This window comes from Pongo abelii, chromosome X, assembly GCF_028885655.2.
Source record: "Pongo abelii isolate AG06213 chromosome X, NHGRI_mPonAbe1-v2.0_pri, whole genome shotgun sequence".
Classification (NCBI taxonomy): domain Eukaryota; kingdom Metazoa; phylum Chordata; class Mammalia; order Primates; family Hominidae; genus Pongo; species Pongo abelii.
The window spans coordinates 135,518,524-135,590,612 of NC_072008.2; the positions used below are offsets into that span (position 1 = coordinate 135,518,524).

The 72,089-nt window shown below is 41.5% G+C and overlaps 1 protein-coding gene across 7 annotated transcripts; it reads left to right on the forward strand.

Moving 5' to 3' along the window:
- The first annotated feature begins 4,724 nt into the window (after positions 1-4,724).
- On the forward strand, positions 4,725-56,359 carry OCRL (OCRL inositol polyphosphate-5-phosphatase). 7 transcript variants are annotated; one of them, XM_054544041.2, is made up of 24 exons: positions 4,725-4,810; positions 5,569-5,703; positions 9,812-9,891; positions 13,402-13,440; positions 22,495-22,605; positions 23,033-23,122; positions 23,805-23,925; positions 24,012-24,173; positions 25,749-25,850; positions 26,377-26,491; positions 27,616-27,732; positions 27,835-28,022; positions 29,868-29,979; positions 31,346-31,455; positions 33,055-33,190; positions 38,946-39,056; positions 39,686-39,851; positions 40,107-40,342; positions 48,147-48,170; positions 50,812-50,928; positions 51,988-52,072; positions 52,695-52,822; positions 53,651-53,762; positions 53,951-56,359. In XM_054544041.2, the coding sequence occupies exons 2-24, from the start codon at positions 5,636-5,638 to the stop codon at positions 54,073-54,075; spliced, it is 2,655 nt and encodes an 884-aa protein (XP_054400016.1). In that variant the 5' UTR covers positions 4,725-4,810; positions 5,569-5,635; the 3' UTR covers positions 54,076-56,359.
- The last annotated feature ends 15,730 nt before the right edge of the window (positions 56,360-72,089 follow it).

Sequence of the window (72,089 nt, forward strand, 5' to 3'; positions counted from 1 at the left end):
GCCTGGAGGGCATTGTGTGCCGAAGGAGGCCAGTTTTTCCTGCTTGCTGTGCCTGTCGCCATTTCACCAAGAGTGTAGGTGATAGGCTGTGGCCCCAAGTAATGAGCTTATCTCACCCCAAACTCTATAAGGAATGAAAATAGACATAAATAACATAGAAATGTGTAAGTGGAAATATAGAAATGCAAAACAGAAATATGTAAATAAAAATGAACTCTTTATGTTGTTCTGTATGGAAAGCCATACCCATGCTGGATTTGTGTATATGAAAAGGGAGGCTTTTCAACTAGTGGTGATTTAAAAATCAATGAATCATTTATGCCTCCACTGGGCCTGCCTTCCAGCCTCTGGCTGCTGACTCACCTATGCAAAATCTTCCTTCCCAGCCTCATCTATGTTAGGCAGGCCTGTTTTTGCCTTCGCAGGCTCTAAACACTGTCACTTGTGGAGACTTCAGCCAACATCATAATAAACATATTAAAATGCATCCACATCCTGCATTAAACATTTATATTTTTGCTATAAATTTTTGAAAACGCTTTGGTAATTTTGCTTTTGAAATTATTTGTCTGTGCATAACTAATTTAATTTACATGGCTGTGATTTCTCCATAAGAATTACATGTACTTGGGAATTCTTGGGATATGAGAAGATCCAACCTAAAAATCGTCTTCAAATATAATGGGTTTTTAAATGCATACTAAATTTAACTGTTAATGAACTTGATATACTGTTCTATTTTGTATGCCATTTAATTAAATTATTATTTTTGAATTTGTCATTTTAGTATTTTGTAACCTTTACTTAAAAACAAATTTTTTTAGAGACAGAGTCTCCTGTCACCCAGGCTGGAGTGCTGTGGCACAATCATAGCTCACTGCAGCCTTGAATTCCTGGGCTCAAGTGATCCTCCTGCCTCAGCCTCCCGAGTAACTAGGACTATAGGCACATACCACCATGCCCTGCTAATTTTATTTTATTTTATTTTTGTAGAGATAGGGGTCTCGTTAGATTGCCCAGGCTGATCTCAAACTTCAAATGGTCCTTCTGCTTTGGCCTCCCAAAGTGCTGGGATTATAGGTGTGAACCACTGTGCTCGGCTCTAGTCTTTTTTAAAGATCCTGTTTTTTTTAATTTTGTTTCTGAAAAGCCTGTAAGTTCTAGACACTTAGTGATAGTTGCCTAATGGATAAAAGACAGGCACTGAGCACCCACTGAATTTGTGTGTGTTTGTGTGTGTGTGTACGCGCACGCATGTGCAGGTGGTGGTGGTGATGGTGGTGGTAAAGGTGGTGAAATTCATGTTTTCTTGCAGCCAGAGTTTCATTTGTTTCAATTTTATTCAATTGTCTTTTAACTCTTTGCATTGGAAGCCACTTATATGCAACCATCATTTCCCCTGTGAGAGACCTCAGTTTTTAGTGTCCTTACCTCAATATATTTTAATTTCCACACAACCTCTTTTTTTAAATTTATTATTATTATACTTTAGGTTTTAGTGTACATGTGTGCAATGTGCAGGTTAGCTACATATGTATACATGTGCCATGTTTATTGCGGCACTATTCACAATAGCAAGGACTTGGAACCAACTCAAATGTCCAATAATGATAGACTGGATTAAGAAAATGTGGCACATATACACAACCTCTTATTCTTCACTTAACAAATATTTATTGAGTGCCCACTATGTGCAAGGCACTGTTTAGGTTCTGAGGATACTGTAAAGTTGGAGGAAGAAGCATCTTGCCTTTTCCCTAAGGCCGATTCCGCCATCTCCATTTTGGATCTTTGTCCCTCTCAATTACTGAGGGATTTTGCTTGCAACCTTACTGCCTCTCTCTTCTAGCATCTTAAAAAGCCCCCTCTTTGTTGGCTCCTTCCTCTTTGCTTTAAAGTGGCTTCAGGCTTTGTCAACAACCTCTGTTTGACCCTTCTAACTAATTTAATTAAAATTGTACTTCGCTCCTTTTTATTTCCAAACCTCTTCAATCTGTGGTCTCTTGTCTCCATTTTCTCACAATACAGTTCCTCCTCAATTCCCCATAATCTTGTTTCTATCCTCACCACTTATTGAAACCAAACAATTATTGGTCTCCAGTGAACTCCTTGACACGTCCAAAGAAAGTCTCTTTGGCCCTCATTTTCTTGTCCTATTTTCAGCATTTGATACTGCTAACCCTTCCCTGCATATTCCTTCTTTATCTTTTGTTTTCATTGACTGTAAATGATTTTCAGTGCAGGAAAGTACATGGAATAACAGAACCAATATAGGTACCCACCACCCAGTTCTATCAAATCTTGCAACATCACTTTTCAGATTCTGTTTTGAGAAATAAATATTACAGATATATTTGATATTCTCTGTATGCCTCCCCCCAGTGTCAATCCTCTCCCTCTCTTAAATTTGGTGATCATGCCCTTTCATGTTTTATATACTATTACAGTACTACTCATCTATGTAGCCATAAGCAATAGATGATATTTTCAGACTTTATATACAGTATATTGTACATGTTTTGCAACTTGCTTTTCGCTAAACATTATATTTTTGAAATTTAGCTGTTACTACCCATAGCTCAAATTCATTCATCGAGAACACCGTTATTTATTCATTCACCTGGTGACATTTACTTGGCTTCCATTTTTGAGATTACAAATAATACTGCAATGAACATTCTTTTATATGTCTCTTTGTGCATATAAAAGGTAGAGTTTTGCCAGTGTCTATATCTAGAAATAGAATTTCTAGATTGAGGGGTATTGCCTTAATTAGACATCGTCAAATTGTTCTTCATAGCAGTTCTACCAACTTAAACTCCTTCTAGCCGTAAATCAGAGTTCTACTGCTAGAACTTCAACAACACTTGGGGTTGTCTGACTTTTTAAATTTTCACAAAACTGATGGTTGTGAAATGGTATCTCATGGTTTTACTTTTCAATTTTCCTGAATAGTAATAAAGTTAGGCATCTTTTTATGTCTTTATTGGCCATCTGGGTTTTCTTGACTATGAATTACTTACTCAGATATTTTGTCAATTTTTCTATTAGGTTTCTTTATTTCTTATTTATAGGAGTTCTTATATATCCTGGATACCAAGTCATTCATTCACTTAATCAATATTTTTCTAGCACCTACTTTGCTCCAAGAATGGTTCTAGGCACTGAGAATGCAGCTATGATCAAAAGAGACAAAATCCTTGCACTCATGGAACTCAACATTCTAGCGGGTGAAGGTAAATGACCAATAATATTGATAAATAAAACAGAAGTGGTGGATAGTGATACATAAGCAGGGAAGAGGGATAGGGAACATGTATGTGTGATGATGGAGAAGGGGATTGTTGAATTACAATTTTCAATAAAGTGGTCTAGGAAGGCTTCGAGAGAAAGTGACATTTGAGCAAAGACCTGAAGGAGATGAGAGTGCATGCAGAGTGAACAGCAAGTGTAAAGGCCCTGAGGTAAGAGCGTGCCTGGCAACTCCTAGGAACAACAAGGAGTCAGTGTGACTAAGCAAAGCTAGTTAGAGAGAGTGGTGGGAAATGGTGGGAGATGTCCGAAAGGTGATGACAACTTGTCTTTTTTTTTTTTTTTTTTTTTTTTTTTTTGAGACAAGGTCTTGCTCTGTCACCCAGGCTGGAGTGCAGTGGCGCCATCACGGCTCACTGCAGATGTGACCTCGCCGGCTCAAGGGGATGCTCCCACCTCAGCCTCCTGAGTAGCTGGGACTGCAAGCACTTGCCACCACATCCAGCTAATTTTTATATTTTTTTGTAGAGACAGGGTTTTGCCACGTTGCCCAGGCTGGTCTTGAACTCCTGGGCTCAAGTGATCCTACCGCCTCGGCCTCCCAAAGTGCTGGGATTACAGGCATGAGCCACTGTGCAGGCCAGTTTGTCTTTTAACTCGTTTATATTGTCTTGAAGTACATACATTTTGAAATTTTATGTAGCTAAATGTCTTATTCCATATTCCAAGCTCATAAAGATACTCAATTTTTTTTTCTGAAAGTTATAAAATTTTGCTTTTCACATTTAGATCTTTAATCCACCTGGAATTGATTTTTCTTCCATGGTTTGAGGTAGGGGTCTAATTTTTTAATTTTCCATGTGGATAAGCAGTAGTCCTAGTACCACTTAGTGGATAATCCATTCTTTCCCCACTGATTTGAAATGTCCCACACGCTGCATATCAACCTTCTATATATGTGTGGTCTGTTTGGGGGCTTTATATTGTGTTTCATTGATTGTCTATCTCCATAGCACGCTTTTAATTACTACAGATTTACAGTCAGTCTTGATATCTAGTGTATTATAGATTCTGGAGCAAATGAATAACACGATCAAAAAATTACTTTGGGAAAAATATTTTTATGGCAGTCAACAGAGTAAACATGTCAAAGGAAAGAGTAAACCCAACAGGATTTATTTAAAGAAAAATGCAATAACCCAGCTAGGCTATCACAAGGGCTTACAATAAAGTTATGGCAGTGTGAATGGAGAGAAAATAAGGAATCTAAAAGTAATTCCACGTAAAATATTAACAGGGTGTGTTGACTGATTGGATATAGAGATTAGGAGGGGGAAGACGATATATGGCTTTCCAGTGAAACGATAATGAGTTAGTTTTGTGACGCAGTGATATGTTAACAATGGACTCTATTAGGTAAGAGGTCTGGGTCAGGGATATATATTTGGACACTGTCTAGATAGAGGTGAACTGGAGGGGACGCAGAGGAGGAGCAAAGGTCTGGGCTTTGGGGAATTCTCCGATTTAGGGCATGGAAGAAAGAAGAGGAAAGGAAATGGTAGGATAACCAACATGGGACATTATAACCTTAAGAAATATATATATATATATATGTATTTTTTTACTGAATGATGTGGGTCGTATTGAAACAACAGGTTTGAGATCTCCCACAGGTATGGCTGTGTTTTGTTTCTGTGGCCTTCAAAGTCCTCAGAACAATTTTGATGTCACAGGTGGCATTTAAAACCCATTCCTTGCTGGACCTGGTAGAGACGCCCCCAGTCCGTCAGGTCTCTCGCTGCAGTTCCGCAGTTTGACCGCAGGGGACGGAATCTGCGGCGGCCTGGAAAACTGGCGGGGGCGCGAGGCGCCGCTCTCTCTTGGGTTAGATTCTCAGCTCCCAGCTCCCCGCTCCCGGCTCCCGGCTCCCGGCGCCCGGCGCCCGGCGAGGAGCTGTTCCTCAAACGACACGCAGCCGAGGTGGGTGGGTGTGGGGACACGGGAGCCAGTGTCGTCGGATCCGCCCGCAGTCCGCTGTCCCGCTGAGCTCGGAGGCCGCCTGGATGGAGCCGCCGCTCCCGGTCGGAGCCCAGCCGCTTGCCGTATCCGCCGGAGAGAAGGGGGAGGGGAGGCCGCGCAGGGCCGGGGGTGGGGGTCGGGGGCCCTGCGGAACACGGCTGGGCGGGGCAACCGGGTGGCCCAGAGGCCGAGCAGAGAGGGGGAGGGGGCCGGCGCGGGAGACGAAGCCGGGCGGGGCGGGGCGGGGGAGAGCGGCGGGGGGGGGGGGGTGAGTGGAAGACCCCCTTCGCCCCGCAGTGCAACACTTCTCCCCACCGCGCTTCCAAAGGAGACCCTTGACTAGCGCCCGCATACTGTCGAGGGTATGGAGATGAAGGGTCCTCTCCGGGAGCCCTGCGCCCTGACCCTGGCCCAGAGGAACGGGCAATATGAGTAAGTAACCACCTGATTCCTACAGAGGAGGGGAGCCTGCCATTACCTCCCAACCCCAAATCGCGACTGGTCACCCACTGTCCTCCTACTGAGGCCACGCGGGCAACAGGTTCAGGTCCAGGTGTGAAGTGCCAGTGCTCTGTAACCTCGGGGCTTTGTCCCCAACTTCCAAGCCTCTGGATTGTGCTTGGCAGTGTGGCTCAGTGGAAGGACTGAATGGGCGGGGAAGCAGGAAGCCTGGGTTCTTAGTTCCTGCCCCTGCAACTGACATGTGTTGTGTAACGTTGGGCAAGTCAATAAAGCTTTCTGGGCCAAAGTTAACTCTTCAGTTTAATAAAACCATTAACTGCCTTACTTTACGGCCTTTGGAATTATAACTGGGGGAAAAATAAATGCTGGAGTCGTTTCCAAAAAGTAAAAGTGCTATGGAAATGCTTCATTGTTAACGTTACAGACTTGTCTTAACCCTATTCAGCTGGTTTCTCCAGTCTCCCCACCCCCTTATCCCACTTGGTTGAAGGTATATTCATTAATTCAGTAATGGTTTAGTGTAGGCCAGAAACTGCCTTACTTACTGACTTGACTGTTAGAAAGAAAAGGTAATGAAATGTGTAGAGATAGAAATGACAGTATTTTATCAGTGTGTCACCTTCCTCTCTTCCATAGGAGCTCAGTAAATACTGTTGACTGATTGATCAAAAGATTATTTTGATAAACTATCACCATAGCTGCTAACCTCACTCTATTGTCACTAATGTCTCATCTCAAAAGTATCCATGGTGACCATTACATATCATAGGCCCCTATCCCTGTGTGCCCAAGACACCTCACTTGGATATTCACTGGCTTCTTGACATCATATTCCTTCCCACTTTAAAAATTGTTCACTTAAATCTTGCCATCTCCCAACATTGGCTTCTGCCTAAAACCAATTTTCTCAGTCCCCACTTTTAGATCCTCTGTGTCTGTGCTGTCTGATTTACACGGAAGAAATTCCCACTGGCCCAACCTGCTCTTCTCTGAGACTATTGATGCCACTCTAACTGGATGTCAGCTAATTCTGTGAAGTAGCTCTTTCATAGGTCCTGCTTAGTCAGCTCTATTGGGAAGTTCATCAAACCCGGATTTAATCAAACCCTGGAAGACTAGTTTAATGAAACTAAACTAAATTCAGAATTTAATAAAACTAAATTCAGCAGAAAAGTGGAACACCACTAACATTTCCAAAGGCTAGAGTGGGTTAGAGAGAGATGACCCTTGGGCAAACCAATAAAACTTCTGTGCCTTGGTTTCCTCTAATGTAAAAACAAAATCATGAAGATTGAATAGAATAGCTACGTTGTTGAGATGACCACTGCCCAGAATCTAGTCCCTCAGATTAGTAGATTTGGAACTCTGTTGAGCTAATAAGGAAGTCTTGTGTTCCAATTCTGTGTAAGTTATGGCGGTATAGTTGGGGGTATATGTGGGGGTATGGGGTTGCTGTATAACTAACACTAATATATAGGTAACACTATATAACAACTATATAACTCACTAATATAGTTGTTGTTATATTAGCAGTTTATATATAAACTATGTAAATAGTTTTAAATATATATAAACTATAGTTTATATATAAACTAACATATAACTAACAACTAATATAGTTGTTGCTATATAACTAACATTCAATGGCTGCTTATGTGCCAGGTACTGTTCTAAGCACTTTTCATTAGTTAGTTCATTTAATCCACATGTGAGGGTTACTATAAAATAGTAATATCATCATCTCCCTTTTATAGATACAGAAATTGAAGCACAGACAGGTTAAGTCACTTGTTTGCAATTAGGGAGTAGAATACCTGAGATCTGATCCTATGTAACATGTCTCAGAATTACACTGAGAAGTTTCTCTTGAAAGCATTTACTGGAGACACCTAATACCATAATACCATCTGTAATCCTCATATTCTTGTCTCTCTGGTGCCTTTTCTGACTCGAGTGTCCAGAACTTTTTACTTTTGGCTTTTTTATCCTAGAACTTGAAGCCTGACTTAAATCTTTAGGTCTGTGGTTCCTACTGTCAACCATAGGAAATTTACTTGACCAAACTTACAATTAAAAATCAGGGTTTTTTTGGAAACAGGGAATCAAACACTAAGATTCATCTTTTTCAAGGATAATAGATGATGACAAAACCTGTTTGACCTTTAACCTTCCTTGAACAAATCAAAGTGTTTCCTAGGGATAAGGCAGAGTTAGCATTCAGGATTTGTCACTCTTTTCTGTTTGACAGCTACCAAATTCTGAATTCCATTGTTTTGCTGTATACCAATTATTTCTAATCCTTATATTCTGAAATGAATAATTACACTCAGGTAGAATTTTTATGCTTATTCTTAGCCCTACTCTTTTGTTGTAATTTAGTGGGTAACACGTAGTAAATATTCAATAAATGTTTGTGAAATTCACTTAAATTCTCAGTTTATTTGTTTTGTAATAGTTTTTAACAGTACTGTCCAGATGAAGCTTTAATGCTAATGTTCAACACCATTTCTTGTTTATGTATTTTGAGATTTTAGTGGTTTGTGTTTATCTTACTCAAAGTAAGCTCTTCCTCCTTAACCCTTGATTTCTCAGCCTTTTATCTGGTTTCTGGTTTCCATCTGGGTTTATAGGACTCTCCACTCAACTTATGAACTTTACAGATTGAAAGGGGCCTGCCCCATATTCCTGTAATCACCTTAGAGTACAAACCCCTGCAAATTAGGCAAGAAGGATCAGAGCAGAAAAATAGCATTAATACTTTTATTTCCCCTAGTTCTATCTAAGTAATTACTTATCCTATCCCAGGTTATCTTCTTCAAAGTTAACACATTTGAAAATGCAAAAAGCAAAAGCAACAAGCACCCCCAAAAGACAACAAAATAGAAATCAAACCCTTCAAAACAATGACATTTTAATGTCAGAAGTTGGATGGTTTCATTTAAAAATTCACCTCTGCTTATAGCTTAATTAAGCTAGTTAATTTATTCAACCAGTATTTGTTGAGCATCTATTAGGCTGCAGACAAAACTGAATATGATCTGGTCTTTGCTTTCAAGGAGCTCAAATCAGTGAGGGGAAATAAATATAACCATAATGGAGTGTATAAGTGTTCTATTAGAGGGGCAAACAAAGGCGATAAGGCTGCTGGTTCTGCTTGGGGGTACTGAGGACAGTTTCATGGAGGAGGTGATATTTGAGATGAAACTCGGAAAGAAACAGTGTTCCTGACAAAAAACTAAAAACAATACTTGAAGAGTGCTTGACTTTGAGAATGCTAGTTGACGTTCAGAATGGCTGTTTACCAGTAGGTTGTACCTTGATTCTGGACCACTAAGGATAAATAATAAATGAAAAATTAGTATTTCAGGAGTACGTATGGATTTAGAAGTATGGATTTCATCTGGGGAGTCAGGTTTACTCATGTTTATGTAGAAATACCAGCGTAAACTTGGAAACCAGAGAAGAAACAAGGGATTTGAAGGCAATCCAGTTGTGATATCTGCCACCTTGTTGGTCACTGATATTTTGACCAGTCCAGCTGGCTGAGCACCCCCCTTACTCCTCCATGAACCTGAATGCTTGTTTGAAGAGGCGGATCCATTCTTTGGTAAAAAGCCATGGGAATATAATTGGAAAGTTAATTTATGAATTTTCTAATTCATTGATTCCACACACACGAGCAACTGCTGTGTGCCAGGCTTTGTGCTAGGTACTAGAAATTGCATGGTGTAAAGATAGCTGTGGTCCCTGCACTCATGGACTTCACATCTAGCTGTCAGTTCTTCACTCTGGTATGCATACTCTGAAGCTGTATACTCTGTAATTCATGCTCTTAAGTTTGTACACTGTTTTTAGGATATATGGCCTAGAGAACAGTGTGGGTAATCAGATGTTCATCACCACTAGCATCCTTTTAGGCCTAGAGCAATATCTAGCTGTCATGATGCTCAGATCCAGGGAACTAGATGCAGCAAGTCTAATAAATACAGACTAGATTTGTATAACAGGACAGCGAAGTATTTTGTTGCTAAATGGGTTTTTCAGTGGCTATTCTTTGATGCGTTCTTCTGTTTCCTAGGTTAATAATCCAGTTGCATGAGAAGGAACAGCATGTTCAAGATATCATTCCTATAAATAGCCACTTCAGATGTGTTCAAGGTACTAGCTTTAATTGCTTAGCTAGTTTTATAATGTTTTTTCTCGGTCATTACCGCATTATGTAATACCATACATATTTAAATTTGTCACTGCATGTAAAATGAAATGTATTACTCTTTGCATAAAAAGATAACATTGAGGAGATGATACTTTCTCTAAGAATGCTGAAGGGTTATATTGAAATATATTTGTATATGTGTGTCTATAGTCTCACCTGTTTCCTTGGCTTGGGTTAGAGATGTATGTAGATTGTTACCTGTGTAGGTAGTTTTTTATGCTGACTGACCTATATGTGGATTTAAATAACATTCTCGGGCTTAACGGACACAGTGCTCATTATAAGGTACCAAGGTCACTTGGATTCACACACATTCAGCACTTTCTCCACATGCTATCTGAAATTAAGACATTTGGCAACATACCTTGCCAGATTGTAATATCTTACACTCAATTGTGCTGATTCTCAAACCTTGACATTGGTGAATCATAAGAAAATCGACTTTGGGGAGGAAATATTTGGCCTCCTGCCCTCAAATTTGGGGACGGAGCATAGAAAATCTGTTGTTTCATCTGCTACAATGAAACTTAAAAATTGGGAGATTTGTGTAGGAGGTGTTGCTTCTGTCATCTCACATTGCTCTAGAAGGGAAATTGATACTAGAGAACAAATACATTCTGTTTTCACTAGGACCAGTGGCTTTATCTGGCAGAAGCATTTTGTATCAATTGTAGCTTCTTGGAAAACTTGTTTTTTCAAGACAAGGTCATTTCCCAGGCTCAAGTGATCCTCCCACTTCAGCCTCCCAAGTAGCTGGGACTGCAGGTGCACCACCCCCCAGCTAATTTTTTTTGTAATTTTTGTAGAGACGGGGTTTCGCCATGTTGCCCAGGCTGGTCTCAAACTCCTGAGTTCAAGCAATCTGCCTGTCTCGGCCTCCAAAAGTGCTGGGATTACAGGTGTGAGCCAGCATGCCTGGCCTTTCTTGGAAAACTTAAATCTTACCTTGCGTGGATTATTTCTTAAACTACATTGAACTTTTTTTTTTTAATCACTAAGTGACATGTACATAATGTAATACATTTGGAAAGAACAGAAAAGTGTAAAGAAAATAGGTCACTTAAATTCCCATCCTTCAGAGATAAACACCTAGCATTTTCTTTTTTCCTACACATACATTGCAGGGTGAGTGATACTCATCTTATACAATTTTTTGTCTCTTCTACATGCTGTTGTGTTACGAGCACTTTTCCATACCATTAATGGCTATATACCATTCCAGTTTATGAATGGTCCATAATGTAATTATTCCCCTATGTTGACATTTGGGTTATTTTTCACTAGTATAAATAGTAATATGATGAACATCTCTGCACCTAAATATACCTGCACATCTCTTATTTCCTCAGGATGTATTCCTGTAAGTGAAAATACTAAGCTAGTGGATATGACTTTTTAAGAGTGCATGTGTTAAGAATTAAAAATAACTTCAATGAATAGTGTCCATGTTTGTATAGAAGAATGAAGTGATAGCTATTTAGCCTGCCCTATGTGAGAGAGACATACTAAACAAGGTAGCCGCATTCCATAGTAAGTTGCTGTGGCCACCTCACTTTTCAAGGTGTAGGCCTTCACAGAGGGGAAGAGCCAAAGAACATGACTTTAATATCCTATTAGCTTTGTACCTTTTTACTCTACCTCTAGGATCTCTTTTACCCTGTTTCTCTTAGTATTTTTAATAAGAAATCAATTGCTGATTGTTAGATCGTAGTGCTGCTTCTTAGAACCTGAGAAAATATGTGCACACATGTAACGTAGTTCCCCATGACTGAAGGAAGACTTACTTTTGATTTTCATCTCCTTTCTATTTCCTGACCCCTGCATCTATTTTGTAAACTGTGGCCAGGCGCGATGGCCTGTGCCTGTAATCCCAACGTTTTGGGAAGCTGAGGCAGGAAGATTGCTTGAGCCCAGGAGTTCAAGACCAGCCTGGGCAACATTGCGAGACCCCATCTCTACAAAAATAAAATTAAAAAAAACAACATTTGCCAGACGTGGTGGCAGATACATGTAGTCCCAGCTACTTGGGAGGCTGAAGCAGGAGGATTGCTTGAGCCCAGCAGTTCGAGGCTGCAGTGAGCTGTGATTGTGCCACTGCATGCTAACCTGGGTGAGAGAGTGCGGCCGTCTCTAAAGAAAAAGAAAACTGGCTGGGCGCGGTGGCTCACGCCTGTAATCCCAGCACTTTGGGAGGCCAAGGTGGGCAGATCACGAGGTCAGGAGATCGAGACCATCCTGGCTAACACGATGAAACCCCGTCTCTACTAAAAATACAAAAAATTAGCCGGGTGTGGTGGCGGGTGCCTGTAGTCCCAGCTACTTGGGAGGCTGAGGCAGGAGAATGGTGTGAACCTGGGAGGCGGAGCTTGCAGTGAGCCAAGATCGCGTCACTGCACTCCAGCCTGGGTGACAGAGCGACACTCCGTCTCAAAAAAAAGAAAAAACCATCTGTAAACACTCAGGTTTTAGAGAACTAAAAGTTAATGAAGAACAGTAGTAAACATACAATATCTATGTCTTGATGCCCTAATTCCCCTTGTTTAATCATCCTAATAATAATATCGAGACTACTTTTTAGTGTTAAATGAGTTAGTACCTTGCCAGTTGCTTCTGTTGTACCTGAGTAATGGAGCCAAATAAACAATTCAGTCTTGGGAGGGAGGTGAAAAAGATGAGACTACTCCGTTTGACCAAGGTAGATCCAGGCTAATCCCAAGGAGTCAGTACCCAGAGTTCAATTAGCCAGGAGGGTCTGGCAGGTGCACTTGGTCAAATCCAGAGAAATCAGAGGGGAAGAGATAGGTTGGGTCTAGACACTTGTTGTAAAGGAAGAAGTCCGGGAGAACCATTGAGAGAGAAGAGAAATCTAAACTTGCAGACTGCTTTGCACCCTGTTTGGTATGGAGGGCCTTGGGCCCACAGGTAGTAGTTGTAACCTGAAGGTATACTCTGCCCCCATGTGTAGGGCAGGGGCAGAGGTGATGAGATCACTGGGAAATTTTCAGAGAATAAATCTGAGTTAAGAAAGTAATTCACCTCTGGGCTTTCAGGGTCACTTCCTTTGCCTTCTGGTATCTAAAGAAGTATCTAAAGGACCCAGAGTTAAATCAGTATGTTACAGTTAAGGGGAATTAAACTTGCTTTCGCTGAATTAACATGTTGTTATGTTCTGTACTATTAATTTCTCGTTCATTGATTTGCTTTGAGGAGTTCCATTTGGTTACTTCTTCAGTTCATTTTTATTTTATTTGATTTGCTCATAGTCTTTAGAACCCAGTGCTATAAAAAATCCCTTTAAAAAATATTAAACGAAAAAGGATTTAAAAAAATATGTTCTAAGACCTAGGAGTAGTGACTGAGAGAAGGAGTTATTTAGTTAGGCATGTATTCTTTTGGTTTTAATGAGTGGTTTTCTCTTCCCTAATCCTACTCTCTTTTTTTCCCCCTCTCAGAAGCAGAAGAAACTCTTTTGATTGACATAGCTTCTAACAGTGAGTATCTTTCTGAATGTGCTTGATTTTTATTCAACAAATATTTACTTGAACACTCACTGCATTTAAGACACCTTTTGGGGCACATTTTTTATTTTACCATCTTTTCCTGTAGTCTCCTGTAGCAGCCATACAAATTAGCATTGTTTCCCAAAAACATGTAGGCTAAGCCTAAGAAAAAGCAGGTGGCTGGTAAGAATCTTTATAAAAATAAAAAATAATGATCTACCTTTCTAATGCTGAACTTCCTTGAGCTACCAGTATTGTTGCTGTCAGTTAAATCATTGCTGTAGAATTGATAATTGTAGGAAGGGCTAATGTTTAAAGCACATAAGGTTTATTGGTGGAGTTTTTTTGGTCATTTTTTAACTGCTATTACATTTTAAGTTTTTTCCCTACCCTCTTTTTAAATTTTGTGTGTTAAGTCATAATATTTTCCTTTATTTGTTGTATTTTTTTGGAAGGCTGAAGAGTCCCTTAAATTGCTTGTCCAGGCATTCCTTTAAAAAAAAAAGTTTAGTCTTTTATTTAAGCCCCATCCCCTCAAGGCATCTCTTTATTAGAGGGAACATGATCTTCTTTTCAGTGTTTCCATTCTCTCATTTTTATCTGTTTGAAGCAAATCATCTTTGACTTTCTGTGCAAGCTGTTCTTTGTTTATCATCTAATTGTACTATTTTATGGAGTGGAGAAAATGGGCACTCGATGCTACTGTGAGGTTGCTATGGAAAAGAGTATCTGACCACATGAATCTAAATCAAATGGGTTGCCTTATCTCTTGGTTGAGTCCTTGGATGAGTGGGAACTGGCACTGAGCTTGGGACTAGGGGTTTACATAACTTTGTTTAGACAGAGTCCCTGACCTTGGCACTATTAATTTTTTTTTTTTTTTTTTTTGAGACAGAGTCGTGCTCTGTCGCCCAGGCTAGAGTGCAGTGGCGCGATCTCGGCTCACTGCAAGCTCCACCTCCCGGGTTCACGCCATTCTCCTGCCTCAGCCTCCTGAGTAGCTGGGACAACAGGTGCCCGCCACCACGCCCGGCTAATTTTTTGTATTTTTAGTAAAGACGGGGTTTCACTGTGTTAGCCAGGATGGTCTCGATCTCCTGACCTCGTGATCCGCCCGCCTCGGCCTCCCAAAGTGCTGGGATTACAGGCATGAGCCACCTTGCCTGGCCCTTGGCACTATTAATTTGTATTGAACAGTTTAAGTAGGCTTTTTTTCTGGCTTGAGTTTGTTTTTTTTTTTCCTTTGGTCGTGGATTTTAGAAGTCTTAAAGGCTGTGCCTGAAAGGCCAGGTAAACCCCAACTGCAAGTATCCAAGAGAGAAAATAACTTAATGTCTATCTCTTATTGTGCTTAGAAAGGAGAAGGCAGAAACAACACTTAAAAAAGCAAAATTAGAACAAAGGCAATTCCATAACAACTGACACTGCTGCTGAAATAAGAGATGGAAGTGTCCTGTATTTGATGTGGAGAAGTATTTGATTCAAAGCTGAAAAGTTAAACTGAGCTGTGCCTTTTCTCTTATAAGCACCTAATTTTCAGCATTAGTTTTGTTGTAGCCGCTTCTACATTAGCCATGTGTTGCTATGTCCATAGTTCTAGTTACTGGCTCACAGGGGGAAAATAGGTAAGTGACCACTTGAATAAAATCCTTTGTTATTTCTACCCATTTAGTAGTATTTGCACTGAAACCATATTTTATCTTGGTCCTTGGGCTTCATACATAAACCTTTATGGTACACGGTGTGTTGCAGGAAGGAGATCTTGGGTTTGTTAGGCAGGCCTGATTTCAATGTAAATATGCATTGTCCCATTGGCTGGATATTGGTGTTAAATGCTTTGTAAATAATTTTTTCTCACAGAAATAATACATCTTCATTATATACAATTTACAGATTCAGAAAAGCTTAAAGTATCAAATTAAGATTATTTTCCTGCAATCTAGAGATCACCACTGTGGTTAACATTTTTATGTATTTCCTTCCAGTCTTTATATTTTTACATAATTGGAATCCTCATATATAGTTTTTATCCTGCGTCTTCATTTAACATTATATTGTCCCATTTTCTTATGTCATTTACAATTACTTTATAATATGCTTTTTAAAAACCAAATATTTCACCATAGGTCTGTGCCAAATTTTATTAAATTAACTTCTTTATAAAATTAAGTCATTGTCAAGGAACATGATATATCTATTTTTTTCAGGTCCTCTTTTATATCTTTCAATAAAATTTTAGTTTCTTAATATATATAGTTTTTAGGTTAAGTATTTTGTGGTGGATTTTATTTGCTGCTATTGCGAGTGGAGGTTTTTTCTATGTCTTTCTAATTGTTTATTACTAGTATACAGAGTAGCTGTTGAGTTGTGGATATTTATCTTTTATCCAGTTGCTTCATTGAAATTTATTTTTAATCTTTTTTGCTTTTCATTTTGTTTTTTCATTTTGGTAGCTAACCTTAATCATCTATAAATAATAATTTTGTCTCTTTTCTAGTAGCTACTATTGTTGTACACTATACCAGTGAGAATTTTGGGACCAGTGGTAAATGATGATGTTTCTTGTTTGGCTCCTGATTTCAGTGAGAATGCGTCAAGTGGTATTTCACTGTTAATGACATTATTGCTTGTTGATTTGACAGGGTTTTTTTTTTTTAATTAAGAAACTGCATTTATTTCGAGTTTGTGTTTTTTAAAATTATGAATGTATACTGAATTTTAGCAAATGTCTTTTTAGTATTTATGGAGATGATTTTATTCTTCCTTATTTGACCAATTGGTATACTGTATTGTACTAATTTCCTAAAATTAAACTGTCCCTTGTTTATCCATTATTCAACAAATATTTGTTGAGTGCCTTCTATTTGTCAGGCACTTTTGTAAGTGCAGAATCAGTACAGAACGACAAAGATAAAGTTGCTGCTCCTACTTTGGTTCTTGCTTCTCTGCAATTCAGTACTAGTGTCACACAGATACCTATAATTCAATCATTCATTCTATAAAAATATGACAATTTTTTATGTGCCAGGAACTACACTAGGCTCTAGGGATATAGCAGAAAGCAGTACAGTCATGATACTTTAAGGATTTTAATATAGGAAATAGACTTTAAACTGATAAGATGTAGATAATTGTAGTTTTTTTTGTTTGTTTGCTTGTTTGTTTTTTTGAGATGGAGTCTTGCTCTGTTGTCCAGGCTGGAGTGCAGTGGTGCCATCTTGGCTCACTGCAAGCTCCGCCTCCCGGGTTCACACCATTCTCCTGTCTTGGCCTCCCGAGTAGCTGGGACTACAGGCGCCCGCCACCACGCCTGGCTAATTTTTTGTGTGTTTAGCGGAGACGGGATTTCACCATGTTAGCCAGGATGGTCTCGATCTCCTGACCTCGTGATCTGCCCACCTCGGCCTCCCAAAGTGCTGGGATTACAGGCATGAGCCACTGTGCCCGGCCCAGATAATTGTAGTTTTAATAAATGCTCTTGAGGAAAAGTACTAAGAGTTTATGAGAGGAGTAAGTATATTAGGAGGGTGGTCAGGGAAGACCTCTTTGAAGAATTGACATTTAAATTGAGACCAGAGGGGCCAAGTAAGAGGCAGGTTAAGATGGGAGAGAGAGAAGAATTTACCAGCTAAAGGGAATCGCAAGGTTCCAGGCTGGGAAGTAGCTTGACACTTTCTTTGAAGTGATAGAAGACCAGGGTGCCTGAAACAGGTCTTGGGCACCAAGGTAAGAAAAACAGGCTAGGGGGCAGATCTGGCAGGATCTTGTAAGCCTTGTATTAAATCTGAATTTTGAGATTTCAAAAATGAGAATCATATGAAGGATTTTATGCTGGGGTGTCATCATTTGCATGGAAGCAGCAAGACCAGTTAGGAGGCTGTTTCCGTAGTATAAGCTAGAGAGTGTGGTGGCATTAGTAATGAAGAGAAGCAGTCAGACTTGATAGATGTTTTTGGAGGTAAAATCCATAGGAATTGGTTTGGGCGTAAAGGGTGAGAGGAAGTGTCAAGGATGAATCTCGGGTTTCTGACATGACTGTGGATGATGGTACCATTTGTAGAAATAAGAACACTGCAGAAAGAATGAGTTTTCCTTAAGGGGGAAGGGTCATGAATTTAGTTTTAGTCATGTTTAGTTTGAGATTTTTTTTTTTTTTTTTGAGATGGAGCCTCGCTCTTATTGCCCAGGCTGGAGGGCAGTGGCGCGATCTCAGCTCACTGCAACCTCCGCCTCCCGGGTTGAAGCTATTCCCCTGCCTCAGCCTCGTGAGTAGCTGGGGATTACAGGCACCCGCCACCATGCCCAGCTGATTTTTGTACTTTCGGTAGAGACGGGGTTTTGCCTTATTGGCCAGGCTGGTCTGGAACTCCTGACCTCAGGTGATCTGCCCACCTCGGCCTTCCAAAGTGCTGGGATTAACAGGCATGAGCCACCTCACCCAGCTGAGATTTTTTTTGAGACACCTGAGTGTAGATGATAAATTGGCAAGTGAATGTATGCATCTGAATCTCAGAAGAAAGTCATCTGGGTCACTAGCACGTAGATGATATTCAAAATCATAAGAGATGATGTGATTGTGTGTGGACTGTGCTATCCAATACAGTAGCCACTGGCTACATGTGCCTATTTAAAATAATTAGAAATAAAATGAGAAATTCAGTCCCTCAGTTGCAGTAGTCACATATCAAGTTGTTAGCTACCATATTGGACAGCACGGTTTAGAGCATGCCCATAGTCACAGAAAGTCCCATTGGACAATACTGGTATAGAATGAGAAAAAAGATTTATGTTTGAACTTGAGGAACTCCATTTTCTAAATGTTAGATAGAAGAAGAGATACTTCAAAGGGCACTCAAAATTAGTGATGAGAAACTAGATGAGTATGGTATCATAGAAGCTTTTGGAAGAGATTGTATCAAGCCCTGATTAACTGTTGATTTCTGCTAATAGGTCTAATAAGATGACTGAAGAATATCCATGGGATGGAGGTTATTGGTGAACTTAAAGCAATTTCAGATAAGTAGTGGGTGTGGAAGTCATATTGGAATGGATTCAAGTGAGAAATGGGAGGTCTGTGACTGTGTGTCTTTTAAAGAAACATGACTGGAGGGGAATATAGAGATGGACTGGAATTGGAGGGAAATCTGAGATCCAGGAAGATTTTTGTTTTTCAGATGAGAAGGACTTAGAACACGATTATATGCTAATGTGGAGGAGCTAGTGAAAGAGAGAGCGTTAAGGATATGGGGGTGTGTCTAGGGATTAGTTGTGAGTAAGATTACTGAGAGAATCAGAGGGGTTGTAATTCAAAATGAAGGAGGCTTGATAGGAGGGATCTTCTTCCTTATATCAGTAGGGAAAGGATGAGATGAGTACAAATACAGATAAGTTTCCATGTGATAGCTTTATTTTTTTCTCTGAAGTATGAGCTGAAGCATTCTGCTTAGAATAAGAGGGCTCAGGAAGATGGGGGATCCAAATTTTGAGGATAAATGAGTAGGTGTGAAACAGTTGTTTCAGATAGTAGTAGGAGACTGATTGACTGTAGGAACTTAGGTTGCTTCCTATGATAGAGGACCCAGTTGAGATTGGCAATCAGGAATGTATAATGATAGCCATCTGGTTGTGGGTGTGCATATTTACCCCCTCTGGTTGTTCAGGTATAAGTACAGAAAGGCAATTAGTTGGATTTCTGGGGGTTGGTATTTAGCCGGGTAGGTGCCACGGAAGAACAGAGAGGTAAGGCAGTTCTGGGTTTTTGCAGAGTGTAATGATAGCATCTGTTTGATAAAAGGGGAAGTGAGAGCAGGAAGAGGCTGACGGATAGTAAGAAAACAGAGAAATCAATGGGCTGGAGGTTCCCATCAGATTAAAAAAAAAAAAAACAGTTACAATGGGGATAATGAGCAAGTAAGTTGGAAGGAATAACATGTCAGGGTGGGATATTTGAATTAGAGGTTTATGAAGTGGTGGCGTTTCTATGATGACAAAATCCAGGGTATAACTGAGAGGGTCCCAGTAGCAACTGAGGAAGTGGTGGCTGAGGTGGAGGGGGAATGTCATTGGATGAGGAAGTTGAAGGTGTTGACTGGGTTTTCTGTGCTAATTTTAAAGGGACCCAAAATTAATGGCAGGAGATCGAGTGGAGAGAAAGTCTTATGAGCCAGGTATTGTATCTTGGATTCTGAAGTTTCTGGGAGGATGGTGCATGAACTTGTAGAGGAAAGGGAGGAAACGGTAGATCCCAATGGATGAGCCTCAAAGGAGAAAGGATTTTGCCTGAGGGAGAAGGAGAAAGAGTAGTCTGATGGTGTTATTAGGACAAATAAAGACACCAACTCAAAATTACTTCAGGTGTGAGAGAATATAAACAGACTCCATTAAGAGGGTTAGGCCAGGCGCGGTGGCTCACGCCTGTAATCCCAGCACTTTGGGAGGCCGAGGCGGGCGGATCACGAGGTCAGGAGTTTGAGACTAGCCTGGCCAACATGGTGAAACCGGGTCTCTACTAAAAATACAAAAATTAGCTGGGCGTGGTCGTGCGTGCCTGTAATCCCAGCTACTCAGGAAGCTGAGGCAGGAGAATCACTTGAACCCGGGAGGTGGATGTTGCAGTGAGCCAAGATCGCGGCATTGTACTCCAGCCTGGGCAGTAGAGACTCCTTCTCAAAAAAAAAAAATAAATAAATAAAAAATAAATAAATAAATAAATAAATAAATAAATAAAAATAAGAGGGTTGTAGGAGAAGTGCTCCTCCTAGGGACCAGCCAGTTTTGCGGTTGACTCTGAATTTTAATGTGAACATATGGTCAGATCACTCGGAAACTACGAGTGCCTGGGCTTCACCTCCAGAGGTTCTGTTTTAATTGTCCTGGAGTGGGGCCTGGGTTCAATATTGTTTTTAAAGTGCCTCTGGTGGCCGGGCACAGTGGCTCACACCTGTAATCCCAGCACTTTGGGAGGCCAAGGTGGACGGATCACGAGGTCAGGAGTTCGAGACCAGCCTGACCAACGTGGTGAAACCCGATCTCTACTAAAAATACAAAAATTAGCCGGACATGGTGGCGGGCACCTATAATCCCAGCTACTCAGGAGGCTGAGGCAGGAGAATTGCTTGAACCCGGGGGACGAGGTTGCAGTGAGCCGAGATCACGCCACTGTGTTCCAGCCTGGGCAACAGAGCGAGACTCTGTCTCAAAAAATAAATAAAAACAAAAATAAAGTGCCTCTGGTAATTTTAATGCATGCATAGTTGAGAACTACTGAGAGATGCAGAGAATATTCAGATGAAGTTGAGGATGTAGGAGTGTTTGCAGATCACAGAGGTCCAGAAGGTTTTAGGATGGACAAGAAGAGTAGAAGGTTGAGTCTTGAGGTAATTTGTTCTCTTTCTCAAGCAACATGGTGAGGGAGCATCCAGTGTTATTTTGTAAGCAATTTCTGGAATCTTCTGGCCCATTAAGTAGGTCAGTTATATATTTGCTAAAATATGTCTTTCAAGAATTGTGTGTTTGTGTGTGTGTGAGAGATAATAAGGGTTTTTGTTCTAAATTTATGTCAGATAGAAACTACTCTTTGAAAACCACATTTAGTATAAATAATCTGAGAAAGAAAGGACTTGTTAAACCCTGAAGGAGTTTTCCCTATATCTTCATGGCTGCTATAATTGACACTTTTTTCCTTCCCTCTCTTTTTTCCTCTCTACAGTGGCACCCTCATTAAATTTTCTTATCCGTAGTCTATTTGGGTGCCTTCTTTCACATTTTTCTCCATTTTTATCTCTTTTCTTCTAATTAATTATTTTCCTTTTTGTAACTCATTTTACAAAGACAGAGAGAAGAAGAAATGCAGAGGACAAAAAGCCAAAGGTTCAGAAGTGGATTTCCACCATAAAAAACTAGGATTTTCGTTTCATTTTCTCATGAATTTGTTATTTACACGTGGTAAAGAGTCCAGTTCATCAGTCATTAAATACCTTCTGTCTGTGAAGTCTGATGTTACTGTCACCAGTAGAGTGACCAGCAAGCCTTATTTGCCTGGGACTTTCCCAGTCTTAGCATTGGAAGTCCTGAGTCCTAGGAAGCCTCTGAGTGCCATACAATGCTGGGACAGTTGGTCACCCTACACTCCTAAAAGTGCTGGGTTCGCTGTATGTGCACCCTGCATGTGTACCCTGCCTCTTGCCCTTAAGGAGCTTGTAGTTTCCAGAGGCATGAGAAAATAACCTATGTAATAAATCAGTTACAATAAGAATAGAAACAAGTACATAGGTTTCCTGGATCACCACATCCAAACAGTTGATATAGATGATAACTATAGGGCATCAGAAAAGGGGAGACAATATGTTATACACATAAGAAATTAAAGCCCTAGCTAACTTTGCTTCTAATTCTCCTAGTTTCCAATTGGCTGTACTTGAACCAAACCACTTCTGAGCATAGGTCATTATATTGTTTTTGTATGTTTATTAAAGACATACATTTTAAACTTGAGGTAATGAGTTGTAGATGCTTCTTTTCAGAATACTTCAAACCAGTATCACTATTTTTAAGTTATTTTGTAAATTTAGTCTGTACTTATGGACAAACCATCCTACTTCTTTTATTCCCTTCATGCTTCAGATACTCTGACAATGTGATCTGGACTTGAAATGGTAGGAATTTCCAGCTAAGGAATGGGAGGGAGGGTGATTGAGGAATTTACCTTTTGCTAGAATTTGAAGGTCCCTGCTTTGATGTCTGAGAGATAGATCAGAACGCAGGAAAGTATAATTTTAGTATGTGTCATATCCTTAGATCGGGCTGCTCATGGACACAGTTCATCAGCCTTAGGAGTTCTCACTTCCCTTAGGGTTCCCTCTCTGCATCACCCCTTCCACCACCGTCATACTGACTCTCTTGATCTTGTATGTGTGCTTCCTATATTAGAGATCTGGAATATTTGTGATCTGGACCTTCTTCTGTTAACCTGATAAGTTGAGAATATGATCCCAGTAAGACATTTTATCCCATAGCAGTATATGTGTGGATTTCAATTCTTTTTAGGTGGCTGCAAAATTCGGGTTCAGGGAGACTGGATCAGAGAGCGCCGCTTTGAAATCCCTGATGAGGAACACTGTTTGAAGTTCCTCTCAGCTGTCCTTGCTGCTCAGAAAGGTAACTAGAGACTCAGCGATTTTCTTTCTTCTATTTCAACGGGAGTGAAATTCTGACATGCTGATACAGAGGAAAGTGGCCATTGGCAAAATACCTCACCCTTTAAGCCCTGATAGCTGATTTTTTTTTTCTTCAGGAGTGAACACAGGGATAGGTTAGGGAAAAAATCTGCCCAGCTTTAAGGACACTAGGCAAGTTTTCAGAATATTCAGTGTCATGGCAAGCACAGCTTACCATAGACTATAATTCTCCTTCTGCCCCTAGATGACCCCAGAGCTCCCCTCATTTCCCTTAGTTTCTTCCACTGTATCCAAAAATGGTGCTGGCCCCTGCATATAAGGAATGTTGAAAGAATGGCTTTTGGCTATAGTAAATTCTACTCAATGAAAGACTTCCCAGTTTCTGACCATGAACCTTATCTCTCTAGCTCAGTCACAACTTCTTGTTCCAGAGCAAAAGGACTCATCTAGCTGGTACCAGAAATTAGACACTAAGGACAAACCTTCTGTTTTTTCAGGTACTAAAAAGTTCCTGGTTTCCTTGTTGCTATGGTCATTGCAGAGTCAGTAGATTTTGTCAGGCCAAATATGGTGATGTAGATTAAAGCCAATGTCAGACACATTCTCCTGCAGAGTAGTTTTATCAAGTCCAGGCCCACTGACCAGTGTTCACTCCTTATCCTTTCTGTAGCATGGTAGCTGTTCAGGAGCCAGCTTAGCAGGGTGGTAGAAAGTACAAGCTCGAGAGCCAGACAGCCTGGATTTGAATCCCAAGTCAAGGACTTACTAGTTATACAACCTTCATCAAGTTACTCAACAACTCTGAACTTCCATTTTCCTTTCTGTAATATGGGAAGATTTTTAATACTACTACCTTCTTGGGGTTTTTGTGATGATTAAGTGAGATAATGATATATTCCCTTACTCTCAACCAGGCATTGTGCTCAGTCTTCAATAAATGTTAGCTATTACTAGTCTGTTCCAAGTTCTTACAAACTTCTATTGTTCTAGTTAGTATATCAGTGCTTCAGGGATAGGTGTGCTTCTTCGAACTCCAATCCAAGTAATTTCTACCCTTATGATAGTTTTCTGTTTAGTAACACCACTGATCAAATTGTGATCAAATCAAAGCCCTGTTACCCTGGATATGTTGGATGTTAGATTTTTTCCCTGTTTGACCTTGGGGTCTGTGTCTTTCAGGGCTTCTTGGATTTGAAGACAATTTTTCTTCTATGAATTTGGACAAGAAAATAAATTCACAAAATCAGCCTACTGGGATTCATCGGGAACCCCCACCTCCACCCTCTTCAGTGAATAAAATGTAAGTCCCATGTAAAAACATATTTCCCTTGTAGGAGAATTACAGTTTAAACAATTTTACTTTTGAATCTCTCATTTATTTGCTAGGCTTCCACGTGAAAAAGAAGCTTCTAACAAGGAGCAGCCCAAAGTGACCAACACCATGCGGAAGCTCTTTGTACCAAATACCCAATCTGGGCAGCGGGAGGGTCTCATCAAACATATCCTGGCAAAGCGAGAGAAAGAATATGTCAACATTCAGACTTTCAGGTTAGTGTCTCTTTTGCTTCCTGAGTCTAAAAAGTTAGTATATATAACAGACAGTGGCCTGTTGATATTTAAGACATTAGCCTAATTAAGAACCAAAATATGATAAAAAGGAATGGTTGCCTGTTTCAAGCTCCTGTCTCTATGCTGGCCAATAACATGCATATCAGAAATAATGCAGCAGATGCTACAGTTTCCCTTGGATTTTCTTTTTTTTTTTTTTTTTTTTTTTTTTTTTTGTGAGTCAGGGTCTCTCTTTGTCACCCAGGCTGGAGAGCAGATCATGGCTCACTGTAGCCTCAACCTCTCAGTCCTAAGCAATCCTCCCACCCCAGCCCTGCAAGTAGGTGCGACTACAGGTGCACACCAGCACATCCAGCTAATTTTTGTATTTTTTATAGAGACTGGGTTTCACCATGTTGCCCAGGCTGGTCTCAAATTCCTGAGCTCAGGCAATCCACCCGCCTCGGCCTCACAAAGTGTTAGGATTACAGGCTTGAGCCACCTTTCTTGACCTTCCCTTGGATTTTCTAACTACTAATAATGCCATGTCTACTGATGTCTCTATTGAGTCCTAGAGAACCAAATCAAGGTCACATGTACTAGAGAATTTTTCCCTAGCACATTCCATAAGCAAGCGTGTTTATATATCTGACCTGTTTTTTTTTTCAGCCAATATTAGAAAATTAAAGTCCACCATTACCACTAGCTCTTAACTTACTTACTTTGGTAAATAAAGAAAGTTTCATCCAGTCCTCTTGATTGGGAGGTCTGTCTTGGATTCGTTCATCTGTATTATTTTTTATCTCATCTTTACTAGTTGACATCTTCTTTTCTGGACCTGTGTGTGTATGCTGCATGTGAGGTACCATGTGGCATGTATCGCCAATGCATGAAGCAACACCACCTTTCTTTGTTATTCATGAGTAGAATGTACCCTTCTAGTCCAAGATTCTAGTCCCATCTGCTATCCTGTCATACCTCATTTATTCTAATTCAGTCATAACTATATCACTATGCTAAAACTTCTAGTTCCTCATATTCCCCACTATGCTTATATTTGTGTGTCAACAGTTAAGACAGTCATGAGTTTTCCCTTCTGCTTTCCCCTTTAATACTACGTCTGCCTCATCAGAATTTCCTACACAGATGTCCTTGTAATCCTTCAGGAAGTGAGTTTCTGGAGTCACCTATAGCCCCTTATAGAACATTTATCCATATTTGACTAGCTTACAGCATGAAGATACCTCTTTCCCATCCATAAGCTCTCCTTTCAAGTATGAGTTTGGATGGAGCTTAATTGAAAGGAAATGTGGTATAGCAATTACCTTTGCATTTTTTAAAAATAAAGACTTGGTTTCCTTCTGTAGTTTTACTTAATGTAAAATTTAGAGAAAATAAACCCACTGCCTTTGTGTTCTAGATGCAAAAGATCTTTCTTACATATGTGGCAAAACATTTTGAGGAATTATGTTAGCATATTGTGAACATACCTTTGTATGGAAGCGAAAAGAAAGACCTTCTGTTGGTTTATACTTGATCTTTGTTTTCAAATTATCTTTTCATTTTATGTATTAGATTTTTTGTTGGAACTTGGAATGTGAATGGCCAGTCTCCAGATAGCGGGTTAGAACCTTGGCTGAACTGTGATCCCAATCCTCCTGATATCTACTGCATTGGGTAAAGAACACTTCTGGAATTTCCTTTTGGCTATATGTTTGGTGTTCGTTTACATGATGTTTTGCCTTTTTTAAAAAAGACTGTTTTAAAAAATACTGTAGACTATACATGAGAGTTAACTTGCGGGTCAAATTTGTGAGAACAGAAAGGAACAGATACCTAAAATGGTGTAAGGAAGCATCTAATTTTCTTGAAACCCATAGGAATCTATATATTCTGCATAGAAACTAAGACTTGAGGTCGGTTCTAACAGTGACAGTTCCTAGGATATAAGAGCAAAGCTCTACTGTTATCCTCTGTGGGAGGTATTTTGATTTATTTTTTGCATAGCTTATGAATGTACTTGTGGGAATTCTTTAGAAAAGAAAGGTACTTGTTCTTACTAATCACCTGGGTGAACAGAGCAGTTCTATAAAATTTATCTCTCTCCCATCTTTTTTTCATCTAATGTTTCAACATATGGGACAGGAGGTAGCCAGAGATAATTATGGGATATGTATAGATCTCACATCCCTTTTTTCCTCAGATTCCAAGAGCTGGACTTGAGCACAGAAGCCTTTTTCTACTTTGAATCTGTGAAGGAACAAGAATGGTCCATGGCTGTAGAGAGAGGTTTGCATTCCAAAGCCAAGTATAAGAAAGTAAGCTGCATTAATTATCTTTTTAAGTATATGACTAAATAGGGCTCACCGGGAGTTATTCCATTATCTACAACTTGTTCCAAAAGTATAGTTTAATTGAATTCTTCTCTGTGTGTAATACTGGGATAGGGCAGATTGATCATTCATCCTTATTTCCTAGAAAAAAAAAATCCCTAAGCTTTCTGATACTATATTTTCATTGCTTAGATAGCTTTTAGGGGAAAAAAAGAATTTTATTATTCTTGTATCAATACGTAGTTTGAAATAATTACATATAAGATTTCTGATTTATGCAATAAAACTTGAAGATTTAGATTACTCACTGACATGGTCAGAATTGAATGCTTTACAGAAAAGCAATATGAAACGTGGGCGCATGGTGCATGTGTTGCAATCAGAGCAAGAATAGAAGTGGTGTGGAATTTGAACGAGTTCTAAACTTGGTTTTAAGTTAAGAGGAGAGTTGACTTTAGCAAGATGGGCCAATTTGTTTGTCTTTAGAAGGTATGTGGTAGAGGCATTTAGCTACCAGAAGAGTTAATTACAGGGCTATCATACTAAGCTCTCTAAAAGAAGTAATGTGAGTAATTTTTCTCTACATCTTCTAACAGTTTATATAGGTAATAAAACTCCTGGGGATGTTATTCCTCTCATATAGGTCCTGACTAATGCATATCTCAGACATATTTCTAGCTGTAGTTCACAAGTTAAAAATAAGTGAAGTAAGAAGGATTGCTGTTTGGTTGATTTCAATTTCTTAGAAAATTAGACATCAGAAACTAGGAAGGAAAGGTGGAAGGAACAAGCTGGGATAGTGGCTTTATTATTTGAACTTTTAATGCTGCTTACTCCTGGTAGGCTAAGAAGTGATTAAAAGAATAGATCTAGAGCTGAAAGTACTCATTGTCCCTCCAGGCTTTTAACTCTTATTGGTCAGTGCCAGATTAGAGCCTCCCCAGAGAATATTGGTTTCCACTTGATGGGGTCCACTGAGAAATTAAAGGATATGAAGTCAGATTTGGGCACTGGTATATCATCTTGATGGAAAATTAGTGGTGGGACATTAGAAATGTGGCAAAGATTGGTATTAACATTAACCTTTTATAACTCCCTGGAACTCATAGGTTCAACTGGTGCGCCTTGTTGGGATGATGCTTCTTATATTTGCCAGAAAGGATCAGTGTCGATATATTCGTGATATTGCTACAGAAACAGTTGGAACTGGAATCATGGGGAAAATGGTGAGTTACTTTGGAAACGAGCTTGATTATTATTCATGTTCATGTAAATAAAGTTCAGTTGCTAGTTCTGTGTACTAATTGAATAATTACTCTTGCTAACAGGGAAACAAAGGTGGGGTAGCTGTGAGATTTGTATTTCACAACACCACCTTTTGCATTGTCAATTCCCATCTGGCTGCCCACGTGGAGGACTTTGAGAGAAGGAATCAAGATTATAAGGACATTTGTGCGAGAATGAGTTTTGTGGTCCCAAATCAGACCCTCCCGCAATTGAACATCATGAAACATGAGTAAGTGGTTAACTCACCTGTAGCCTTTGAGTAGTGGCTACAGGAGTTTGGATAGTGAAGAGATTAAATGTGGTGAGATACTGTAGAGCTGTGAAGAGTGAAAGATTACCAGTGAGGGATTGGGGTCACAAAGAAGAGAGGGTTTTTGAGTAATAACAGAATCATTGAGGCAGAGAAATTAGACTTGATATCAGAGGAAAGGGTAGTTCTATTAGTGGGGCACCTAGAATAATGCTAGAGGGTCTGTAGTTGGAGTCAGTTTTTATTGTTTTTATGATAAAATAGAAATATTCATTGCAAATGTAATAAAAGATAAAATTAGAAGTTAAATTTCCTCATTTCTTATTCTCTACCTAGCCAGTCCCTCTCTCCAAAGGAAACCATTCTCAGTTGGGTGTGTAACCTTTTAGATCTGTACTGTCCAATATGACAACCAGTAGCCATATATGGCTGTTAGGTACCTGAAAGTGACTGGTCCAAATTAAGATATGCTGTATGCATAAGCTATATATTGGATTTTAAAGACTTAGGAAAAAGATGTACGATATCTTGATTTCTAAAATATTGATCACATGTTGAAATAATTTGGATATATTGAGTAAAATGAAATGTATTGATATTTTCACTTTTTTTTTTCTTTTTAAATGCAGCTACTAGAAAACTTAAAATTATGTTGTGAGGTGCATTATAATTCTATTAAATAGCACTATTCTAGCGTTTTGTCTGTTCACATACAAACACACACATAGGTACTTGGTGTATAAGACTGTATTATTCTATTTATTGTGGATTCCTTTCCAAGCCAGTATATGTAGATCTACATTATTCTTTTTAATGGCTGTGCTTATTAAAAATGGGGGCAGCAGAGGGAGGTCAGTGAAGAATGGGATTTAATAAGCATAGAAGCAGAGATGTGTTGAGGAGTAGATGTGGTGGTAGAAAATGATTAGTTTTAAAGAAATTAATATAGAGAGTAGAGTCATTGGGGAAAGAGGAGGAAAGAGTAGGGATATTCAACTATTTTCCATAATGTCTCGATAATTAGGATCATGTGGAATTCTATTTCACAGTGGTAAAGTCAAGTCCCTAAAATGTATGGTCATGAAGTTGCCATGAAATTCCATAAATTTATTTTCCCAGATTCCATAAATTTCATGTTGCATTTGAGATTGTCAGAATGACCCATTGGGAACTTGAGATCACTCAACAGGAGAGTCCATTTTGATGTGTTAATTGCATTGTCTCCCTTTGTGGGGCTCTCAGCACATCTAAGGGCCTGTTGCTGTTATTGGGAGCTGAGGATCCCATGGAATGCCAGTCTCCTTCCTGCCTGTAACTTGGGCAATGGTAGTCCGATCAGGCTTCACTAGAGAGCCCTGGACCTACTTTTCTTAGTGGGTCCTGCCTGGGAGAGCTGTCACTCAGACCATGCAGACCTTAGTGGAGAACCTGCAGGACTTCAGGACTCTGAGAGGCAGAAAACGTTCGGGTTCTCTTCCCCTAAAGACCTGGCTAGTAGCCAGGCAAAATTTTGAAGCTAGTCCAGCAAATAAACTGCATGCTTCTCAGTCCATTAACTCCTTGGCTTCTGAATCCCATACATAATATTTCCCATTTTCATTCTTCATGTATAGAGTCCTCTTCTCCCACCTATTTTGTAATCCATTGTCTCTCTCAGGTGTTGATAGTAGTTGCCCTCAAAGGATTAGTTACAACTTTAAACCCCTTGTGAGACAGTGGTGAGTGAGCCTTTATCAATAATCTACCCATTTTTCTTCTCTCCATCCTTCTCTGTTTTTTTTATGCTAATCACTACTTCTGTTCATACATTTTTTTGATCCTTAGTGTTGTCATTTGGTTGGGAGATTTGAATTATAGACTCTGCATGCCTGATGCCAATGAGGTGAAAAGTCTTATTAATAAGAAAGACCTTCAGAGACTCTTGAAATTCGACCAGGTAAGTAAAGTTTCATTTTATAGGAACTTTCCTAGATGGGAGATGAGATTGTTAGAGTTATGGGAGGTATATCTTACTCTAGGGAGTGATGGAAACGTCTTACTGTCTTGTGAAAACAGTGTGACTAGTGATGCATTGACTACATACAAGATTTGTAGTGCTTTTATTAAGTGCTTGGATGGGATGAGGGAAGATAACATTAGTGATAAAAAGTAAATACAACATTTATTCAAAACGTCTTTATCATTAAGAGATTTCAGAGATTTGTATAAATGAGTTGGTGAATGGGTGGGGTTAATTGGAGAACACTTCCTGGAGGAAGCGGGCCTTCAGCTATGTTGATGTGGTTTGGCAGATGGAACAGTGAAAACTGTTCTATGATTACTTGGCAGGCTGAAGAACAGCTTGGAGGTAAAAGAGGGAGGCCCTGTCAGGGGAATTGGGAAGTACAGAAAAGAAGTTTGTCTGGGATCAACAGCATAGGCTATGGGCTCATGGTAGATGATAAGTTGAAGCTAGCTGGTATTTAAAACCTGCAGAAAAAGCATTGAGCCGGTAACATTTACATAAAACCTGATATTCAAGAACGTGGTTTCCATATATTTGAAGCAGTAAATTTGCCTCAGAACCTGGCATGTGACTTGAATTTTTACTTCAACATATGTATACTGGCTGCTAAAAGTGAATGCTTCTTATTGAGGGAAGAAAATGTTTTGACTTCATTCGAATAATCTTTAAATCGTTATGAGAGCCTTTTCAGCCTTCAGACGTAGCCAACATTCAGGTGATTTGCAGCAGAATGGTTTTTGTAGTGAGCCATTCTTGTCTATGTCTGCCTTCACATTGTGGTTGGCTGGCACATTTCTTTGCTTTTTCTTTATTCTGCCTCCAAAAGGGGTACATTTAGGATAAATTCTGAGTCTTATATAACTCTGGTAAAATATTTGAGTGAGGATCTTTCAAAACAATTGGAAACTATTCGCTGAATTTGGTTTGCGGAATTATTCATTCAACATTTGTGTGCTTTTTCTTTAAATTAAAATTGTGCTGGGTGGTTTCTGCCCAGCTCCAAGGAACTTACAATTATTCAGATTTCATTTTTCCATTTTACCCTCTGCCACTATGAGCAATAAAAGAATAGTGATGTGCTAATAACAGGCATCCTATCTGAGGGTGAGTTTAGATGCTGTGGGAATGCTGAGATTTAATTCATAAGGTATAGAAATTTCATTTATATACTCTCACTACAGTTGTAAAGGTTGTGGAACTAGATACTTTGAAATGGGAACAGTGGCTTATCAACCTGATCATCTCTTATATTAAGATAGTGTTATCCTGCTTATTTGATGCTTCTTTCTATCTGTAGCTAAATATTCAGCGCACACAGAAAAAAGCTTTTGTTGACTTCAATGAAGGGGAAATCAAGTTCATCCCCACTTACAAGTATGACTCTAAAACAGACCGGTGGGATTCCAGGTAAAGTAATAAGAACCTTCTCACGGAAGAGGTTAAGGCTTGATCTTATTTCTGACCCTCCATATTGGTAAGGGGCTAGGAATTTTTTAGGCCATGCCATAAGCAGATATATAAACCTAATGGCTCAGTGCCTCAGTGCTATTATAGAACAATAAGAGTGTTTCATTTATCTGTACTCAAAGGTGAGCCTATCTTAGGGAAGTTATTACTTATATGTCAAGATTGTTGAAGTTTTATGGGCTACCTACAGTGCCTTATTTCTCTCACCTCAGCACACTTGCTTAAATTTTTGCCTTCCTGCTTTTGCCTTTGTTTCTTACCTATTATCTGTTCTGGCTCTTTTTTTTTCCCAAACTACTCAGCTATTTAACTCAGGATACCAGAAGGCCAAAACAAAGCCATGAAAGGTTCTTCTAGCACCAGTAGCTCTCAATACTTAAAAGACTTTAGAATCCCTTAAAGAACTTCAAAAAATACTGATGCTTGGACCTAATATCTGCCACAGCTGAAGAACACTGAGAACCACTGTTTAGTAGACCCTTTTGATTTCCTAATCATCCTAGTAAAGTGCCCCCAGTAAGTTCTTAGTGAGTATTTGTCCTCTACCTACTATCTCTTTCTTTTCTTTTCCTTTCCTTTTTTCTTTTTCTTTTCTTCTTTTTCTTCTTTTTCTTTCTTTTTCTTTCTTTTTCTCCTAGCTGGCTGAGCACAGAAACTTGAAAGAGAAAGAATCCCCACTCATGTTCAGCTATTTTGAACTCTGAGAGTACTGGCATGGGTGGGGAGTCGTTATTCCTATGCTCCTAGGTAACTGGCCAGCAAATGAAGTGACACTGTTAGATCTTGTACGCTTTGCCATGTTTGTTTCACTCACCTGACTTTAGAGTCAGCTGCAGAGCTACTGATGAGAAATATCTGTGTCACCTTCTGGATCAGGTGCACAAGGTGTTGCTTGTTTTAATAGAATGATGAATAGGTTCTTTTTCCCTACCCTTGGTATTCTGTGGACTGAGATTTGCTCAGACTTGCATGGCTTGATTTTATTTCGTCTCTATTAGAAGAAGCTAGACTTGTCCATAAATGTCTGGTTTAAAGGAGAAATCAATACTGTTATTCCTCTCCAAAGATTAAGCCCAGTCTAGGAAGAGAAAATTGGAGTTTTAGACTTGATTAGTTATCTGTCTGTTGTGAAGTGTTGTTGATGCTCATAGAGTAAAGGAAAAGGAAGTGTTCAAAATATAATCCAAATCTTCTGAGGATATTTTAAGAACGTGCTATTTTCTCCTGTGGTGACATTGTTGAAGATGTACTCCCAATCTTAACAGAACCATTCATTCATTAGATAGCTATTCGTTGAGCACCTACTTTGCACCAGATACCATGCTAGCTGCTAGGAGTTCAGTGGCAAACAAGCAAATACAATCCCTTCACAGAGCTTGCGAGATAGTAGGGAGGATGATAGGGGTTGTTAGGGAGGGAGAAGTACACAGTTCTTTGGGAGCATGTAACAAGAGAGCCTAACCCTGATCTAAACCAGTGTGGTAGGTATTATGTTCTTGTATGATATGTTCTCTTTATAAGTCATTTCTTTACTTACAGTGGGAAATGCCGGGTTCCAGCCTGGTGTGACCGAATTCTTTGGAGAGGAACAAATGTTAATCAGCTTAATTATCGGAGTCACATGGAACTGAAAACCAGTGACCACAAGCCTGTTAGCGCCCTCTTCCATATTGGGGTAAACACTTGTTTGTACATTCATTTATTTGTGTGTTAAGTATCAATTACTAGAGGGTTATTTAGACTCAGAACAGATCAGTAATTCAGCAAGCCATAAATGTTCCATAACCAAATAACCATTTGCAGCATTGAGAGGTTAGTGCCCCTAACCCTCCCAAATGCTGTCCGTATAGCTCTTAATGCTCCAGGCCTTTTAGTGACACAGATGGTGGTAACTTGAGCTTCCTAAAGTAGGTATGCATAATGAAGAGTTAAAAGCTAAGTTTTATCAGATAGTAAGGAAGGGAAACATCAGGAGGGAGATTCTGGGTGGAAGGGTAGAGACAGCAGAAGCAAAGGCGCAGACTGATCAGAATACAACCAACTCTGTATATTGTCTTAAGGGATACAGTGTCATCCCTACACTTATTTTTTCTTTTTTCTTTTTCTTTTCTTTTCTTTTCTTTTCTTTTTTTTTTTTTTTTTTTGAGACGGAGTCTTGCCCTATCATCTGGGCTGGAGTGCAGTGGTGTGATCTTGGCTCACTGCATCCTCCTCTTCCCGGGTTCAAGCGATTCCCCTGCATCAGCCTCCCAAAGTGCTGGGATTACAGGCGTGAGCCACCGTGCCCAGCCAATTTTTTCTTTAACTCTGTTCTATCCTGGGCTGCATTAATGGCCAGTTATTTAATTTTCTGTCTGTATTGTGAGTAAAGTTTTTTTCCCATTGTATTTTTAAACTATGTGTTATTGGTATGTAGGTCATATCTTATAATCATGCTGATTTAATTTGTTACAGCCAGTACATTTAGATTATTTCTTGTGGATTTTTCAGATCTGCAGCCCTATAATCTGTCAGAATGTATACAGTGCAGTGCTTAGTAGAATGGGCTTTGTAGTAGACTTCTGGGATTTGCATCCCAGTTCAACCACTTTCTAACTGTGTAACCATGGACAATTTATGTAACATATTTATGCCTCAGTTTCCTCCTCTATTAAGCGTTGGTAATATTGGTACATACTCATGAAGATTAATGAGTTCAGACATGTGAAGAGCATAATGGGATAGGTTTCTTTCCTGTGTGTGTGTGTTGATTTAGGGGGCTTCTGAGATAGATATCACCAACCTGTTTTTTATCCTGCTCCTGTTTTAAGGAAGAAAGACTTTGGGGCTTTTCATTTAAGATCAGAATTAGTTATTTGTCTTAGAATAGATTTTAAATTTTATCAAGACAATCATGACTTGACTTTTGTCCATTTTGAAATTTTAAAATAATAATCATCAATAATAGTAACTGTTCCTCAGCAGCTAGTGGCTGTGTGGCAGGGACTATGTGAGGCAATTTGCACACATCTCATTTACTCCTCACAACAATGCTTTGAGTTAAATATAGTTGATCCTTCAGCAACATGGGTTTGAACTGCACAGATCCACTTATACCCAGATTTTTTCAACCAGATGCAGATGGAAAATACAGTATTCACAGGATGTGAAATCCACGTATAAGAAGGGCCAACTGTGGGACTTGAGTATGCGTGAATTTGATTATACACAGGCAATGCCAGAACCAATCCCCCACAGATCTCAAGGGACAGCTGTATTTCCCATTTAACAGATGAGCAGATGGAGAACAGCAAGTTGAAATAACTTATTTAAGAGCATTCAACTAGGAGGAGAGCTGAGATTCCAATCTTAAGTTGGCTTAACTGCCAACTCTGTGCTCTTTCTACTACCCCACAATGCCTCTATAATTCCATAGAACTTGATGAAATATACCTTTAGATAACTTCTTTTAGCCCATCTAATTTCTAGTTTGTACTTGCAGGCTGCCCCTTTTTCTTCATTTGAATTCTCTTAATCCATTTTGAGAGGATATCTTCCTCAAACACTAACCTCTTTGATTAGATCAGCTATGCCTGGCTTTTTTGTTTGTATTTCTTTTCAAAACCTTCAGATGTTTTTGTTTGTTTGTTTGTTAGTTTTTTGTTTTGTTTGTTTGTTTTTTTGAGACAGAGTCTCGCTCTGTCACCCAGGTTGTAGTGCAGTGGCGCAATCTTGGCTCACTGCAAGCTCTGCCTCCCAGGTTCATGCCATTCTCTTGCCTCAGCCTCCCGAGTAGCTGAGACTACAGGCGTGCACCACCACGCCTGGCTAATTTTTTGTATTTTTAGTAGAGACGGGGTTTCACCGTGTTAGCCAGGATGATCTCGATCTCCTGACCTTGTGATCCGCCCGCCTCGGCCTCCCAAAGTGCTGAGATTACAGGTATGAGCCACTGCACCCAGCCAACCTTGGGATGTTTTTAAAACTCCGTACACATTAATGCAGGGCTTCTAGTGGGATATTTACATTTTTTTTCAGGCTTCCTGTGTATTTATGTATATCTTTAATAAAGATCTGCATTTTGAGTTTTTAATGATTTTTAAATTATACAGCAATGACAAGTGCTTTTAAAAAAATTAAAAGGAAATTTAAGCAGAATTGACAGATAAGGCAGAAGTTCTTCAATCCCTGTTCTGTCTCCTACTCCCAACTTTGCCTAACCCCCCATTCCCCAGCCAGGCCACTACTCTTAGGAGTTTATATCTTTCTAGACCAGTGCTGTCCAATAGAGCTTTCTGTGATGATGGAAATGTCCTGTATCTGTGCCATCCAGTCCAGTGGCTTCTAGCCGCAGGGGGCTATTGAGTACTTGAAGTGTGGCTAGTGCAACTGAGAACTGAACTTTTAATTTAAAGTAATTTAAATTCAAATTGCCTATGTGGCCAGTCACTATCGTACTGGACAGTGCAGTTCTAGACCTTTGTATATGCTTTTTTGTTCACTCATAGACAAAATACTGATTTGTGTGTGTCTCTATATCATAAACGGTCTTATATGTATGTGTTGGTCTGCAACTTGATTTTTTTTTTAAATCAGCAGTGTGTCTTGGAGAACCTCCCATCTTATTACATAAAGACCTAGCTCATTGTACTTTTTTTCAAATTCATAATTTTGTCAGTAATTTCCTTTACTAAAATGGATGTGACGGGTTGTGAAATTCTTTGGGGTTCCCCCCCTCGTTATCTTTGATTTGCCATTAAGTGCTGTGATCATGATAACCCGCTGAGAAAAAGTTTGATTTTATTGAGTAATCACCTCATGTTTTGGATTCTTGGGCATGCTATGATTAGAGGCTTTAAAAACCACACTACATTTTCACCACCATTGGCACCAATGACTGTTAACAAAGGAGCCAAGTGCACCGTGGCCAATTAATTTCAGAAGACTTTCTGTGGGCTGGCTGAGATAGAGCTGGGATAGGGTTCCAACCCTGCACTTGGTACTGTGATCTGTTGCATTGGTTCTCAGACTTCAGTGGGTTTAAGAATTGCTTAAAGAGTTTTAAAAAAAGTGTGGATGCATGTGTCCCCACCCCTAGAGACTGTGATTAGTAGGCCCAGGCAGCTGTGCTTTTAAGACATACTCAAGTTGATTCTGTCACATATCTAGTATACTGGAAAGAGTCTTAAACTAGTCCAGATGTCACCTTTGGTATTAACTGTAGCAGTGAGCAAGTTTGTTGATTGTTTTGTATCTTAATGTTCTCAACTATCAGAACAAAAATATTCCTTGCTTTGGTAGCCTTCCAGGTTGTGAAAATAAAAAGACATGTGCAAAATACTTTTGGAAATTAAAAGTTGCAAAGTTTTGTAAAAGTATAAAATTCATCTTAACCTAATGCTATAGTATGGGCCCTGGTGATGGTAAAGTGATTGTTTGATCCTCGGTTCTCTAAGAGTTACAGTTCAAATATGTGAAAAACTTCCCCAGTCTGAGATACTTGACTCAGCTTTGATGTTCTTATTTTCAACATTTTAAAAAATTTTTATTTTACTTTAAGTTATGGATACAAGTGCAGAACGTATAGGCTTGTTACATAGGTATGTGTGCCATGTTGGTTTGCTGCACCTATCAACCCATCATCTAGGTTTTAAGCCCCACGTGCATTAGCTATTTAACCTTAATGCTCTCCTTCCCCTCGCCCCACTACCCCGAGTGGCCCGGTGTGTGTTGTTCCCCTCCCTGTGTCCATGTGTTCTCATTCTTCAACTCCCACCTATGAGTGAGAATATGTGGTGTTTGGTTTTCTGTTCCTGTGTTAGTTTGCTAAGGATGATGTCTTCCAGCTTCATCCATGTCCCTGCAAAGGACATGATTTTTTTATTTTTTGAGGTGGAGTCTTGCTCTGTTGCCCAGGCTGGAGTGCAGTGGTGCAATCTTGGCTCACTTCAACCTCCGCCTCCTGGGCTCAAGGGATTCTCCTGCCTCAGCCTCCCAAGTGACTGGGATTACAGGCATCCACCACCATGCCTGGCTAATTTTTTTTTTTTGTACTTTTAGTCGAGACAGAGTTTCACCGTGTTGGCCAGGGTGGTTTCAAACTCCTGACCTCTAGTGATCCTCCTGCCTCGGCCTCCCACAGTGCTAGGATTACAGGTGTGAGCCACTGTGCCCAGCCTGATCTCATTCCTTTTTATGGCTGTATAGTATTCCATGGTGTATATTTACCACATTTTCTTTATCAAGTCTTACTATTAATGGGCATTTGTTGGTTCCATGTCTTTGCTATTGTAAGTAGTGCTGCAGTAAACATATGTGTGCATGTGTCTTTATAGTAGAATGATTTATATTCTTTTGGGTATATACCCAGTAATGGGATTGCTGGGTCAAATGGTATTTCTGGTTCTAGATCCTTGAGGAATCGCCACACTGTCTTCCACAATGGTTGAACTAATTTACACTCCTACCAACAGTGTAAAAGAGTTCCTATTTCTCCACAGCCTCACCAGCATCTGTTTCCACATCTTTTTAGAACCTTTGCTGCATGTATCAATTTTTTTTGACATGAATTTTTGTGAAATTTCCTAGTCTAAAAAAGAAACCGGTATCTCATTAAAATCTGTTAGTTATGTTAATTTTGGCATTGGTTTGTATGAAGTTTTAATATTTATAAAAACACAGCTATATCAGGAAGCTGAAAGTGCTGTGTCAAGTGGAAAATTTTTTTATCAGTCGCGATGTGTTTATCCGTTGTCATGGTTTTACTCTAGTCTAGGACATTTTGTTTCAGCCATTTTCTAAAATGGCTGTAGGTTCCATTTATTAATGTATCTCTGCTATTATATAATCTGAGCAGTGATATTATACTTCTTGGTATTGTACATAGAATCTAATAGAGTTAAAAGCTTTTTAATAATATTTGCTGCCACCTCACCAAGTTATGATTGTTAGAAACAGTAATTGCTGTGTTTTGACACCGTCATTTTGTACAGTGCAAGCAATCATTTTTACCACAATTATCACATTTTTTCCACTACCAAATAACAACAATGAAGCAAGAAAATATTCTTCCCAAATATTTATTATTGCCAAGCTTCTTAACGTAGGGGTTTAACTTTTACAGGACGTTAGCCAATTAATCTTACCTTTACCTTAAAGGGTGTGCTTCCATAATGCTTTGTTCAATTTATGTTTGCTTTAGTGACCTTAAAAATTGTTAGAGACTCTTGGAGATAAAAAGTTGAGAGCACATAAAACTAAAGCAAGGATCTGTTTTCTTTCAGGTGAAAGTTGTGGATGAAGCAAGATATAGAAAGTGTTTGAGGATGTTGTTTGCACCACAGTTTATTTTAAATGGTTACTGTAATGACCAGTTTTAAATTGTTAGATAATCTCCAAGGGAGATGAGCTAGAAGGATATAAGACTGAAAAGAGGATACATTTTCTTTCAGGTGAAGGTTGTGGATGAACGAAGGTACCGGAAAGTCTTTGAAGATAGTGTACGCATCATGGACAGAATGGAAAATGACTTCCTTCCTTCCTTAGAACTCAGCAGGAGGGAGGTGAGCAAAAATACATGATCTCCCTGTCTGCTACTCACTGTGGTTAGCACAGAAGAAACTGCTACTTTAAGGCAACATAGCAAAGTGGTTAAGCCCATGTCGCTGGAGTCAGACTGCCTCCATTCCAATTCTAGCACTGCGGTTTAGTAGATGTATGACCTCAGGCAAGTATCCTACCCGCTCAGAGCGGCAGTTTCCTTTTCTGGATTAAGGGGTAGTTGTAAGGATTACATGAGTTGATACATGCGAAGCTCTCAGAACAGCACCCGGCACATAGTAAGCCCTCCGCTGTTAGATGCTCTTATTTAGTATTTCAGAGTTGCTAGTTAATTTATATCTCAGAAACCAGGATGAATACTCTGAACCAAGGTTGGGTTACCCTCTTAGGATCCTAGGAATGATCAGAGTAGCCTGGAGAAGTAGCAAGAGCCACCTAACTCTTCTCTGCTGGTGTGAGTATAATAATACATGCAAGTGGATGGTGTGAAGTTGGTTCAGTTGGTGAATGTCTATGGCATTTGCACACCTGCTTAACAATTACCTTACTCCTCATATCCTCTATGGAATAATCCAACTGACTTACTTCCCCTACTAGTGATGCATGTTTGTGTCTGTCTGTTATTCCCCAGTTTGTGTTTGAAAATGTGAAGTTTCGGCAACTACAAAAGGAGAAGTTCCAGATCAGCAACAATGGACAGGTTCCCTGCCATTTTTCTTTCATCCCTAAACTTAATGACAGCCAGTACTGCAAGCCATGGCTTCGGGCTGAACCTTTTGAGGGCTACTTGGAGCCAAGTGAGTTTTCCCTTTACCATTGTCTCTGCTGGTGATGTCCTCATGACTCCCATCCCCTTGGTTTAACTTTCTGTTTTCTAACCACATGTCTCTTACCTTTACTGTCATATTGGTGATACCTCTGGTGTGTGTCCTGTCTCTTCCCCCTCATTGCTTATGATTTTTTTAGAGGACACTTTTCTGTTGGTTCTTATACTCTTTTTGCTTTCCCACTGGAAGTTTTTCTATTACCATGTATCATCTCTTACATTTCAGATGAGACAGTGGACATTTCTCTTGATGTGTATGTCAGCAAAGACTCTGTAACCATCCTGAACTCGGGAGAAGATAAGATTGAAGATATTCTCGTCCTTCACCTGGATCGAGGCAAAGATTACTTCTTGACCATCAGTGGAAATTACCTCCCAAGTTGTTTTGGCACATCTTTAGAGGCTCTGTGCCGTATGAAAAGACCAATCCGAGAAGTTCCTGTTACCAAACTCATAGACTTGGTAAGAACTGTCCCAAGACATAAACCTCTTTTACATTTAATTTTCACAATACTTAAGTGACGTCCTCATTATCTTTGTGCTTTCTGTCTTCTTTTGGCCACGGGGGATGTCAAATGATAAGGAAGAATGTTACTTTAGCACTGTTTTGATTAGATTAAGCCTAAGAGGAAAGAGGGGGGACTAATCTGCAGTTGGCTCTTGTTGGGAGTACAATAGATAATACTAAGCTCACCAAATAAGATTAAAGACTCCCCTCTCAAAGATATAATGCTTGTTTGTTAAGCTCTTCATACTCTCATGTCACTTTTGTATAAATTAGCATGTACGTGAGGTATGCTAAGTGGGGCAGGCAGAATTATCCTCATTTGAGCATATGAGAAAACTGAGGCACAGAGACATTGACGTGCCCAAAGTCAAATACCATCAGTTAGTAACAAATCTAGCACCCAGATTTCCTGGCTCCCAGTTTAGTATTCCTCACTAATACCACATTATATCTAATCAGAGTAAAACTTTGCTGTTTATGGAAGCATAGAACTATCCTGGAATCCTGGAGTACCTGAATCAGAATCCCTGGGGGTGCTTATTACAGGTATCCCCACTTCTGGCAATGGAATGAGAATCTCAGGATATGGAGCCTACAAATCTGCATTTTATCCGCATTCCAGATGCTTATAATGTACATTGAAATTTGATACTTATTTAATGTGATGTGCTTAAGAAAGAAAAGGAGGTTGATTTTCCCACCTCTCCCCCAAGCCAAGCTATAATATTAATGTTTTTATGAAGGAAGTACTTACTATCTTCAGTAACATAAGTTGATTTAGTAATAAAGTTCATTGTATTAAGAAATTTCCTTCTAAATGAAAATATTGTTGGATTGTATGCAGAATCTCTTTGGGCTACAAAAGTATATTCTTGGTTTTTTTACCAAAGAAAATTAGGTGAGGTGACAGCACACGTTATCCTTACCTGTAGTATTCACATGGATCCTTTAGGCCTAGCCAGAGCGAGTGAGTGTATCTAGCAGGGAGGTCTAGACCAGCGGGCAGGCTGCTGGCTTGTCTGAGTCCGATCTGTTCTGTTGCCATGGAATTGTTTTAGCTGTGACTCAGACAGCAGATTAAAACACTGAGTCCAGCCCCGGCATTCTTTCTTGGAATTATACTTATTTCCCCAGAGCCCTCATGACTGAGTATATTACCTCTGTTTGAGAGAGAACCATTTTCTTCAGAAATTCATATCCTACCGTTCTGCTGTTTTTCATGATAATTGTTTTTCTCCTAACATTATATTTCTGTCTTTTAGATTTTAGTATTTCACCTTTTAGAATACATTTTGGATGATGAAGTTGTTTTTCTTATTTCTCCTACCCCCTTTCCTTCATCTCAGACATAATTTCCCAGCTTTCTTTGTTTCAGCTTTTTATTATGAAAAATGTCAAATGTGTAGAAAAATGGAAAGAACAGTACAACACACCCCCACATGCCTTCTGTACATATATACACACAGATGTTTTTTGCTGTGTCGTGTAAAATTAAGTGGTAATATGTCACTTCACCACTAAACACTTCAGCCTGCATCTCTTAATGAAAAGGGCACACTTAAGCACAATACCATTATTATGTATAAGAAAACTAACAGTAATCCATAGTATCATTTAACATTCGGTCCATATTCAGATTTCTTCAGTTGTCCCAAGAATTTCTGTTACACCTTTTTTTAAACCAAAATCCAATCTGGGTTCATATAGTATTTGGTGAGATCTCTGATGTCTCTATTGGAGTAGTACAGTTCCCACTTTCTTTAGTGACATTGACTTTTTTAAGAGTCCAGTACAAATGTCCAGTCAAGGGTCCACCATTTCCTAAATTCTTCTGGTTGTTTCCTTCTTGTTTTTTTTTTTTTTTTTTTTTTTAAACTTATCCCATTTATTCTCTCTCCTTCCGCCTTCATGTAAACAGGAACCTACCCTTATTTTTAGAGTCAGTGAAGATATTAGAATATCTTTGCCATTAATGTGGAAAAACTGCAAAGCCATTAATATGAAAAACTTTGCAGTTTTTCATATTCTGGGATTGGCCAGAAGAGGCTCAACCAGCATAAAGTTTTTATTTTATGTAAAGTGTACTATCGGGTAATTTTACCATGTTTGCCCATGAATAGAAAGGAACCAAAATCATTAGAGGAATGAATGACTCTTTGGGAAGTCTTTTTCCTTCTTTTTGTGCACAAGTGATTCAGGGTTAAAATAATAGAACCCTGATCATTTTTAATTACAGAATTTCTGAGTTTTTATTAAATTGTATGTGTGTGGTCATCATTTTTCTTTTAAAGCTTTTATTTTGTAGGATTTAGGGTTCTGATTCTTTTCACAGTCTGTTGCATTTCAGTGTTATTAAATTCCTGTATCTCATTGATGAGGAAATTATCTATACAGGTTGATTATCCATTATCCAAAATGCTTGGGACCAAAAGTGTTTCAGATTTCAATCTTTTTCAGATTTTCAAATATATGCATTATATACTTACCAGTTCAGCTTCCCTAATCTGGAAATTGGGAATCTGAAATGCTCCAATGAGCATTTCCTTTGATCATCATGACAGTACTCAAAAAGTTTCGAATTTTGGAGCATTTTGGATTTCTGGATTGGGAATACTCAACCTGCATTACTGTGGAGCAGTAAACAAGAAATCTAAAAACAATTAGTACCCCATCTTTAATACCTTCTCACTCTGTTGTGACTTGATTTTCACCTTCTGAAATGATTCCTCAGGTATAGTATTCATGTTTTTTTTCCCCAAGGCCCAATATCGTATTTCAAATCTCATGAGATGATGCTATTAATAATGGTACCTGCCCTCTGTTGTATTATTTGCTCTAAAATTTTGGTAAAGCCAGAAATGAGTTCAATGTATGTGTTGTCTCTCTATGTACTGTTTTAGAAAGATCCTTATGCACTGTTTTAGAAAGATCCTTATGCCACACCATCTTCCCACCAAATGCAGAATGAAATAACTGACATAATTATTTTTCATCCTTCCAGCCCTTTTCATAACAGTGATTTTGCCACTCCTAGAATAGTTGAGATTAGCACAAGTGGGAAACGGATGAAAATCTACCATTTGTAATCATCTTTATTGTTTTTCAGAATTAAGATAGATTTTTCTGTTATATTAACTAGAATATTAAGTAGCAAATAATCCTCAATATTGATTCATTACACACTGGATACAAAGTATTATGGAGTTTATGTGAGTTCCCATAATTTAGTAGTGATGAAAGTATATTTGCACGTAAAATATGGCTAAACTTTAAGTCATGGTTAATAGGGAGTTTGGTTAAAGATAACCTGAACATTAACCACCTTTACTGGCTAATGTCTGGTGTGCTTGGTAAGTCAGTATTTTGGAAAGTCATTTAAAGTGACTGCTATGAAAGTTGTAGTTTGTATTAATAATAGGTTCCTTTCCTATGTTGTTTATTCAAGCCCTTATATGCTATAAAAGCTTATTGACTGACCAGCTAATCCCTGTAGAAATCAGAATCAGCCTGTTTTCATTTTAATGAATATTTGATACATGTAATATTAACATGACTGAGAAATAAGTTTAGCACATAAGAATAAAGTGAACTAGGAAGGTGATTTGGGGTTAGTTATAGAAGTATTTTCAGTCAAGTCCAAGTACTTAGGAAACACGTATTAATATAGTGGGTGAGCAGGCTCCTCCAGGCTTAGAGGACATCTTGAATAAAGGGTAGAAGGTGAAAGTGAAAAGATGATGTATGAAAAACTGTAAGATTTCCCTGGGACAAGTGAAGATCAAGGATAAGAATGTATGAAGCTGGTTAGGGAAAATGGGGCGGGTGGTAGAGAGTCTTGAAGTCAATAGGTAAATTTATGCGTGAGCCAGAGGGTATCTAGAACCATCAGAAGGGTTTGCTGATTAGTATGAGGTTGCAAATTGATATAGTTGGAAGAACATTCTGGTGTTGCTTGTAGAATGGACTAATTGAAAGGAGACAAGACTTGATCTTGCCAGATATGGCTAAGTTGTAAATACAGAGATGAAAAAAGTTGAGGGATGGGTAGAGAAACTATATTTGCTTGGGGACATATCTGTTGGGAAAACAATATCAAAAATTTGAAATAACAGGAATAACTTGTTAATTTGTCCGTAGTGTTTTTTTCACTATGTTTTTACTTTGTCTTACTAATCTAACCATCCATTTCTTACTCTGTTAAGTATATGACTTGTATTTCTTCTCTATTTCATATGAACTAATCCTTTTTAGAACTTCATTTTCCATTCAGTTTTCGGCTATTTATTTATTTATTTTTGAGATGGAGTCTTACCCTGTCGGCCAGGCTGTAGTGCAGTGGCACAATCTTGGCTCACTGCAACCTCCATCTCCCGGTTCAAGTGACTCTCCTGCCTCAGCCTCCCGAGTAGCTGGGACTACAGGCGCGCACCACCACGCCTGGCTAATTTTTGCCTTTTTAGTAGAGATGGGATTTTACGGTGTTGGCCAGGCTGGTCTTGAACACCTGACCTCAGGTGATCCACCCGCCTCGGCTTCCCAAGGTGCTGGGATTACAGGCATGAGCCACCGTGCCCGGCTATGCTTTTTATTTTTAAATTTGCATCTTCCACCTCTAATTGACTCTTTTATATTATTTTAGCTGCATTTACCAAGGGAAACAGTCTTCTGAGGGTGAATGTTGGGGTAAAGAATGATTTGCATTGCATTTGCTATGTGCCAGTGTTGTCCCACTGGGGAAATCCTGAACTAAGTTCCCTTTTTAAATGTAATCCATATATAGCCTTTTGCAGAGAGTGGGCATCTCTGCTCTTTAAAATTGGTTGAACTAAGTGATTCATAGTAGAAACCTTAGGATTATTATAGGAGTAAGCTGTTTGCTAATAAAGGTTAAGTGATGCTTCTGTTTTCAAAATTGAGACCAAGGTTGAATTCAATGTAATTTCTATGTTGTTTCTTTGTGCCTGTACCTAGAGAAGTAAATCTCTTGTCCCTCCATCAGTATTTAATCAAAGTCCTTTTGATTCTTCTTTCAGAATTTTCTCTTGTATTCATTCATTTGTAAGTGTATGTATATACCTTTTATTATATATATATAATATACCCTTTAATATATATACTTAGAAATTGTATATATATATATACACCCCGTGTGTGTGTGTGTGTGTGTGTATGTATAAAATTTTCCATTATTAAGATGTTTACCTTCTTCTGCTTGACCTACCTTGGTAGCCTTTGAATGATCCCTTTGTCTTTCTCACTGTCTCTCTCTCTTTCTCTCTGTCTCTGCCCTTCATTTTTTCCTATTCAGGGCTGTCAGATTGATCTTTCTGTACTACTGCTTTGGGGCCTATCACTTCCTTGCTTAAAGGTAGTCAGTGGCTTCCCCATGCCTGCTGAATACAATCCAAATGCCTTAATCTGTCATGCAAGGTCCTCCTAAGTCTGACTTCAACATACCTTTTCAGATTTATTTCACACTATTTTTCTTGGCATTCTCCATGCCCCCCACAAACAGATGACTAACTTCTTCCTAATATCAATTTGTGATTTACTGTCTCTGTGCCTTTTGTTTTTTTCTGCCTCTTCCACTTGTAATATTCTCTCCCCATCTCTACCCTTTAAAATTCTGTGAGTCTTTTAAAGGGCTAGCAATGATTTATTGAGAACTCGTATTCATGAATTATAGCAATACCAGTCTGTAAACTCTGGAACTCCTCACCCCAACTCAGTTGCAAATCAGAGTCCGGGACAAACCAGGTCTTTCTCCTTTATCCTCATTTCTCATTGCCTTCCCCTGCAAAGGCATTTTAGCACAATGCCTTGTACTGGAGGATGGCTGCTGCTTAAAGAAAACTTTTTTGAGAGCCTGGTTCGACAGGTTAGTATACAAAATCTCTGTCTAGTTTTATTCATATCATGTATTAGATATTCATGGGAGGAAAAATATAAAATGTGTCAGATAGATTCTTCATTTGATAACAAGTCCTAAATTTTACAAGAGGTTCTAGTCTAAAATTGTATCAGATGTTGGGCACTCAAAATCAACTTGACATTAAAAGGTATTGTAATTATAGTACTATAAATATGTACCTTATAAAGACTATTATTCTAATTGCTTTATTTCATGTGATATTTAAGAGTCTAGATAAACCCACAAAAGCATGTTTAATTCGTGAAGTATCTACCAATATTAAAATGCCTAATCCCCATGGATAACAGTAGTCTGGGAGGAATGCATTCAGTATTACCACTAGGAATGCCAGGGAGCACATACTTTTCCTCCTCCCTCTCCACTCCCAGCTCCCGTGCATCTCAGACAGTAAGATTGGGATTTCTCCTTTTACCTATCAGAACTAAGACATGTAATTTAGACTTGAGTGCTTAGTGGTCCATAGTCAGATTCGAAACAATCCAGGTTGGGAGTCACTGGGGAGGTATGAGGAACTTTGAGGAACCCAGACCTTCTGCTGGCATACTGCCCCATCACCCGTTGGTTTTAGGCTGCTTCAAGGTAAATATTACTATCCCTATTTTAGAGATGAAGAAACTGAGGCTCTATGAAGTTTGGTAACTTGTGTGAGGGCTATACAAAATTGCCAAGAGGTGGAATGAAGATTTGTACCCAAGCCTGTCCAACACCAGTGCCTATACTCTTTCCATTAACCACGCTGTCTTTTAAGTGGGGTTTCCTCACTGTCCTTAGCCTGTTATGGAGAATACATTCTCACAGTTTTCCTCTACCTCTCTGTCCAGGAAGCAGTCACATTTTCTTTTTTGAATTGTCTAACGGAACATAGTGATAATGACTGTGGAGTTGGTCAGACCTGGGATCCAATCCTGATTCAGCCACTTACTACCTAATAGTGAGTGTGGCCTTGGGCAAGTAATTTAAGCTTTCAGAGCCTCAGTTTCTTCATCTGTAAAATGGGAATAATATCTACTTTGCACTTGTGTACAGATTAAATGACTGTACATAAGCACTTTGCACAGTTCCTGGTACATGACAGATGCTCCCTAAGTGGTGGTGGTAGTTATCATGGCTGCTATTATTATTGGATTGTAATAACAGCATAAAAGATAGGAAGATTAAAAAGATACCTTCTTACCTATCCCCTGCCTCTCTTTTTTTCTCTTATGCCCAATAGGAAAATAAAAATGGGATAATGATGGATCTTCTGATCCACAAAGGTCTGAAATGAAATTCATCTATAGTTCAGAAGGACCTTCAAATCTGGGCACTCTGGGGGCCTTTGAGGAGGGGGAGTGGGTACGAGGAGATAGAAAGGAATCTGGGATGCTGCTTAGGAGACTGGCTGGGGTGAGAAGAATGAAAATGGAAAGTAGAGTGGTTTACCATCTCCTTCCAGATGGCCACTGTTGGGCCCACAGCCATATTCTTTCATTGAGGTATATACCTCAGTGCACCTGCCTCCAAGTAGCAGACAGGAAGAGACATCAGGGGCATTTGGCTGGGTCAGTTGGCAGATGCCAAAGGGCACTGAAGTCTAGAACTGCACATATTTCTTGAGTGATATTCTCAAACTGCACAAAAATTTAAAATGTATAGTAGAGAACTTTGTGTATGAAAAATGTATTTCATTTTCAACAATCATAATTTATTTGAAGAATTCAAAGCTGTTTAAAGCATGTATATCTGGTAAGATAGTGAGTTCTAATACTGATCTGTTTCTAATTCTGTAAATTAATTCTAATCATATTCTGTCTGTCAATGACTTTCTTTTCCTGCTCCGCTCTCAGGAAGAAGACAGCTTCCTAGAAAAGGTAATGCAATCCATTGGTGGTTATGAGAGTTTCCCTGTGCTTGATTAACACTTAACTGTGGTCCCTGGAATTTGTCCCTAGGCGTTCCCATATCAGAGACCTCTGACTTGGTGAGACTCCCCCTAAAGTCCTGCCAGCTGTCCTTAAGTGTGTTTGAAGTACAGGAAAGATATTTACTGTAGCAGTCAAGTCACTGAGACTCAGTACATAAAAACAGTAGGACTCAAGGTTCTAGATTTGTATTTTTGAAATGAGAAGTAACTACAGAGCCGTCTTGATGTATCTGAATGCTCGTGAATTGGAGGGGGATACCAGTTAGCTGTCCTCCATTTCCAATGACAATAAAACCTGAAGAAGTAGCTTTCTGTTGCATTAAAAATGATTTGAGGTTAATGATCATAGCAATTAATTTCAGAAAAAAATACACAGACATGATCAAGAAATAGAGCATAGAATAGAATCGTGGACCTGAACAAGATCATAAAAGATCATCTGGTTCAGGCCTCTACCTCCAGACAGGGTAAGGTATTTTCTCCATTCTCATAGATGAGACAACCAAGGCCCAGAAAGGTTGAAAAACTTGCTGAAGTCATACACCCTACCCGCTTGGTGGAATTTAATGCCTTTTGATGATGGGGATGGTATACTGTTTTCATGCTTTAGTTATTAATACTAAGTAAGGTTACAGAGTGTGGGCTTATCAGATGCTGAATGTGTCTTGTTGAAAGAAGACAGAGTACCTTGGTTTTCCTTTGAAAATTAGAGTTCAGGATAATTTGTGAAATTATTCAAGTATTGTTTTTTGTGTATGATCTTTCTCTAGACTTTGGAGACACAACTGTGGCATTCCATATTATCATACAGGAATTTGAAAATGAGTAGTGGATGGTGTATATAATCTATTGACATTTTATTAACCTTTTTAAACCACCAAGGTTTGAGACAGCTGTGCTTCCTAGCTCTTCCCTGTTAAGAGCAGTCCATGTTCTGTCTTTTTATCTTAGACAGTGCCTTGTGTTGCCTTAATGCCTTAGTACAGGAAAAGCTCCAGTTGGATGTCAGACTTTTTAAAAAGTACATGAATCAGTGCTGCATAATTTCTATATGGCAAGTTTGGAGGCATCTGCTAAAGAATCAGTACACGTGCTGCATTTGGTCCAGGGAGTTAGCAGAGTGCATGATGGACAGTGTTTTGGCTCAAATACCATGTGGATGCTTGGATTTGATATTTGCAACTGGAAAGAAGTAAATGGATGAGCCATTGATAGACATTCTGGCAACTATTAGGAACATGAATATCAAGTGATAGAATCCCAGGGAAAGAAAGGAAGCAAACAATGTGGAAAAAAAAAAAAAGAAAGATTTTAAATGGTAACCAACTGTCACACTCCCTTCTCTTTCTTATTCCCTTAGAAAGGCACAGCAGCTTTTAAAGGTCATCAGTGCTTGTTAAAGAACACAATGTTAAGAAGAGACCTCAGCTCGTCTGTAGTGTATGTGGTCTCTGTCAAAGTAGTGACATGCTCCTTTTTTTTTTCTTTTAAAGCTACATGACTGGGGGTTGTGGATGGAATTCAAAAGTTGCACAATGTTAGGCAAGAATTTCTTAGTTAAACATACAGAATATATATGACCTCAAGCTAGAGGCAGGGGAGGGAGGAGGATGCAAAAAAATTGGTCATGGTTCTCTCCACTGGGATTTTTATGAAGGGTGCCTTCAGATGCCTTTACTATTTCAAACATTTTTTCATGTAATTTATATTTGACTACATGAACCTAAGGTAACTGAGTTTATTTCCTAGCCATTTCCAATTCACATATAGTGATTGATTTAATTTATGTCACTTCTGGGTTTTTCTCTTAAAAAATTCTTTCAGAGGAATATAACAAATAGTAGAAAGATAGACGAAAGGAGTAAAAGCCCCTAGAAATCTTGGCTGAGCTATTCCTAGAAACTGTAACTTCTGGACTCAGACCTTAAACTTTTCATGGTATTTCTGCCTCTTGGTTAGCTGTATTCAGTTTACTATTTTTGGACCTTAAGGCTTATGAGTTTTAGCACCTTAAGATTAGAACTTCCATCAAGCCTGAAGTATTTACATATGTGGGTCTAATGTTGTGGAGAGTTGTCTTTAATTCCTGAAAACCAAAGAAGCTCACTTAAATCAACATTGAAAACAAACAACAGTATCTGTGGTAAGACCTGAAGGAAGAGTAAGAAATAAACAAAAACATAAGTGTAGACCCTGATCTCTCAAACTACTGTATTGACAATTGTAATTTAATAGTCCCCAAGTCACCAGTGCAGTATGGACTCCACCGTGACTGTATCACTGGAGAACTGGTTCTCAGTATCACCTTTGAAAAGATTTAAACACAAGGCATCCACGTAATAAACATCATAAATGCAAATGAAATGCAGAACAGTTAAGTGAAGCATTTAGGAAAGGACATCCTTTAACTATGGGACTCGCTATCAAGTGCCTTCTGACCAGGGGTGTCCCCAGTGAGAAGAAATGGAAAATCTTAAGAGATGAAGATCACATTTTACCTGCATGACCAGAATTTGAAGGACTTTAAGTTATACACGAAAGTCTTTATTCTGAGACCCCTTTGATTCTCATACTTTTCCATCTGTTAGGAGAAATCCCTTCTGCAAATGGTTCCTTTGGATGAAGGTGCCAGCGAGAGACCCCTTCAGGTCCCCAAGGAGATCTGGCTTCTAGTAGATCACCTATTCAAATACGCCTGTCACCAGGTAAGTGAGAGTAGACCTTCCCTACAACTTTGGAAGGTGTGTAACTACTATAGGAAATTACAACACCTCACATCAGCATAGCGCTTTTAACTTTCCCAAGCTACCGCACACAGTGGCACTGTCAGATCGACTGGGTGGGTGGAAGTGTCCCTAGTCACAGATGTCACAGCTGAAGCATGTAAAGCTAAGTTATTTACTAAGACCAAGGCCTAAGTGTGTAGTCGTGGCAGAGTCAGGGCCAAATTAAGAGCACCTGTCTCCTGGCTACTCTCGTTTTCCCTGGACAGCTGCACACCTGAGTCTATAATGCCTACTTTGGCTATGAGTCATGTAGGCATTAGAGATTTTAAAATCCAAAGCAGATTTTAAACCCATTTTTTAACTTGGTCCTAATTTTTCTTTTAAATCCTATCTAAAATGCCACCCCACCTCATTCGCCCCCAAAAGAGACATTTCTTGGGACTAAATTGAAAGGTAATGTTCTCTTACCTACTGAAGAATAATGTAACTTGAAAGCAAGGTTTAGTATGAGCATGCGATTTCCTGCGTCCCCAGCATTCAGTAGTACTAGCATTTGAATGTGGTTATTCTGTTTGGACTCTGCCTTCTGCTTCTTGTCAAGAGGCTACAAGTAGGCCGGGCACGGTGGCTCATGCCTGTAATCCCAGCATTTTGGAAGGCAGAGATGAGCGCATTGCTTGAGCTCAGGAGTTTGAGACCAGCCTGGACAACATGGTGAAACCCCATCTCTATAAAAAAAAATTTTAAAGGAGGCTAGAATTAGAACACCTGGTTTCCTGCTCTAGCCATCTAGTCCCCTGCCTTATTAGGTTAGGCTAAAATCTTTGAAAAGATCATTTTCCTATTTGAAGTAACATTTCACACGGATTAGAGAAATGCTAAAGGAAAAATGTGTTATTTTCACACCTCCATTTGTAATTATTAACACACATACCACCCTTCCCTTTTGCTTCCTGCTGCTCTTCTGATCCTTGGGTAATCATCATAACCTCAGGAGTGATTATCTTGCCTGTCCCTTCATTCTGACTTCTTTGGTAGGATGACCTGTTCCAGACCCCTGGAATGCAGGAAGAGCTCCAGCAGATCATTGATTGTCTGGATACCAGCATTCCTGAGACAATCCGTATCCTTTGCGACCAAAGCTTAAGAAGCTGGATGAGTACTTGGTCAAACTCTTCTTCGCACCTATATTTGATTTTTGTGGTTCTATATTTATTTTCTTTGTAATATCTTTTATTATAAGATAACCACTGACTATCCACTTGTTTCTCATTTCCTTTCAGGAACTTTTGACCTCTTTCCATATCCAGCTCTTACTAGAAGGAAGCAAGGGGTAGATAACAATGACTTAAAAGCATGGGACATAGAAGCCACAGCACTGGTACTATTCTCCTTCAGGTGATCAGTCACTCCTGCCACCACACGTACTGTTGACAGGGCAGGGAGAAGGATGGGAAACATGGGCACCTGGTTTATAGGACTGCTCCAGTGTCAACTGTCACTCTGCAGGCTATATTCCCCTGACCCTGAAGCTGGGCCAAAGCTGCCAAGAGTCTTTGACCAATTCTGTAACAACTCACCTGCAGGGCACTTGAATCAATAAAATATCAAACCCCCATTAGGATCAGTGTGCCCTGAATAAGAGGAGGGAAACAGTCCCTGCAGGAGCTTGAGGAAAGGAGCTAGTCGGGGCTCTGTGTGGCCTTTCTCCTGGAGCCCCTTTCCCTTGACTTAAGTTGATTCAGCTGGCAGCAACCACTCTGTGGCTGAAGCACTGCTCATTTTCTTGGAAGCCCTGCCAGAGCCAGTCATCTGTTACGAGCTGTATCAGCGATGTCTTGACTCTGCTCATGATCCCCGGATCTGCCGACAGGTGGGTTCTACTGACCTGGGGATGTGTTTAACGCAGATTCCCCCATAGAGAAGTCGTCAGTTTTACAGAGCCAGATAGGCCGCCAGCTGTCTGGTAGGATGGGTCTGCATCTGTTATTAGGCAGGACACCAACATTGAGAGTTGCTACCCTTAAATTTTAGGTTGTGTTGTTTCCTATGATATTTGCCACCTTTTTCCCATTGGCCTATTTCTGTTTACAGAAAACATAGTGGGGTGGATCCCTCTACTCTGGGGTAAATTGGTGAAGCTGATTGTACGTGGAATTCTGGCTGACATTACCAGGAAGGATGGGTGACACTTGGGAGCCTTTCTTCTTTTTCTCTTCTTGGTGTGTGTTTTTAATCCTGAAATGATTTTAATGCACAGTAGCTGAGAGTACCTGTGAATTGGACTAGTGAGTATTGGGAGGAGTCCCCATCCATACTAAGTGACATTGTAAAGAAAACCATTCAAACAAAAAAGAACAGAAAACCATTCAGCTTGGTAGGTGCCATGGCTACATGCCTGCGGAAATGGGAAAAGAGCAGATGAACACCGACCTACTGTGAGGCAGGGTGTGCATGTGAATGTGTGATGACCACGTGTCCTGGTCATTGAGTGGACAGGGACCAAACAGCACGGCCGCTCTTACTTTGAAGTTATAATTTGGAAGGTGTTGTGTTGGCCATGAGGAGATAATAGAAGTTAGACAGATGAAATGGGTCCTGCAAGGGTTGGTTATAGACTACTATTACAGCAGCTGTAAGTTCCTCTTACTTTCATCTTCCACCTGTTTTTCTCACTGCCTACCCCTATTTTTAAAAACAGGTGATCTCCCAGCTTCCGAGATGCCATAGAAATGTTTTCCGTTACTTGATGGCATTCCTTCGAGAACTCTTAAAATTCTCTGAATACAATAGCGTCAATGCCAACATGATTGGTAAGAGTGCTTCATGCAACACGGGGCGTTTGTTGAGAATACTTTAGTGCATTGTATCCAGTATATACCTTACTGCATGTGCAGGCACATGGCAGTCAATAGTCCTTGTCCCCAGGCCCTCCAGCCCTGAGGTTTTGCTTAGGTTATGTCTGACAAAAGTTTCCGCTTGTCTTTCTCTCGTCTTCTAGCTACTCTCTTCACTAGTCTTCTCCTGAGGCCTCCACCCAACCTTATGGCAAGACAGACTCCAAGTGACCGCCAGCGTGCTATTCAGTTCCTTCTGGGCTTTCTGCTTGGGAGCGAAGAAGACTAAGGCTTTTACTATTCTCTGATATTCTAGAAGCAGACGATCTCGGGCTCCAAGTATTTCAGAATGATTTAAAAAGTCATGCCACAGGAAGGGTCTATTGCAGAATTTCAAGTTCTGTTTATAGTAAAAAGGAAGAGCGTTTCCTAATCCCTCCTTTACCATATCCTACACAACAAAAATACTTTTAGACTTATATTGCCAAGCCAAAGTTACCGTATTTTGGTGTTTTTGTGTTTTCTCTTTATAAGGCAAAAAGATCTGTATTTACACTCCTTCACCTAGGGATGTGTTTGTTGCCCTCCTACCCAATTGTCATGATTGTCCTTAGTACCTTAGGCCTAGATTCTGAGATGTTCCCATTCTAGGCCTACAAGCACTACTTGCTGTAGCTGAGACTTGTCTAGAGTCCTTTGTATTGCACTTTTGACCCACTCCTTCCCGGATCACTCCTTTGCACTCCACTCCCCTCGTTCTGTCACTTTGAACGAAGTCTGAGTGAGGCTAGTGACTCCTTGGGTGTCCTCAACAGTGAATTCACTGTCTGCGTGCAGTTATTACATGCATTTGTGCATTTCTACTACAATGGCATCTTTATGTCTCTGTAACATTGGCCTTTTCATGGCTCCACACTGGGTGGAACCATATTCTCTTAGATGACATTTAGTAGCATAACTTTAGGGACTATTAGAGATGGCATCTCATCGATGTGAGAGAATCACAATCAGAATGGAAGCACTTTGAGTATCTGAAGAGTGAGAGCATTCATGTTTGACAGGTCCTGCTTCCCACTATCCTTTTCCTGTTATTATTCAAATTTTACACAAGGACTAATCCTGGGTGTCTCTGAGACCGATCTCCTGCCTAGACGTCCACCTCCAGAGCAACACTGGCCCCACAGTAAAAGAGGGAGTCTTGTACCTCAGGCAGGCCCATCTAGAGCTATTGCTCCTTCCCACAGCAAAGGTATTGTGGATGACCCTTAGAATCCATTCTCTGGTCTTCTGAAGTACCAAGGGCAGATGTCACCTCCTTCCTCAGCAGGACTGACTCTGGGCTCTACAACCAGCTCCTGCACATAAAGGGTTTAGAGACTCCCCTTGGCTCCCAGTCACCATATCCAGTGTTGCGTAAAGAGACTGGCCGACAGGACCAACCAAGCACCTTACCTCTCCCATACAAGATGACCCTCTGAGCTTTTCATTTATTCAAGCTCTGAGGTACAGCCTTTTTTTAAAATAAATTAATCTATATTGGTTGACAAACAAGCCACCAACCACTGACTGCAAAACTGCCTGATGCAATTGGGTTCCTCCTGGTTTTCTTCTGTTACAACCAGCCTTGCCTGTTTACATTAATTGCAAGGAGCATAGCGTACAGGCTCTATGTACAATCCTGGGCATTGACTCCGTGACATTTCTAGCATATCCAAGGCACCACCAGTGATTTCCCCCGTTTCTTGGGGAGGGGGGAAAAAAAGATACGTATTCTGCAATATGGCTAAACGCTTTCCTGATTGAGAGTTAAAGCAATAGGAGTCAAGTTACTGGTGCCACACGTCTGGAGGTATGATAGGTCAGGGGCTGGGTGTTGAACTTAGTTAATGGAAGACTGAGAGCAGAACAGGTTTGTCATCTCCGCAAGGCCAGAAAGTGATCACAAAAAGAGGCAGATGATAGACACTGGGGTAGGGTCATACCACAGGGAAATACCTTTCCTGGGCTTGTTTTCTAGCATATCGCTGACCTGGGATCTTTGGGTGATCAAGGGTGTGGTTAGTGGAGGCTCTGTGCTGCACATATGCAGTATCCTATCTCTTTCTTCAGATCAAAACACTAAGTTGGTGTACTGCCTCGACCTTTTTTCAGCTCATCCTGGAACATATACAGGGTTGAGAGTTTTAGACAATCTCTAGGTAGAGGAGACAAGACGTAGACCAAGACAGAAGAAATCTGCTTCCCTGCCATGCCTATTCCAGCACCCCGACCTGTAATTGCCAAGTCCTCTGAGGTACTAATTTGTAGCTGCTCTGAAGTAAGGATTTCAGATTCAGCTGGTAGGGAAAGACTCTGCACCTGCTGTCTTAGGGAAGAAATGGTTCAAATCCATGTGGTGACATTGCATTAGTCTCCCTTTCACTGTTTTCTTATTCTATAATTGTTTGTTATATTTCCCAAAAACGTCTTGATCACTAAGCAAAGCTGCTAGTGGGATTCTATATTTCGTGTCATCTTTTTTATTATAATTTATTGCAAATTTTTTTCTGAATAAATATATGTTGTGTGAGAAAGCAAAGTGTGATTTTGGTGAGGAAGCACTCAGGAGGGAGGGCTTATGTGTCACTGGGTTCCATTCGACTTGATTGCAGTCCCCATCAGCTGTGCCTGCACTGTCATCACCTGTCTTACAGGGAAATACCATTTATAAGAATTCTTAGTATATTCACCCTCAGAGATGAGAACAAACCATGCGTTTTCAGAGGCTAATAAAGGTGTCCTATACTTTCAGAGGCCAGCCAAGTACCCTTATTTTAACCCTAAGGATTCAGGCAACAAAACAACTCAATTAGAGGAAAGGATGTTGATTCTTAATGCATGTAAAATGTCACTCTAGGTCAGATCTGTGATCCCTCCGGCCCCAGAAACAAACCCTAAGATACACATCTGGGGAGAACCCAGCTACCCCTGCTCAGTAGTCTCAGTAGTTTAGACACGCTTCCCCAAAGAGCTTGTTTTCACATAATCCTATTTTGCAGCTTTTGAAAACCAGTTTTGAACTTTTATGACTTCTTGGGGTGATCAAGTCCATAAATTTAGTACTTTTTTGTTGTTCTAGTCAGAACTGCCTAACACTTTGGGAGGAAACCCCTGATTTGAGCATGGTGCCAATGCTTCCCTGCCAGTCTCCATTATGAATTTGTGGATTCTGATTCCATTCCCTTTGAGACTGAAGAAGCCTCAGCTGGAGGTTTCTTCTCTACTAAGGCCCTCTTCCAGTTCCCTCCAACTGTGAGCTTGACCCTGATGAATGTGCTGACTCAGTGTTGTCATAAACAACTTTCAAAGCCCCACCCAAAGCCTTGGCAGGAGAAGGTGTTTCTTTCTGAGAGTGATTTTCCCCCCAGCAGATGGAGACTGACACCAGAAGTTTTTACATAGTAGCAGGCAATGAGAATAGCAGGCAGGTGGTCAATCTTTCCAGAGGTTAGAGAGGAAATGGCATCCTCAGCTGTGAGGCTTCTGTTATAGGAGACCCATTAGGACCTTTCTGATTGCAGGGCAAGTTGAAGAACTGGCTCTTGGTATAGCCTCATAATGTAAAAGCCACACATTGCAACAGTGGCATCACTAAATGTTAGGGAGAGAACCTTAATGGTGACCTAATCCGATCTCATTGTTTGGATAGGGAAAGTCTCAGAGGGAACAATGACTGACCTAAGGTTACTTAGGTTAGTGACACTGCATGGCATAGTGGCATTTGTTTTTTCAAGCAGTTCTACTCTGGTTGCCCATTAATTCCTTTGGTGGCATCTTATCAATTTCCGTGGCTGTAAATGTCTGTAATACCCCTGATTCCAAATGTTACGTCTCCACCTCATAGCTCTCTTCTGAGTTCCTGCCCAGTATATCCAGTTAGTTAGCTGGCATCTCCCCTCAGATGTCTCACAGGCATGTCAAGCTTCACACGTCCAAAGTGGAATTCTTTTACTTCTGGTTCTTTTACTACCACCCAACCTAGATCCTCTACCTGTCTTCCCTCAGCTCAGAGAATGTCAACACCATCTGCCCAGTTGCTGGGGCTAAGCATCTAGGAGTTAGCCTTGATTTCTCTCTTTCCTACCGACTGACCACCTCAGCAACGTGCCCCACGCATCTACTTTTCATCACCCCCACTGCCAATTTTATTGGTCAAGGCCACCACCATCATCCCTTCTTAGGGTGTCGTAATGGCCTGCCTAGTCTTCTTTCTCTTTTTTTTTTTTTTTTTTTTTTTTTGAGACCGGGTTTTATTCTGTTGCCTCGACTGGAGTGCAGTGGCATGATCGGCTCACTGCTGCAGCCTGACTTCCCAGGTTCAAGCGATCCTCCCACCTCAGCCTGCGAGTAGCTGGGACTGTAGGCGCACATTACCAAGCCTGGCTAATTAAAAAAATAATAATAATTGTAGAGGTAGGGTCCCCCTGTGTTGCCCAGGCTGGTCTCAAACTCCTGGGCTCAAGCAGTCCTCCCACCTTGGCTTCACAAAGTGCTGGGATTAGAGGCATGAGCCCACCATGCCCTGCCTGGTCTTTTTAACTTTGCTGCCCTCCAATCCATTCTCCACGCAGCAGGCAGCATGACTTAATTACATCAGTCTCATCCCTCCCCTGTTGATAACCCTTCAGCTTCCCCATGGCCCACCAGGCCCTGCATCAATGGGTCTCAAATCTTCATGTGCAGAAGAATCACCTGGAGACATTGTTAAAAAGCAGATTTCTAGGCTTCAGAAATTCTGAGTCAGTTGGTCTGAGATGAGGCACAGGAGTCTGCATTCTAAATCAGGACCCAAGAGCATTTTGATGCAGGACCACACTTTGAGAATACCACCCTAAAGGATCTGACCTCTGCCTACCATAACCCTTCCTCACCCTTGCCAGTATACTCTGATACTGTCCTTTTACTCCTCCCAGTGAGCTGAACTCTTTCCAACCTCAGGGCCTTTGCATGTGCTGTTTACCCAGAAAACTCCTTCCTCTCTCTTTCTTGCCTCAGTCCCCATCTTTGCTGTGCCTAACCCTAAGTCACCCGCCCTGTCCCATTGACTCTCTGCCCTCATTCCTGGGCTTCCTGGTATAGCACGCTGGCTGACTGCCCCTGGGCTTGCCATGTACTCTTCCACAATCTTCCTTTTCCTCTCTTGATGACCTCACGTACCTGCTCCACAGGGCCTGGGGAGGCAGGAAGCTATAGTGGTTCTTCACATAGGCTCAAATGACCAGACTGCCTGAGTTCAAATCCCAGCTCTGCCACTTCCTAGATGTGTGACCCTGATCAAAAGTTAATTGACGTCTCTGTGCCTTGGTTTCCACGTCTTTTCTCTCCAGCTTTATTGGGTATAATTGAGAAGAAAAATTGTATGTATTGAAGGTGTATCCACATCTTAAAAGTAATGATAGCACCTTTCCTCATAGTATCATCATGAGGATGAGATCAGTTACTACATTTCCAGGCCTTGGAACAGTGCCTGGTGCCTAAGTGCTAAATAAATGGCAGCTAGTGCAATTATTCCCAAGCCCTCCATTGGCCTCCAGGCCCAGAACCCGCTTCTGCTGCCCTTCAGCTCCCAGCAAGTGACTGTACCCTTTACTTTGTGAAAATGTCAAAACAGTCTTGCCCCCTGCACATCAAAATGTCTTCAGCTTAACCTCATCCCTCCCCCTTTCCATCTGTCTGAGAATAAGCGGTCCTCCTCGCCACAACCAGCTCTTCCACCTGCACTTCTGAGCCCTTCTCCTCCACCCTCTCTGGACTTTTCCCCATCAACCATCACTCCTCCTCTTACATCTCAGTATGGGTTATTCACTTGACAAGTATTTGTTGAGTGGCTCCTGTGCGCCCTGTGCTGTTCAAGGTGCTGGGGATCTAGAATTAAACCAGACAAGGTTGCCGCTCTCATGGTGCCTTCATCAAGAGGGCAGGGCAGGGATGAGGGTGGACAGACATGCAAATTAGCAGTACCCAAGGTCACTACAGATCCTGACAAGTACTGTGGAGAGTATCAAACGGGGATGCACTCAAGGGTACAGCGGGGGGCCTTGGTCAGGAAAAGTTTATTTGAGGAGGTGATGTTGTAGCTGAGACTTAAACCTCAGGAAGCCAAGACACCGTATCTTGATTTGAATATCCCCAAAAAGAGCCACACGTGCAAGATCTGGCAAAAGACATTCTGAGCAAAGGAAAAGAGAAATGCAAAGGCCCTAAGGCAGCAAAACAGCTGGCTGTGCTCAGGGGACAGCCAGGCAGAACTCTGTAAGGGACAGGACTTCCTAGACAACCGGTGAGCAGGAACGTGATCACAGAGGGCCTGAGGAACCCCAGGCAGGAGCTTGCATTTCATTCGACACCACAGGGAGCAAGGGCTGGCTCTACTCAGGGAAGTGACGTGATGTGACTTCCGTATGCTCCTCCTAACCTTAGGAAGAGTAATAACTAATAACTCTAGCTGTCATTTATCCCAGATACTAATACATTTAACATCACTTTTGCCTTTACAATAGCCTGATAAAGTACTACATTATCCTACTTTTTTTTTTTTTTTTTTTTTGAGACGGAGTCTAGCTCTGTCACCCAGGCTGGAGTGCGGTAGCGTAATCTTGGCTCACTGCAACCTCCACCTCCTGGGTTCAAGCGATTCTCCTGCCTCAGCCTCCCGAGTAGCTGGGATTACAGGCACATGCCACCACGCCCGGCTAAGTTTTGTATTTTTAGTAGTGACAGGGTTTCACCATCTTGGCCAGGCTGGTCTCAAACTCCTGACCTCGTGATCCACCCGCCTTGGCCTCCCAAAATGCTGGGATTACAGGTGTGAGCCACCGTGCCCGGCCATTAGCCCGCTTTTATAGGTGAGAAAACTGAGGCTCAGAGAGACAGCATAACTTGGTACTCGGCTAGTGGCTGACCAGAAAATGACTTCAGAGCCCAAATTTGTGCTCTTAAACACAGCCATTGTCTCCCCAGCTGGAGTGGGCATGAAGGTGAGGGTGCTTCTTAAAACCCCTGTCCCTGCTAGCTACATCCCAAGATTTCATGTCAGCTAGATTGCCTGCTGGCAGGTCAAATTCAACTTTTCTTTGACCTTGACCAGCTTCTCCTGGCATCCTCCTCTCTCCCATCACCTAGGCCTAAGCTTTTGGTTATTTTTGGCCCCTGCCCCACTTTCTAATCAGTTACCAATTGCAATTCAACAAATATTTATCCAGCACCTGCCAAGTGCAGGCTACCATGCAAGGTTCTGAAGGAAACCAAAATGGGTGAGACTGGTTGTTACAAGACAAGACAGACATAATATTTTTGTTTGTTTTGTTTTGTTTTATTTGAGACAGAGTCTCACTCTGTTGCCCAGGCTGGAGTGCAGTGGCGCGATCTTGGCTCACTGCAACCTGTACCTCCTGGGTTCAAGCGATTCTCCTCTCTCAACCTCCCTAGTAGCTGGGACTACAGGCACGTGCCACCACACCCAGCTAATTTATTTGTATTTTTATTTTTAGTAGAGACGGGGTTTCACCATGTTGGCCAGGCTGGTCTTGAACTCCTGACCTCAGGTGATCAGCCTGCCTCGGCCTCCCAAAGTGTTGGGATTACAGGTGTGAGCCACTGCACCTGGCCAATATTTTTTTAAAAGAAGGAAAGGAAAGATGGATGAAAGAAGGGCAGGAAGGAAGAAAAGAGGGAGGAAGGGTGAGAAAAAGGGAAGAAAGCAAGAAAGAAGGAGGAGGGAGGAAGGAAGGACCTCCATGGAAAAGGGGCCAAGATCAGCTCAACCGCAGTCTCTAGCTGGCCCCTCCTTTCCACTGCCCATTTCCCAGCCCCTCCAACTCCTGCCCCACCCACCACCAATAAAATTCAAACACTCATTGCCTCATTTAAGGAGTTAAATCGCCTGATGTATTTAACTCCTTTCTAACTAATTTCTCAGTTGCCAGTTTCTCTCCCATTACACATCACTGCACTGTTTTGATGTCTCTCCCCTATTCCAGACCCCTGCTGGCCCCCCAGCCCACTTACCACAGAAGTTCCAATCCTTCTGCCTGGCATGCAAAGCTCTCCTTAGTCTCCTCCACCCACCTCTCAGGCTGAGTCTCCCACTCGACCTTCTCATGCCGTTCCCTTCCCTAAACTTATGCGCACTCTCTGCTTTGGCTCGGTGGTCTGTACCAGCCACCTGGAACCCTCCAGCCCCCACCTCTCCACCTGCCCAAACCCCATCAAACCCAAATGTCACCTCTTCCAGGAAGCCTTTTCCCACAACCCCTGCCCACCACCACCCACCCCCCCGAACTCCTAGAACCTGCCCTCTGTACCACTATTTTAACACACTACATACCAAAGGATGTTGTTGCCCCTTTGGGACTGGAAGCTTCAGGAGAGTGGGAACCAAGCTGGGCGTATTTTAGTTTTCCCACAATGCCTTGCAGAGAGTAAGTGTTCAATGATGTTTGGCTAATAAAGATTGTCTCTTAAAGCATAAGTGTATCCAATAAGTGTTCCTGAAATGTATATACATTTAATTATTCATTCTGAGCTCTATTAACTTTAGAGGAGTTTATGTGGTAGGGGGGGACTTACTGAATTATATTAATGTAATCCAAGAAGATAATAGTTTTTAGCAACCACACAGTACTGTTATTTTCTATTGTTTTGTAGGCAACAAAATCAGCCTTGTTAAATTTGCTTTTTAAAATTGATTCTCAAAGTTTATTAAAAAATTAGAAATAGAACTACCATATGGTTCAGCAATCCCACTTCTAGAGATATATCCAAAAGAATTGAAAGCAGGGTCTCAAAGATATATTTGCACACCCATGTTCCTAGCAGCATTATTCATAATAGCCAAAAGATGGAAGCACCCCAAATGTCCATGGATAGAAAGACAAAATGTGTTTGTTCTCTACATACAATGGAATATGATTCAGCCTTAAAAAGGAAGGAATTCTGACACGTGCTACTACATGGATGAACCTTGAGGACATTATGCTAAACGAAATAAGCCAGTCCCAAGAAGCACTGTATGATTCTACTTCTATGAGGTCCCTAGAATAGTCAGATCCATAGAGAAAAGAAGCATGGTGTTACCAGGGGCTGGGGATTGGGGAAATGGGCAGTTGTTTGATGGGTATAGAGTTTCAGCTTTGCAAGATGAAAACGTTCTGGAGATTCATTGCATAGCAATGTGAATACTCCTAACACCATTGAACTCTACACTTAAATATGGCTAAGATGATCAATTTTATGTTTTGTGCTTTTTTTTTTTTTTTTTTTTTTTTTTGAGTCTAGCTCTGCCACCCAGGCTGGAGTGCAGTGGTGCGATCTTGGCTCACTACAACCTCCGCCTCCCAGGTTCAAGCGGTTCTCCTGCCTCAGCCTCCCGAGTAGCTGGGATTACAGGCACCCGCCACCATGCCCAACTAATTTTTGTATTTTTAGTAGAGACAGGATTTCACTGTGTTGGCCAGGCTAGTCTCAAACTCCTGACCTTGTGATCTGCCCTCCTCAGCCTCCCAAAGTGCTGGGATTACAAGCGTGAGCCACCACGCCTGGCCCCTGTTTTGTGCTTTTTACCATGATTAACATTTTTTTTTTATCTTAAGTGATTTTCCAAAGGCAAGTCTGATCACATCACCTCTCTCTGGGTCCCAGAATTCTTACCTGGACCCACAAGCCTCGGCTTGTCTGCTGGTCATGGACTCAAGCCTCCTCCCACATCCTGCCATCCCCCATTCTTTCAGATGAGATGGGGCGCATTCACGGTGGTGTGGCCGTGGACCCATCCCCCATTTTTTCAGACTGGACTTCTGTCCTTGTCTGGCTCCCTGCTCCCTCTCACCACAGAGCCAACTCCTCCCAAGGCCTCAGTCTCTGCGAAAACAACACTTTCTCTGAGGAGCTTTCCCTGGCCACCTCCTAGCCTAGGCTGTAACATGTCCTTGTGACACGCTCTCTTTGCACCCTTTCCTCTCCCTCACTTTGTAATTACACATTTATTATTTGATCAAGGTCACTCTCTCCCACCAGCTCAGGAACGCTGCTGAGGCAGAGACCACATCTTTTCCTCCCCTTACTATCATATCTCCGGCAGCTAGCCTGATGCCTGGCATCCAGTAATCTTCATCATTGATTACTCCAGTGTTGGCAAAGGCAAGGAAAAACAAACCCGCCTGCTGCTTGGACAAGAGTAAATGAGTGTCACCTTTCTAAAAGCAATGTGGCAACATGCATTGAGAGCCTGGAAGCATTCACACTCGTAATTTCACTTCTAGGAAATCACCCTAGAGGAGCGCAATGGCGTAAGTCCACCCCTGTTCATCTCAACATACTCATTAGCACAAAAAACAAAGCAATTTACATAACCTTCATCACCAGAAGAAGGGTAAACACATTGTAGATGTTTATGGATATAATATTATGGAGCCTTTTCAAATAATGTTTTTGAGGAATTGTGACGTGGAAAAATGTTAGGATATAACATGAGGTGGAAAAGGCAGCATATAAGTAGGTATGTACCTAATGTTCCTAAATTTAAAATATCAGATATAAAGATAATACATAGGCACAAAAATAGTGGAAGTCCATTCTCCAAACTGTTAATAGCAGTCACCCCTAGAGGGTGGCATCATGGGCAGTCTTGGCTTCAGAATGTCTACAAAGGAGGGTTTAGAAACCATTGAAAGGTAGGCTAGGGGATTTGTCTTGAAGCTGCAAGATGGCCTTTGCATAGCAAGCAGGGTTTTGCCTTACACTGCATCTATATTCAGAGTCACTTTGGGGGTGCTGATGGAGATTGGGATAAAGCCCCCAAGCCACTCTCTGGAGCCAATCTCAATGTTTTGTTTTTTTTTACTCTTATTTATATGTCTGGTTTTCTAAATGCTCTACAATGAAGATGTATGACTTTTATAATCAGAAAAAGATTAAGGAAAACATTATTTCATGAAAGAAAGGCACTTCTGTGTGTTGGAATGAATGAACACAGTGTCCTGCTCAAGCACATAGGCGGCTGGACAGGGCCTTGCCAGCACAGCCGCTCACCGCAGCTCCCTCACATCAAAAGCCTGCCCTCTCCCTCGCACCCGCAGGCATCTGTCCTCCAGCTGCTGACACGGCTGGGCAGCAAAGGTCTCATCTTGACTGTGCACGTCGGAGGCAGCACTGTGGAGCATGGAGTTCTCAGGCATGTCCACGGGCCAAGCACACTTGTAAAGGCCATTTGACAACAATGGGCTATACCCCTCTACCTCTAACGGTGGCCCTGGCTTTGAAGAGCAAGGATCATTTTCTGATTGTAGCTGTGGCCACTAGATGGCAGAGGAGATTGATGGTTCCCAGTTGTATAATAAAATTGGTATTTAAAGCTGCAGTTACTTTTCTTATTTCATGATCATTTCTATTTTGGGAAATTCGGTTGACTTTTCTCCTTACAATCTCTTACTTATGGCCTTAAAAGTCCACAAAAACAAAAACTTTTTTTTTTCAGAACTAGGTTAAAAGTATCTAAAGTTCATGGAAGTTTCAGCACTCTTTCTTTTCATTGAACACAGGTAGAATTAAATCACATTTTCCTCTCTTGCCTCTTTCACTGTCCATCAGTGTTTCAAGTTATTTTGAAAGTGTCGACAATGGTTGGGAGGTGATCTCACTGCTGAAAGGTAATGACTTCGATCTTCTCTGGAGAGGGGTCAGCTGGGAAGGAACGATGGAATCAATCAAGGCAGTTGGAGAGGCGGGGAGAAACACAGTTGTGACCTGGGAAGAAACAGACTAATCCCTGGCCAGAAGATGGCACAGCAAAGTGGAGAGGAAGGAGACCAAAAAGGAATGGGGCTTGTTACAGGTTCAGTTGTATCCCCCCAAAATCGATATGTTGAAGTCGTAATCCCCAGTACCTGTGAATGTGAACTTATTTGGAAATAGACTCGTCACAGATATAATTAGTTAAGTAAGATGAGGTTATACTGGGAGTAGGGTGGGCCCTAATCCAATATAACTGGTTTCCTTATAAAAAAGGGAAATTTGGACAGAGACACACACACAGGGAGAACACTGTGTAAAGGCAAAGGCGGGGATCAGGGTGATGCATCTCTAAGCCAAAGAATGCCAAAAATTGCCAGCAAACCATCAGAAGCTCAGGATGGGCATGAGACAGATTCTCTTTCACAGCCCTCAGAAGGAACCAACCCTGCTGACCTCGATTTCACACTGTGGCCTCCAGATCTGTGAGACAACATGTTTGTAAGCCTCCCGCTGTGGTACTTTGTTACCGCAGTCCTGGGAAACGAATCCAAGGCTTTTGGAGCCATGGAATAGTGGTAGAATCGGAATCGAATTTCTTCACTCACTTCTAGGACTGTTGGACCCGATACGTGGGGGTGATGGCTGAAGGATAGAAGTTTCCTCCTCTACCATTCTATCATACCCTCCACAATCACATTTCTCAATTCTTTTTTTTTTTTTTTTTTTTTGAGACAGAGTTTTGCTCCTGTTGCCCAGGCTGGAGTACAGTGGCGTGATCTTGGCTCACTGCAACCTCCACCTCCCAGGTTCAAGCAATTCTCCTGCCTCAGCCTCCTTAGTAGCTGGGATTACAGGCGCGTGCCACCACACCCAGCTAACTTTTCGTATTTTTAGTAGAGACGGGGTTTCACCATGTTGGTCAGCTGGTCTCGAACTCCTGACCTCAGGTGATCCACCCAGCTCGGCTTCCCAAAGTGCTGAGATTACAGGTGTGAGCCACATTTCTTGAACGAGTTGTCTCCACTTGCTGTCCCCACTTTCTTACCTCCACTCACCCCTCAACCCTTTCTAAGCCCATTCCTCTGACATGATTCTCACCAAGGTCACCAGCAACCTCCATGCTGCCAAAACCAAAGGTCGTTTCTCAGTCCTCACCTAACCCAGCCTCTCAGCAGCATTCTACCCCTTCTTCAGGAACACTCCCTTCACCGGGCTGCAGGAACTCCACACTACTCCCAGAGTTCCTCCTGCCTCACCGACCACTCCGTCTCCATCTCCATTGCAGGCTCCTCTACTTTCTTGGCCCCGCCACTAGATGATGGCATGTGCTGAGGTTTAGGCTTGGGTCACTTCTCTTCTTACTCTATACTCTCTCTCTCTCTCCATAAACACCACTCACTCCTCCGTCTGCAGCTGTCTCCAAACTCTATCTGAAGCAGTCTGTCGCTGCCACCACACACTTCAGACTTGTTTACAGTGGCATTACATCCTACTCAGGTTTACATCCTTTTTTTTTTTTTTTTTTTTTGAGACAGAGTCTTGATCTGTCGCCCAGGCTGGAGTGCAGCAGCATGATCTCAGCTCACTGCAACCCCCACCTCCCGGGTTCAAGCGATTCCCCTGCCTCAGCCTCGCGAGTAGCTGGGATTACAGGCGTGTGCCACCACGCTTGGCTAATTTTTGTATTTTTAGTAGAGATGGGGTTTCACCATGTTGGTCAGGCTGGTCTCGAACTCCTGACCTTGTGATCTGCCCGCCTTGGCCTCCCAAAGTGCTGGGATTACAGGCGTGAGCCACTGCACCTGGCTAACCATGCTCATTTGTTTATATATTGTTTATACTTGCTTTGGGGCTGCAACAGCAGAGTTGAGTGGTTGCTACAGAGACCGTATGGTCTGCAGAGTCTAAAATATTTACTATCTGACCCTTTACAGAAAGTTTGCCAAACTTTGATCTAGACCAAGCTTGTCCAACCAGTGGCCCGTGGGCTGCATGCGGCCCAGGACAGCTTTGCAGGCAGCCCAACACAAATTCATAAAGTTTCTTAAAACATTATGAGATGATTTTGTGATTTGATTTTTTTTTCTTTCTTTCTTTTTTTTTTTTTTTTTTTTTTTAGCTTTTCAGCTATCGTTAGTGTATTTTATGTGTGGCCCAGGGAAGCCAAAAGATTGGACAGCCCTGATCTAGACAGTGGTCTCAGCCTTCACCACTGAAGGCTTGGGGCCCCTTAACATAGTGAGACAGCCAGATGGGAAGGGCTCCCTGGCAGAACCTCCCACAGCCTGCGCACTGGGAAGAATGCGAAGTGGGATGGAGCCACATAAGTTCCTGTCATTTGCAGCGGGGAGGCGCCAGGCCCCTCCTCTTCCTGGGTGGAACCTGAGATTCAGCAAGCAGAGAACTCTTTCAAGAAATGTGGCTCACCGCCGTGATCCCAGCACTTTGGGAGGCCGAGGCGGGTGGATCACCTGAGGTCAGGAGTTCGAGACCAGACTGGCCAACATGGTGAAACCCCGTCTCTACTGAAAATAAAAAAATTAACCGGGCGTGGTGGCGCACGCCTGTAATCCAGCTACTCCTCAGGGGATATAGTAAAGACTAATGGCCAAACCTCGAGAGAAAGGAGGGGGCTTGCCATTCCTAGGGCATGGCTCACCATCTGCTGCCAGAGGACATTGGAAGTCAAAGGGAGGCACCAGCAGTGGGTCAGTGACAGCTTCAGCCTCTGCACTACATCCTGAGGTGTCCCCAGTCCTCATAGCACATGCCTGCAGTCTGAAGACAAGAGAGGGAGCTGAGTTTCCTGAGCCAGGCTCCTGTTCAGTCACCCCAGACCAGCTTCCAGCTCCGGCCCACAAAGTCATCTGGGGTCTGGTTGTCTCTCAACTCCCCTCCTTGGGACATGGATCCTCACCTCTTGTGGTACACAGGCTCCAGTGTGGAAGGGATACAGGATGGGGCATTTGGGGGTTCTTTCTGACTGGCTGTGACCCCAGAGAGGGAGGTGTCATGCTGGAGAGTTGGACAGCCACCGTCTATGGCGACCAGCCCTACCGCCTAGCCTGGCAACATGCCCACTGTGGGGAACCCAATTGTGAGATTCCCCTCTGCCTCACCCCAGTTTTCTGGGCAGAGATGTCCACAGGCAAGTGTGAGCGGGTCCTCCGGCACATCAAGCTTTATCTGTAGGCTGGTACCTATGAAATCTGGAAGGCTGGGGATTTCGGAGCCTCTGACCCATTCAACCTGGAGCATCTTGCTGAGTCCCACCAAGAATAGAGACCTCAGGGCCTAGTTGTTTGATTTGCGAAATGTCGTCTTAGGCCACCTCCTTACCAGCGGGTCCACTGCACAAATGTCTTGCTCAGATCCTTAAAAGCTGAGGAGTGCCAACAGCACTCCTGACAGATGGGTGGCCAGCAGCAGAGGCAGGAGCCCTGTGCCCTGCCAGGAGAGAATCAGGAATGAAAAGCTTTCCCAGTGCTGGCCGGGCGCAGTGGTTTACGCCTGTAATCCCAGCACTTTGGGGGGCCGAGCTGGGTGGATTATGAGGTCAGGAGATCAAGACCATCCTGGCTAACATGGTGAAACCCTGTCTGTACTAAAAATACAAAAAATTAGCTGGGCGTGGTGGCACGCGCCTATAGTCCCAGCTACTTGGGAGGCTGAGGCAGGAGAATCGCTTGAACCCAGGAGGCAGAGGTTGCAGTGAGCCCAGATCGTGCCACTACACTCCAGCCTGAGCGACAGAGCGAGACTCTGTCTAAAACAAACAAACAAACAAACAAACAAACAAAAAACAACTTTACCGTTGCTTACAAATCCATCTTCCATCTCACCTCGGCCTGCAGTGTGCTGTGTGACCACTAAGAGGCACTGTGAGGTCACAAGAAGCTTAGAGAAGCGCGGCCACCATTTCAGTCCCAGCCTCCGGGAAGTGAGAAAGCCCCTAGGGAAACGTGCAGGATTCTGGGACTCTTTGGGACATCCCTCCCTGGCAGAAAGGATCTGTTCTAGTCAGCAGTGAGGACCTGGGCTGGGCACCTCATGCTAGCCGTTGCGAAGGGTGGTGCAAAGAGGAAAAGAACAGAGACCTAAAGGGGCCCTAATTCACCCCAGGCACCGGCCACTGGCAGATGACTGGCCCAAACAAGCGGGGAGGGCCACTCTGCAGAACCAAGCAGGAGGCGGAGCCAAGCAGGGAAGGCGGGGCCCTGGAGGACGTCTTGGCTCCTGGCTTCCCGGGTTCTTTGGGATGTTTAGGAAGGACTCTTGACCTCCAGGTGTGTGGTGATTGGAGCTATGGGATGCAGTGGAGGACCCAACACGGAACAAACGGGAGACTGGGTGTTGTTTTGACACCTCCCTTTCATGTTCTCACGTCCGTGTCATCGCCAAATTCTTTCATTTCTACCTCCTGAATATCCCTGGAATTTTTCCCTTTGACCCAAATCTGCTCCCTCCACCCTTGTCTAAGCCACCATCATCTCTCCTTGATGTCTCCAAGATGGGGTTGCCACATAAAATACAGGACACCCAGTTAAATTTGAATTTCACATAAACACAGAATAATTTTTAGTACATCTTGTACAATACTTGAGATGTACTTATACTAAAAAACCATTCTCTATTATCTGAAATTCCCATTTAACTGGGTATCCGGGGTTTGATTTTGTTACACTCTTTTGTTTCTAAATCTGGCAACTCTACCAAGAGTTTTCCCAGCCCTGTGCCTCTTCAAGGCTTTCTCTACAGAGCAGCCAGAATGAACATACAGAAATTCAAATCTACCCAGGTCACTGCCTTGCTTAAAACCCTGACCACCTCCCAGCTCTCAACTCCGTCTTCCACTGTTTCCCTAAGCCCACAGCATGCTCCCAGCAAACCAAATACACTGTAGCCTCTTAAATGTGCCCCACATCCTTTTACACACACCCATCCCTGTCCAGCCACCTAAAGAATTCAAACACGGTCATCAAACCATGTCACCAAACATGGTCATCAAACTCAACTACCACCTCTTTTTGTCAGGCTCTTCCAGACATGTCGCCTGCCTCCCCCAAGCCAAGCACGCCCTCTTTGCACTGTATAGTAGCCTTTTGTAGAGCACTTGCTTAGCTGTATCTAAATGATTTGTTTAGGCGTCTGACTTCCCCCACTAGACTGTGTCCTCCTTCAAGGAAGGGGCCCAGTGTTATTCATGTTTGCAACCACAGTGCACAGCATAGTGCCTGGCCCAGAGTGGGGCATTCAAGGAAGGAAGGAAGGAAGGAGGGAGGGAGGGAGGGAGGGAGGGAGGGAGGGAGGGAGGGAGGGAAGGAAGGAAGGAAGGAAGGAAGGAAGGAAGGAAGGAAGGAAGGAAGGAAGGAAGGAAGGAAGGAAAATTTGTGATTCCAAATCTGAAGCCTAGATGGGCCACTGGAAGTGACTGCAATGACAGTACAGAACACCAGGGGGCAGAATAACCTCAGTTTTCTTTAAGGGAGAGGGGCGTGGTACAGAAAGCCGACTTCTTGGCTCTGGGCTCCCTTCTCCAGTTCCAAAGAGAAGAGTTTTTATTGTTTTGTTTTGTTTTTAAATCATGGAAACATAAAACAAGAATGGACCTTAAGAAACCATGGGGACCAGTCCTCTGCTTTTTCATAGTTAAAAAATTCTTTCCATTTCCACTTAGCTATCTGTTTTCAGGTAGTGAAAAACATCCTTTGGTTTGTTACAGACAAATCACAGAGAGGTTAGAGGACTTGCTCCAAATTACACAGCAAGTGAGCGGTACAAGGAGGCCTGGAGCCCAGTGTTCTGCAGGCATGATCCCATTTCATCCTCACTGCAGCCCCATGAGTGAGGCACTATTGTTGTCTTACAGGTAGGGAACAGACATAGAGAGGTTGTCACCTGACTGGATCACGCCGTGGTAGAGCAGGGAGTTGGATGGATGCACGCAGGTCTCCAATCTTCCTTTCTAGTGTCCCTACCTCTCTTACACTCACAAATCTTTGCTTGGCTCTGTTTTTTTTTTTTTTTTTTTGACAGAGTCTCACTCTGTCGCCCAGGCTGGAGTGCAGTGGCGCCATCTCGGCTCACTGCAAACTCTGCCTCCCGGTTCAAGCGATTCTCCTGCCTCAGCCTCCCTAATAGCTGGGACTACAGGCGCGTGCCACCACGCCCAGCTAATTGCTTGGCTTTTTTTTGTTGGGGGTGGGGGGTGGGGGCTAACCCCAGATCCCTACATCCTCAGCACTCAAGCCCAGAACGTCTTCATGGGACTGACAGCTTCTGTGAATCCCATGGGGAACCACTGGGCATCGACCCAGGCCCTGTGACAGCTACAAATAGGTAAGACAAATGAGGGTATCTGGGATGCAGACTCTAGGGAGGCACTCCTGCAAGGGCAGGGGTATGCCTGAGAGTGAGCCCCTCCTGACACTGTGTGCCCTAGGGGCCTCGCTTGCCTCCCTCTGACCTTGGCCCTGGGTGCAGTATTTGAACAGAAACGCTGTTTCCCTTTCCTTCAACTGCTAGGCCAGTCTA

What these genes read in the sequence shown, in the direction of transcription:
- OCRL (XM_054544041.2), top strand. Translation starts at nt 5,636, where the DNA reads ATGGAGATGAAGGGTCCTCTCCGGGAGCCCTGCGCCCTGACCCTGGCC. An exon ending in GACTCTTGAAATTCGACCAG is followed by an intron (nt 29,980 to 31,345) that starts GTAAGTAAAGTT and finishes TTCTATCTGTAG; the next exon opens with CTAAATATTCAGCGCACACA. An exon ending in CGTCAATGCCAACATGATTG is followed by an intron (nt 53,763 to 53,950) that starts GTAAGAGTGCTT and finishes CTCGTCTTCTAG; the next exon opens with CTACTCTCTTCACTAGTCTT.